The following is a 72,089-nucleotide window of genomic DNA, read 5'->3' on the forward strand; positions in this document are numbered from 1 at the left end:
TCTTGCCTTTATCTACAATATCAAGATAATAACTATGAGTCGAAAGACTCAGTAAGTGGATATTTATATAAATAATGCACCATGCACATAACGCGTAAGTATTGGCTTAGGTCATGATAAATCCACCTTTTTTAGGAATCAATCAACTTAGGTCCCGATAGATTCATCTTACTTAAGAATCAATCGGTTTAGGTCCTAATAGATTTATCTCATAAGAATTCACCAGCTTAGATCCCGGTGATTCACATCATAACATACTTAGTTTTCTCATAATCTATGGAATTACCAGCTAAGGTCCCGGTAACTCCTACTTACTTGAGAATTTGCCTGCTTAGGTCCCGGCAATTCCCATCATACAATACATGTCCTGCTCGGGATCCCATAATGATATCCGCACGACACATGTCTTATTGGCGCAAGATAGGAGGGTGCACAATCTCCTGCCTAATCCCCATGTGGTACCACCATGAAGGATAACAGGTACCTGCTAACATGGGGTATATGTCGGAGGCGGTACCATTCCATGTTTTCTCTTTACTTAGCTTAAAATGAAAGACTGCTTAGCTCGGGCTTAATCCCGGCCTTAACATATATTATTTTCGCTTATCAACTCGTGACTTATAGGATCTCGGGATGTGACCCAGAGATCCTAACATAAGGATATCCTCCCTTTTGAATACGAGTCTTAACTAGAGTGTCTCATAACCCAGTTCCCTCGGACTGGATCTTTTGGGGGAAGCTAACTAAACACGTAACAAAGGCTCGGGTTCCTAGCACCTCTAGCAATTTTTGTTAGCCGGACTAATTCCGTTTTCCAGTTCATTAGTGGCTTAAAGTCCTTAATCTTGATAGTGACTTATCTTTTGGCTTATCTTACTCTTGCTGACTAGAAAGCACATAAAGATGCACGTACAATATATGTATAACTAAGGATATATAAATAATGTTTCTTGATATTGTAGGTTCCTAAAATCCACTTACCTGGATATGATCCCTTCGAATCCTAAAATCTTCTCTTCTGGAAAAATGGTTTTTCTTAACTTCACGTATAACCCAGTTCACGTAAGCTCCTCCTGCTAATCCTTATAGTAATCTCGACATATCTATGGAAGAGAAAGATTGAACATCGAGTGTACTTAGTATCTCATCCATCGATACACTAACGTACATACTCTTACTAAAAAGAAAGCTCATATGGAACGTATTCAAAACGTCCTCCTAGTCACGCTACTCAGAGCGTCTCAAACACGAGCAACATAGAACATACAAGACAGAACAGAGACACATAAAAAAATCGAAGCCTAAAAATAAAGTCCTGACTTCGTTTTTCCTCTTATCTAAGCTACGAAACATCTCACACTATTCGACCATCTATTCTTTTGATTGGGCAAAGTCCATTGCTTAGAATAAGTTCCCGAGGGTCGAAACTACAAGAAGAGAACGTACAAGAAATTCTCACTAAAACTCTATAACGTATATAAGTTATACGAAAATAACTCGAACAACACTTCTCAAATATGGTTTAGAAAATATTTTTTGACTTGTCTCTTTTTATTGACAAGTTGTAGATATTTGAGAAGAGCTCTTTGAGAATGTAAATAGATAACGTAGGAACCTTTCATTTAAATAAACTAGGTCGTTTATTTTAAACGTTCAGCCATCTATAAATAACTATTGGATTCGATTTAGTAAAACGTTTACGAAATAATCTAACCCTCGGTCCGTATTCGAACCTTTTTTCATTTAAAATAAATTATACATATATAATGTAGCTCGTTCAAATAGAATATAGGAGATTTAACCATATTTTTCTTCAACTTCGAGAAATAACCGAAATAAATTTCGGATTTGAGTTTTGTATAAAAATAAATTATTATATATATACATAACATTTAAACCGAAACGATATATGATTTAGAACAACAAAATCAAAACCATGCATAAGAACTCGAGTTGGAACTCGGGAAAATTCCGACTCGTTAATTTCTAATGGACTCGAATCGGTCCTCACAACATCCCTCGAGGGCTGCACACGTCGCTGCCCCATTACGTACCAAACGCTCGTCCACGTCATGCCGTAACTCTACCGTTCAGCTCTAACCCGTAACTAGACTCTTGATAAACACAACTCACACGCAGACAAAACCAATTCGTTAAATCATAGTGCTAAATCTAAAAATTAATGTCAACTCTCAGAATCAACACCATGATTTCTCATATTCATATCCAATTCCAAACCAAAGAGAGGCACGAGAAAACAAAATCAGCATCGTGAGTCATCACCCTCAACACAATTTCAGAATCAATCCAGCAATTGGCCAACAAGAATCAGCCTTTAGTTTTAACCGATCCAAATCCAAACCCTAGCTATTTGATTCTTCTCAAATCCAAGTAATGGGGGAAACGAAATTCGGGAACAAGGTTGCCTTCTCCGGCGCCGTCTCTCTCTCTTTTCCCGGCGATCTCTTCTCGGCCGGTGCTCGGTGGTCGCGCGATGGTTTGCTTCCCTTGGCCAGAGCGCGCGCGCAAGCTGGCTCAGTGGTTAGATGTCGCGCGAGGTGGTGATGGCTGCCGGGGTGGCGAAACTGGTGGCGACGGAGGAGAGGAATAAGGGTGGTGATGGAGATTTGCTGAAGCTTTTCTCGTTGGTGGTGGTTTTTTTCTGTGTTTCTTGCAGGTGGAGTCGCGCGCGTGGAGAAGAGAAGAGGAAGAAGAATCGGAAAGAAGAAGATGAGAAGGAGAGAGACAGTAAAACTCGTTTTATACAAAGCAAGAATTCCATATTTGCTCTTTAAATCCCCCATTTCCTCACCGACTCAAACTAAACCCGAGCTCAAAATTTATGACAAATGGGCTGGAAAATCATTAAAATTAAGTCCTCTTCATATAATTATTTAATTAAATCCATAAGCGAATGGATTATAATTATATGATTCGAACCGAGAATTTTCTCGTTCGTTCTCGATTAATTAAAATATATTTCAGGTTTTCTCGGAAATAATTCCCGTCCTTGAGAGTTTATTTATTAAATTAATTCCCGGAACATTTCATCGGAAAATAATTTATTAATCGAGATAAACTCGATAACTTCTTTATTTATTCCGAGATTTCTCCTTTACCATAATATATTTTAAATTAATTCGATAAATCCATTGGACCATAATTCACTTGAGGATTTAGTTGTAACAACGGAAGCTCGTTTATTATTTCCAAATCTCCTAATACGAGTGAGGAAAAAGCTTGTCCTTACACACATAGAGTTTTTGTGTCTGCTAGTCGAGTATCGACCCACGAAGCCGTGCGAGGGGCTCGACACCGTGCACGTGGCGAGTCTTCAAGGCGGTCTCTGATTGCCGTTTCAGCCGGTCATCCAGGACCTTGTGGCTCATCTGGGGGTCTATTCGATCCAAATGTCTCCTTCTTTTTATCGAACGATGGCCGCTTGCCACATGATGCTTCAATGGGTGATAGGCAGGAGTGTCATTGTCGATGACATTAGGAAGCTTATGACGGTCCATGATGTTCCTGGCAAGCTCGGATTTTATAAGATCCAGCGCTGCAAGTAGCTTGCCATTGTCACGCAAGTGCCGACGAAAGCTCGTTACCCCTGGGTGTGGGACCGCCCCCTAGCTTTCGGGCCCGTGAGTGGATTTTTGAGTGAGGGAGATATGGACGACACCGAGCTTGGGTCCGTGATAAGGGGGCTTTTGAGCTCTAGGCGGCAAGCTTCCGTCTTTGAGTCACCGGACCTAATGGCGACCACTGGGTGGTTTGTTTACGATGTGCCCCCTCCACCGGGACTCCGATCCCGCCGAGAGGAGTGCTCAGAGTCGGAGTCCGAGGGAGGGGATTCTGGTATTGCTGTTGGGGACGCATGGGGTATATGACATCTTTTCTTTTATCGCCCTTTTTATACTCTTATATTATTTGCGTTTACACGTATGCGCTGACTCTCGGTATCTTTATGCATGTGATTTGATCCGCGAGCGCTCTCGCGCCGGGCTGTCATGATCCCGCAAACCGAGAATAGCGGGACCCCCAACCGGGGCCATGGGCGTAGCAACACGCCTGATCGACAACGTTGGGTGGGTTGTGCCCCAAGGTGATCTCTGTTTGTTGTTCCCACGACCCTTGGCGCGGGCATGTCGTCCGAGCGGCATCCTCGACGGACGTCGTGACTATCGGTGCCATCCTCTCCTCAAGACGGCCGGACATGAATGGTGAATCTGGAGCGTCCATCTCGAGACCTCGTGACCGCGCGCTCGTGAAAGTCACTCGAGCCTTCGCGCCTAGTCATGGATGCTCGAGGGTGTCCCCTTGAGTGAGGGCGTAATTCTTCAGGGCCACGCACAGTCGTCGATCGGGTGTAAGATTGGCTCATCTCGCACTCCTCGACTCCGTCATCTCCGACGTAGTCGTTGTCTCGAGAATCCTCGCCCTCGCCGTCGTGGCGTATGAGGTGAGCGATGAGCGCCCTATCCACCCCGGGCCTTGCTACCAACTCGGCTAGGCGTTGGTTCGTCTCTGCCACGAGGCTATCGCTGTCGACGTGGGGAATAGGAGAGTCGTGGTTTTGCTCGCCGCCTTGGGAATGTCGTCCCAGTTCCCTATGAAGGAGTCGGCGAAACGCATATCTTGAGCTAGTAGCTCGGGTGTCGTGGCCGCTTGGATGGCCCACTGCGGAGGCGGCAGGTGCGTTGCTCATCTCTCAATAGCAAGTTTGTTGAAAGGTTGAAGAAAGTGTCGTGGAGGGAAACGAGCTGCCAAGTAAGGAAGTCTCATCCTTCTAGAGCCAAAATGCTGTCGCTTATTTTTGTACAACGATTTAGAAGCCAGTAATGGTTAGACCCTCGATCGGACCGAGTGGTCTCGCTTCGGCTTGAGCGTGTCGGACTCAGTATCCCGAGTCTTCCCTTAGCTGTGATTGACCTCGAAGTTCGTCGTTGTACTTGAAATGGATGAGCAAACGATGAACTACAAAGGGAAAACATAATGGATGCCTCTGTTTACCTCTCTGACACTCAACATTAGAGGGATTAAGGTGGAGGGTAGAAGTTTTAGAGGGTTGGATCGTCGAAGTTGAGAGAAGCGTGTGCCTTAGAAGTTCGACAACATTTCTGGACTCAAGGCGCGAGATTTTTTTTATTACCTTTGGGTGAGGACTCAAGGCTCGGGAAGACTTTGCTTGGTGATGGCCGACCAGCTATGCTTGGAGGCCGGCCGGCCGTGGGGCGTCAAGAAGATGGCCGACCGGCCATGCTTAGGGGCCATCCGGCCATGGGACGTCAAGGAGATCGCCGACCGGCCATGGGGCGTCAAGGAGATGGCCGACTGGCCATTCTTGGGGGCCGGCCGGCCATGGGGCATCAGAGAGATGGCCGACCGGCTATGCTCAGAGGCCGGTCGGTCATGGGGTGTCAAGGAGGCCGACCGGCCATGGCCTCTCGGTCATGGCCGCCTTAGGTCTTCAAGTGAGTTCGTCCGTGCATGGTTCGTCGGATCGCGCCGTGACGGCCGAGGAGCGTCCAACTCAGCAAGCATAGTTGGTTATGACCGTTTTACCTCTGTCGCTCGGCGACAAACCGGTAACATCAACGGCGAAAGAAGCCGGCATACTCAGAAATGTAGAAGAGGACGAAGATGAGGACCTGTGGGGTGAGGAAGACGACGATGAAGATCATGTTTCAAATACTCCGCGAGTTGCTCGTCAGGTATATTTATTAATAAATTATTAGTTTATTTATTAATTAATTATTATTTTATTTAATAAAATTTATTCATTTCACTCCAAACGTGCCCTCACTTATCTCGAGCTTGCTCCCGCTCATCTTGAAGCTCACACACGTCCTAAAGCTCCCGCTCGTCTTGAAATTCCCAGTCGTCCTAAAGCTCCTGCTCATCCCGCTCCATGGGTTTTGACATAGGATATGTGTGAAATTCTGATTAGTCGCTAAGACAAGATGTCGCACACAATGTGTTGACAATGTGGCCGACAACTTGCTTGAACACAGATTATGGATAAACAACGAAACAGTGCAGTAAACAAAGTACACACGATATGGTTACCCAGTTCGGTGAAACACACCTACGTCTGGGGGCACGCTGCCAGTGGAAAGGTTTTCACTATCTTGTAGTCAATAGTACACACACGGTTTATATCTGATTACAATCAACAAATCAATAAAAACCTAGAGACTATTACCACCAGTGATCACCTAGCCAGGGACTCCCCCTGAATTTGAGCTCCGTCTCAATTCCACCCTTCGAGCAACCTCCTGGCTCGGATGACATTTAGTCTTCAGTGTTGTCAATGTTGCCCACAAGAAGAGTAAAAGTGTCTATTTATGTACATTTGATGTCATATAGTCTTACGAAGACTCTTGCTTGTAATTGCTTATTAATTAATAAAAAAGTTGAAACGTTCATTCATTCTTTCTTTGTTTGAAGCTTTATGATAAAACCTTAGTCTTTTAGTCCATAAACAAACTTAACAACTTACGAAGAGACAAATGTAGATTTGCATGAACAAACTCTTTGTAGTTTGCTTAAAACGATATATTCGCAATCTTAGAGTCAAAGGACTATTGACCTCAGTAGGATTGTTAGAAGAATCTATGATGTCTGGTTATGAGGCATTGAGAGTTGGAAACTCTATAGTTCTTCTAGATATCTTTCGAAGGTACTGAATTGACCAGTGCACTTCTAGAGACAAGATAAGAACAAACCATTTAACCTCTTATGTCTTGAAGTCACTATGTATGAATTGCATCATGCTTACCTTAATCCTGAAATAAGACATGTCATTTCACACCTTAGTATTCTCATTTGAGAAAGTCAGAGTTCGGACTCACTATGTGATTCCGAACAGGGCCTATTGGTGAAGTACTAAGTTGTGAGTATGTCATGAGTAACTTTGTGAAGTTCTCATAGATATGGAATTCATGTACAAGATTGCTGAAATGCAATGTATGTCACCTCATGCTTTGTTCCTTGGAGTGTGAATAAATGAACTGGCCAGTGTCCAAATTGAGTCCTGACTCTTTTGGATGAAACAATGTGACTTGTTAGCTCCTCGTCAATACATTGTTTCTAACTTATTCACAAGCGACAAAGGAGTTGAGGAAATAACAGTTAGAAGGGTAAAATGGTAATTTAGTAAATCCCGACTTGCTGATGACATTCATGAAGGGTAAACATAGATAATATTCAGTGGATCCGCTCATCATAATTAGGTCGAATTCTTGAGTAGAAAATAAATTCATTTGAACCGAGAGATTTTCAGTGTCAGCTCTTTAGTGGAGTCAGTTGGCATTAAGCTAAACTTGGAAAAGGTTTGTGAACTTTTGAGTCCAAGTGTTTAGCTCAAGCTTTGTTCATTTGGGTCCATGAGGTCACTGTCACGAATCACATCGATAGGAATAGTTAAACTGGAAGCTAAGTCAAAACAAGAACGAAAATAGTCAAAAGGGTATTTTTGTCTTTTGAGACAAAGGATGAAATGAATGTCAATAAATTTTTTGACAAGTTCATTTGATGACTTAATGTCACTCGGCCATGACTTGATCATTGGGCCTTGTGAATTAATTTCATTTCATAAGAATTTTATTGAAAATTCTTAATGGGCCTTTTTCATGTTCTCATGAATAAATGAAGAAGCTTCTAGAAGCTCCTTCTAGAGACATGTTGGGCGCCCAACATACCTAAGGAAAGAGAGTTTATTTTGTGCATAAATGTATTTAGATACTTGCCAAAAGAAAAAGAGGAAACAAATTTGCATATGCATGCATAAGGGAATCGGCCATGTTGAGAGAAAAGGCAAGCCATGAACAAAATTGGAAACAAATCAAGGCTTCTAGAAGCCCTTGTTGGCCGAGTGTCTCAATAGGGAAAAGAGGAAATTGGCTCATGAATATGTGATATTCTATAGAAGAGGAAACTACCTTATTGAAGGTGAGACCTCTCCTATAAATAGGAGCCTCATTTCCTCACATTTCATTCATCCAAGTTTAAGAGATTTGAGAGACTCTCTCTCTAGAACTTGTGGCCGAAATCCTCTCTCTCTCTCTCTAGTTTATTTTCGATTTTTTGCTTTGGCACCTAGGTCCTCACTTGACCTAGAGTTTAGCTCTGCGACTTCGAGACTCGTTCTTAAGTCGTAGTGTTTAAAAGTGCCCACTCACTGATTCCTTTTATTTCGAGTGATTTAGTGATAGAAACTATCGTGGTTGCTCGAGGTGCCGAGGAAAGAAAGAGAGACGTGCTGTGAGGGGAGACGAGTGTTGCAAACTTTCCAAAAGCTTCTTCAAGGTTCAAGCTTCAAGAAAGGTTAGTAAACTCTTAGCTCATATTAATTTTTAATTACATGTACTTGCTTCTTTGTCTAGGTTAGTAAAAACTGTTTTTACTTGAAAAGAATTTTTTTAAAATTCCGCCGCTTCTCGAAGCGTTTAATCTTTTTCTTAAACCCTAGATCAATTCCAACATTCAGAAGCACGTGAACCTTAAATCACGAGAACACAAAACCCAACTCTCACAGACACTCAATCTTTGTTGAATAGTGTTTGAGAGAAAAACACCGCTATCAACAAAACACACAGCCTCCCAATCCGCCGGTCTTGCACGTCTAAGAGCTCTGAGTGTTTTATCGAAAGCGTCAAAGCTGCTAAGGGGGAGCGCATGGCTTTTATAGCAGCTGTACAATCCTGGAAGGTATCTCGGGTTTCCTTACCCGGCCTCACGCGAAAATCACATAGTAAAGTCTCCAGCCAGGCGAATATCGTGCAATGAAGACAGCAGCAATAGATATCTTGCAATGAAGTCACCAGCGAGGCAGATATCTCGTAATGAAGACAGCAGCGAGGCAATAACTCAGCAATAAGTCACCAGCAAAGCAATCTGTCAAAACTGGAAACTTGCCTGAAAAAGAGTCTGCACACAGGAGGAAAGATGTCATACCAGAAGAGGAAACATAACGACCGACATCTTTCCACACACATCTTGCACTAACAAATAAAGCCAATAAATAACGTATCAACAATCTCCCCATTTGGCTATTTTTTAGGCAAGCACTTCCAGGACCAGTTCTCATACAAGCGTCATGACCAAAGAAGAGAGTCAAAATAAATGACCTCATGACGCCTCTCCCCCTGATTGCCTCAAAATAATACCAAAGACAAGGATCGACCAACACAGAGGGAGGAACAACAAACTGCAAAGGAGTGAGAACTAGAACAACAACAAGTCATTAATCAGCAAAAGTACGAGAAAGCTGTCTTACAAACCATCCAGAAAGAACACTCAGTCTGAAACACAAGAAATAGTAGCGAAAAAGACCAACAGAAAGATGTCTAAGAGGAAGTTAGATGTTACAGACCAGAGCAAATAAACATCAACTAGAGGGAGTAAACCCGCATTAAAAGTGGCATAACTCTCTGGAGTAAACCCGCATTAAAAGGACCAAGCTTTAATTATTTCTTTTTCTTCGAGCTGGAGTAAACCCGCATTAAAAGTGGCATAACTCTCTGCTCAGAAATCGAAATTTAATGATTCTTGAATTAAATTAAATCTCTGTCTGTCCTCTGTCCAATGCCACTGGTTTCGGCTCAAAAAGACATCGGAGCCGCCAGATATGGCGATTTTACTCCGAGGTGCGCGGCTGTCTGAAACTCCAGTTTTTTAGAAATCCGGATTTTCAAACCCCACTACCATGAGTTATAGAACTCTAATGAGAAAATTTTCTTGAGCAAAATTTTTTTTCATATGATTATAAACATGATGTGTAAGATTAAAATGTTTTGATTTTTGAAAGTTTAATTGAAATTGAATTTTTACAAAACTAGTTTGAATTTTGAAAAACCGTTTTCACTTTCAAACTTGAAAATATTTTGTCATCCAAATCAAATAAGTTTTCAAAATGTTTTCAAAACTATATCTATATCACATATGTTCAAAATCTATATGCTCTTGAAAATTTGAGTGGGAGGTCTCTTTGTAGACAAGCCGAAAAATAAAAAGATGTGTAGTCTCAAACTTTCAAGTGTTCGAGTGAGTTGAAGTTCACACTTCCCTCACGCACTTTCCCGAAATAGAAAATAGGAAAAGATCGAGTATGTACCTCGTGCCTTTATGCACTAATACTACTCTGAACATGTCGATCTAGGATTCTCTTCTAGTTGTCCGCTCTGTCGCTCTCTAACTAGGAAATCTGTTTCCGAACTTATAAGAGTCGATGAACCAACTCCAAAAACTAAGTGGGAGGGTTATACTTGTTGTTTGTAACCCACGATCCCCAACACTAATGAAAAGTGCAAGTGTCGCCGGACTAAGAGTCACCCTCGTAGCCCTCTCTTAAATGAGAGTACTCAAGGGCGCTTTGCTCTGATCATTGCTCAATGAGCTACGTCCGAGAGTGAGACGATGATGGCAAGGCCTCCCCTTGGGGGATTGTTTTTCAAAGTTGATCTTTTGGACTAAGTGGTTGGTTGCACACTTAGGCTCAATCCCTAGTAATCCTCCCTCGAGGCCCTGCGAAAGGATGTGAGTGATCAAACCAATTTACAAGGTGGCTAGTCAAAATAGATGTATTGACATCTTGGCTTAGCATTAATGATGAGTCATTTACTTATAAAAGGAGATTTTTTGCGGCCTTCTCTTGAGGGAGTAAATTATCGTTTGGTTTATAACACCTTTGGATTTTATAAAAGTCTTAATAAAACTTAAATCCTAAACCAAAGACTAATCATAAACTTGTTTCAACTTATATAGGCAATATGTCTCTCAACCATCTCTCTATCTTTCTTTCCTCGATCAAACTCGAAAACGAAAACTACGTAGATTCGAAACGTAACCTCGACATAATACCTACTGTTAACAAGGACAAATGGGTACTCACCACCCCGTGTCCTCCTCTGACGAATGATGATTCAACTTAAGAGAACAATGACGCCTTAGCGGCCAGGCTTCGATCCGATGAGATTGTGAGGTGCTATATCTTGGCATCTATGAAGATTATGCTGAAAGAGCAACATCGTGACATCGAGACTGCCGCTGACATGCTCTACAATCTCCTTGAGATGTTTGGAGGGCAAAGGCGTCAAACAAGGCTACAAGCAGTCTGACAGTTTATGAACTGTCATATGCAGGCTAGGAGTCCTGTTGGAGACTTCATGATACTGATCATTAGTTTTCTGAATAAAATGGAAATCCTAGGATCTGAGATTGATGGGAAGAATATCATAGATATGATCTTAGAAACTCTCCCCGCATCTCTTGATACCTCCAAGATGAACTACTTCATAAACAAGCTAGAGTACACTGTTACCAAGCTTATGAAGGGACTTCACACTGCTGTAGGTCTCACTAAGAGAAAGAGGAATCAAGGAGAGGCACATGCTACTGAGCAAAAAGCCTCCGCCTCTGGAACTAAGAACAGACCTTACAAAGCCGATAAAAAGAACTATCCTGCCTATCTCAAAGCAAAGGAACATAGTATTGTACTAGTTACCGAAGCATGCTTAGTAGCTGATAATGTATCAACGTGGATTCTTGACTCCGCTGCTACTAACCATATTTGTTGTTCCTTGAATGGTTTCAAGAAAACCAAAAGCTTAGAGGAAGGCGAGTTCTGTTTCAAATGGGGTGATGGGAGCCTGGTGTCCGCGAAGGCTGTGGGATCCGTGACGCTGTCTTTTGAAGACCGCACTTTAAACTTGAATAATGTTTATTTTGTTCCTACCTTTGGGAAGAACTTAATATCCGTTGCTCGTCTTCGTGAGCAAGATTATTGTTTAAAGTTCATTAAGAATGGAATTCGTATTTCGTTTCCTGATAATTCTTTTGTCACTGATGCATGTATGAAGAATGCTCTTTTCTACATCTATCCCACTAAACCTTCTCTTTTAGACACCGAAATAGATAATGATCTAATTAGGGAGCCAAAGAGGATCAAACTTTCTGAATCCTCCGATCTGACAAAATCAACATACCTCTGGCACTTGAGACTTGGTCATATCAGTCTAGATAGGATTAAGAGAATTGTGAGGGATGGTCACCTCCAAGACTCTGCAATAGGTTCACTACCTACTTGTGAATCCTGCATAGAAGGAAAAATGACTAAGCGACCTTTCTCGGATAAGGGTCGAAGAGCCACTGAGTTGCTGGAACTAGTACATTCTGATGTATGTGGTCCGCTCAGCCAACAGGCACGTGGGGGATACGAATACTTCGTTACCTTCACCGATGATTACTCACGATATGGGTTTGTCTATTTGCTTAAACACAAATCCGAGACCTTTAACGTATTTAAGGTCTTTAGGGCTTTAGTGGAAAAGCAAACTGGCAAAGTGATCAAAACCCTTCGATCCGATCGAGGTGGTGAGTATATGTCTGGAGAGTTCGATGACTTTCTTAAAGAAGAAGGTATCGCTTCTCAGCTTACCGCACCTGGCACACCTCAACAAAACGGAGTGTCAGAGAGAAGGAACCGAACTCTAATGGAGATGGTTAGATCAATGATGAGTTACTCATCACTCCCTCCTTCCTTTTGGGGATATGCCCTTGAAACAGCTGCTTATATTCTGAACCAAGTTCTATCCAAGACGGTTCTTGGTACTCCTTATGAAAGATGGACTGGCCGTAAAGTAAGTTTGGGCCACATCCGAATTTGGGGTTGCCCTGCACATGTGCTAAGGCAAAAGACTAGCAAGTTGGCTAGTAGGTCAGAATTGTGCCTGTTTGTGGGATATCCAAAGGAAACCAAAGGTTTCATTTTCTATAGTCCCGAGGACGATAAGACTTTCGTTAGCACGAATGCTCGTTTACTTGAGGAGGACTTCATGAAGGATGCGAAACCTAGAAGCAAAATTGTGCTTGAAGAAAAGTTGGGTGAGGAAGCTTCTACCTCATCTGTAAGAATTGTTCTTACCCCAACTGAAACACAACCTAACTCATCAGAATCTCGTCAAGTAGTACTTAGACGTAGTGGGAGGGCTACTCAAAAGCCTGACAGGTACATGTCTTATGGAGACTCTCTTGTAGCCGTCTCTGGCATGGATGATCCTGTTTCCTATAGCCAAGCGATGGCTTGTTCTGAATCAAACCTTTGGCTTGACGCCATGAAAGTTGAAATGCACTCGATGTATGTCAACAATGTCTGGAAACTTGTAGACCTTCCTGAAGGGATTAAACCCGTAGGGTGTAAGTGGATATACAAGAAGAAAAGGGGTCCTGATGGGAACGTCGAGACGTTCAAAGCACGACTTGTGGCAAAGGGTTATACCCAACAAGAAGGGATTGACTATGAAGAAACCTTCTCACCAGTCGCGATGCTTAAATCCATCCGCATATTCCTATCCATAGCTGCAGCTCTCGACTATGAGATCTGGCAAATGGATGTCAAGACAGCCTTTCTGAATGGCAATCTTGACGAGCGCATTTACATGGCTCAACCAGACGGTTTCGTGGATAAAGGTCAAGAGACCAAGGTTTGTGAGTTGCTTAAATCCATTTATGGACTAAAGCAAGCATCTAGGTCATGGAATATTAGATTCGATGAAACTGTGAAGAGCTTTGGCTTTGAACAGTCAATAGATGAGCCTTGTGTTTACAAGTTAATACACGAAGGCAAAGTTGTGTTTCTGGTACTATATGTCGATGATATACTACTCATTGGTAATGACGTGGGTAAGTTATCTGAGGTTAAGGTCTGGCTGGCAAAGCAATTCGATATGAAGGATCTAGGAGAAGCCGCATACATTCTGGGGATCCAAATCTTTCGAGATAAGAAAAACCGGACCCTGTCGCTCTCTCAAGCATCTTATATTGATAAGATAATGGATCGCTTCTCGATGCAAGACTCCAAGAAGGGCCAAACACCCTTTAGGCATGGAGTTTCACTCTCTAAGGACCAGTCTCCCAAGACTGCACAAGAGATTGAAGACATGAGGAAAATTCCTTACGCCTCTGCCGTAGGAAGCCTCATGTATGCTATGCTTTGCACTAGACCTGACATCTGTTTCGCCGTTGGCGTAGTTAGCCGTTTCCAATCCAACCCTGGACCCAAGCACTGGAATGCTGTTAAGCATGTTCTTAAGTATCTTCGAAGAACTAGGAACTTGATGCTTACATACTCAGGTACTGACCTGACTATGACGGGATATACCGACTCCGATTTTCAAGCGGATAAGGATTCCAGGAAATCCACTTCGGGATCTGTGTTCATCCTTAATGGTGGAGCTGTTGTGTGGAGGAGTATTAAGCAATCTTGCATTGCTGACTCCACAATGGAAGCAGAATATGTGGCTGCTTGTGAAGCATCCAAAGAGGCTGTATGGCTTAGAAAATTCCTTAAGTACTTGGAAGTTGTTCCAAACGTCGACGAGCCCATGACCCTTTATTGTGATAATAGTGGGGCTGTCGCCAACTCAAAGGAACCTCGAAGCCATAAGCGCTCTAAGCATATTGAGAGGAAATACCATTTGATTCGAGAGATCGCGCAGCGCGGAGACGTGGAGGTGAAGTAAATCTCTGGCAGATCCATTCACCAAGGCCCTAGCGAACATGGTCTTTGACCAACTTCGAAAGGGATTAGGCATGTAGGAATACTCACATCTTCTTTGAGTCAAGTGGGAGTTTGTTGTCAATGGTGCCCACAAGAAGAGTAGTAGTGTCTATTTATGTACATTTGATGTCATATAGTCTTACGAAGACTCTTGCTTGTAATTGCTTATTAATTAATAAAAAAGTTGAAACGTTCATTCATTCTTTCTTTGTTTGAAGCTTTATGATAAAACCTTAGTCTTTTAGTCCATAAACAAACTTAACAACTTACGAAGAGACAAATGTAGATTTGCATGAACAAACTCTTTGTAGTTTGCTTAAAACGATATATTCGCAATCTTAGAGTCAAAGGACTATTGACCTCAGTAGGATTGTTAGAAGAATCTATGATGTCTGGTTATGAGGCATTGAGAGTTGGAAACTCTATAGTTCTTCTAGATATCTTTCGAAGGTACTGAATTGACCAGTGCACTTCTAGAGACAAGATAAGAACAAACCATTTAACCTCTTATGTCTCGAAGTCACTATGTATGAATTGCATCATGCTTACCTTAATCCTGAAATAAGACATGTCATTTCACACCTTAGTATTCTCATTTGAGAAAGTCAGAGTTCGGACTCACTATGTGATTCCGAACAGGGCCTATTGGTGAAGTACTAAGTTGTGAGTATGTCATGAGTAACTTTGTGAAGTTCTCATAGATATGGAATTCATGTACAAGATTGCTGAAATGCAATGTATGTCACCTCATGCTTTGTTCCTTGGAGTGTGAATAAATGAACTGGCCAGTGTCCAAATTGAGTCCTGACTCTTTTGGATGAAACAATGTGACTTGTTAGCTCCTCGTCAATACATTGTTTCTAACTTATTCACAAGCGACAAAGGAGTTGAGGAAATAACAGTTAGAAGGGTAAAATGGTAATTTAGTAAATCCCGACTTGCTGATGACATTCATGAAGGGTAAACATAGATAATATTCAGTGGATCCGCTCATCATAATTAGGTCGAATTCTTGAGTAGAAAATAAATTCATTTGAACCGAGAGATTTTCAGTGTCAGCTCTTTAGTGGAGTCAGTTGGCATTAAGCTAAACTTGGAAAAGGTTTGTGAACTTTTGAGTCCAAGTGTTTAGCTCAAGCTTTGTTCATTTGGGTCCATGAGGTCACTGTCACGAATCACATCGATAGGAATAGTTAAACTGGAAGCTAAGTCAAAACAAGAACGAAAATAGTCAAAAGGGTATTTTTGTCTTTTGAGACAAAGGATGAAATGAATGTCAATAAATTTTTTGACAAGTTCATTTGATGACTTAATGTCACTCGGCCATGACTTGATCATTGGGCCTTGTGAATTAATTTCATTTCATAAGAATTTTATTGAAAATTCTTAATGGGCCTTTTTCATGTTCTCATGAATAAATGAAGAAGCTTCTAGAAGCTCCTTCTAGAGACATGTTGGGCGCCCAACATACCTAAAGAAAGAGAGTTTATTTTGTGCATAAATGTATTTAGATACTTGCCAAAAGAAAAAGAGGAAACAAATTTGCATATGCATGCATAAAGGAATCGGCCATGTTGAGAGAAAAGGCAAGCCATGAACAAAATTGGAAACAAATCAAGGCTTCTAGAAGCCCTTGTTGGCCGAGTGTCTCAATAGGGAAAAGAGGAAATTGGCTCATGAATATGTGATATTCTATAGAAGAGGAAACTACCTTATTGAAGGTGAGACCTCTCCTATAAATAGGAGCCTCATTTCCTCACATTTCATTCATCCAAGTTTAAGAGATTTGAGAGACTCTCTCTCTAGAACTTGTGGCCGAAATCCTCTCTCTCTCTCTCTAGTTTATTTTCGATTTTTTGCTTTGGCACCTAGGTCCTCACTTGACCTAGAGTTTAGCTCTGCGACTTCGAGACTCGTTCTTAAGTCGTAGTGTTTAAAAGTGCCCACTCACTGATTCCTTTTATTTCGAGTGATTTAGTGATAGAAACTATCGTGGTTGCTCGAGGTGCCGAGGAAAGAAAGAGAGACGTGCTGCGAGGGGAGACGAGCGTTGCAAACTTTCCAAAAGCTTCTTCAAGGTTCAAGCTTCAAGAAAGGTTAGTAAACTCTTAGCTCATATTGATTTTTAATTACATGTACTTGCTTCTTTGTCTAGGTTAGTAAAAACTGTTTTTACTTGAAAAGAAATTTTTTAAAATTCCGCCGCTTCTCGAAGCGTTTAATCTTTTTCTTAAACCATAGATCAATTCCAACATTCAGAAGCACGTGAACCTTAAATCACGAGAACACAAAACCCAACTCTCACAGACACTCAATCTTTGTTGAATAGTGTTTGAGAGAAAAACACCGCTATCAACAAAACACACAGCCTCCCAGTCCGCCGGTCTTGCACGTCTAAGAGCTCTGAGTGTTTTATCGAAAGCGTCAAAGCTGCTAAGGGGGAGCGCATGGCTTTTATAGCAGCTGTACAATCCTGGAAGGTATCTCGGGTTTCCTTACCCAGCCTCACGCGAAAATCACATAGTAAAGTCTCCAGCCAGGCGAATATCGTGCAATGAAGACAGCAGCGATAGATATCTTGCAATGAAGTCACCAGCGAGGCAGATATCTCGTAATGAAGACAGCAGCGAGGCAATAACTCAGCAATAAGTCACCAGCAAAGCAATCTGTCAAAACTGGAAACTTGCCTGAAAAAGAGTCTGCACACAGGAGGAAAGATGTCATACCAGAAGAGGAAACATAACGACCGACATCTTTCCACACACATCTTGCACTAACAAATAAAGCCAATAAATAACGTATCAACAATCTCCCCATTTGGCTATTTTTTAGGCAAGCACTTCCAGGACCAGTTCTCATACAAGCGTCATGACCAGAGAAGAGAGTCAAAATAAATGACCTCATGACGCCTCTCCCCCTGATTGCCTCAAAATAATACCAAAGACAAGGATCGACCAACACAGAGGGAGGAACAACAGACTGCAAAGGAGTGAGAACTAGAACAACAACAAGTCATTAATCAGCAAAAGTACGAGAAAGCTGTCTTACAAACCATCCAGAAAGAACACTCAGTCTGAAACACTAGAAATAGTAGCGAAAAAGACCAACAGAAAGATGTCTAAGAGGAAGTTAGATGTTACAGACCAGAGCAAATAAACATCAACTAGAGGGATTAGAAACATCGTTGGCATGACCTTAAGAACCCTGTGAATCGCTACTGACATCATCCTCTGTATCTTCATCATCAGGACAAACAAAAGGACTTGGTTGAGAGGTAGTTGCACCATCAGTGGTAGAGGAGAGAGTCATGACAGAGATAAGACGCTCACAAGCGGTCTTCCTTCGAGTAGAGATGTCAATGATTTCCTTGAGAGCAGTAACTTCTTCCAACAGGCCTTTGAGAATATCGCTCTTGGCATTATCCGAAAGGGGAGCAACTTTGATGGTACGACCAAGGGAGACAGAAGTTGCGACAGAAGGCATAACAAGATCTCTGGCATGTTTTCCTTCCAATAACTTAGGACTGAAGCAGAGTTCACTGGGAGGTTTAACTGCAATGTCATAAGCCCTTAGTAGATCTCTCTTCTGAGCCACTAACATACCTGACAAGAGAGAGGGGAAGCCAATAGTAAGCTTCACGACATATGACTTAGCATGCTTAGCCAGGTGGTTGAACACAAACTCCCCAAAGTCGAAAGACGCCCGAGTACCAATCTGATAAATGAGGCATGCCAGGTCTGACTTGATGCTAGAACCGTGAGAGGAAGGGGCCCAATTTGCAATACCAATTCTGTACAGAACCGAGTATTTCGCCGAGAGGTCTGAGGAAGGCAGAGAACCCTTAGTAGGCCAAGTCTTCTTCTCATCGTTAGTGATCTCTTTGGAAATCACATCCAAGGAGGGAAGCCGATCGGCAGTGACAATTTTTCCTCTTCCCAGAAACTCGTTGATTGCAGTGGAGGAGACATCAAAGCAATGGCCACTAACGTAGACTTTCCCAAACTCAGGGTGATGAGGCTGGTCAATTTCAGAGGAAAAATTCACTATGCATTCTTTCACCAGTTTTGGATAATAAGGCCCGACCCCAGAGACAGTTTTGCCGAGTTGAGCATCGTACATAAGTTCCATGATCACATCAATCTTTAGGGCTTCCTTAGACAGTTCCTTTTCCGGAAAAATAGTTCCGTGATAGACATACCTCCATTTTCTGACGCGATCTTCCTCATGAAAGGAGACATTATCAAGAGGAGCGGCAGGAACATCCTTGGGAAGCTTTTGGCCTCCAACTGATTTCCTGGAGATGTGGGACACGAACTCAGGACGGGCATCTTCCTCTTCTTCCTCTATATCCTTCAGAACATCCCGAATAGTCTTCTCAACAGATTTTCCCTTCAGCTTCTTCTTGTTGAAACCAATCTTCACCGGTTTCTTCATCTTCTTCCTAGGAAGGATGGGAGTGGCAGCAGCACTTTCTTCCACCACCTTTCTTTTCTTCTTTCTCTTTTCCGACAAAAGAGTAGCTAGGCAGACGTCGTCATCTTTCTGAACCTTCTCCTTCAGAGAAGCAAGAATGTCCTCTCCAACATCCTGGACTTGATTAGTCGTTCTTTCTTGCCCCAGAGAAGATGTTGGCACATCTTTCGCGACTTCTTTACTCAAACCCAGAATGCCTCCAATGGCATCAACAGGAGTAGGCTCTTGAACATGGGGTAGCGAATCCCTATCCCTAGGATTATCAATAGGGGTGACAGAGACTACCGGATTACCTTGAACAATCTTGTGAGGGCTCTCGATCGGAGATCCACCGGTGAGGGTTTCTCCTTCTGAGGCATCGTCATCTTTTCTTCCTTCCTCAGACGAACTACTGGAGCTTACATCTCCTGTAATGTCGGTGATCGAGAGAGCGGCCTTCTTGAGCATGGCGCTTCTGACGGCGGAGAGGGATGGATTCTCAGGGGGAACTGATGACCCAGCGATTGCACCTCCGGCCTGACCATCGGCGCGATCACTGGGACGCATTCCCCGTACCCTAACACCATGCATGTTGCTTTCAGGACCAGGTTTCTTTGTCGCGACATTTTTCATTTTCATTGTGGCTTTCTCTTTCTCTGGGGGAATGATTGTGTTGATCCCGCTTCTGGTGCCAACCATTTTGAAAATAATTTTGAGGAAACTATCACACAAGTAACCGTCGAGAGGGGTAAGCGAGCAAATATTGGAAACAAAGCTCACGAACAGAGAAGAAAAGAAAGCAATTTCAAAAACCGAACAAGAGGTAACTTCCCTTTCTTTCTCGAGAATGGAACCGTCTGCATGAATGAGAGCATGGCAAGGAGTGATACGACGTCGTGACATATGGTGGGCCTTGATTGATCTTAGGCCCAGAGAAACAACAATTGGCACTTTAGCCCGGTAACAAGGTCGAATGGGCCAACCAGATAAATGGGCCCATGAAATAAAATTCACAACGTAACTGTGATCAAATAACATCGGGATTCCAGTAGTAAAACCAAAAAATCCTCTTAAAAACATTAATTGCTATTGATCTATCACACACAATCCTAAAGAGGATCTGAGATTTTCAAACCGGTTAGCATCCAAAGCCTTAGTGAAAATGTCTGCAAGCTGTTTTTCAGTGTGAATATACTCGAGTTTGATCTTTTTATCTTCCACAAGATCCCGAATGAAATGATGTCTGATCTCAATATGCTTGGTCTTACTGTGTTGAACAGGATTCTTCGAGATGTTGATGGCGCTGATATTGTCGCAGAATAATGTCATGACATCTTGTCCAACATTGTATTCAGCAAGCATCTGTTTCATCCAGAGGAGTTGTGTGCAACTACTCCCCGGATCGATGTATTCAGCCTCAGCTGTGGACAAGGAGATGCAATTCTGCTTCTTGCTAAACCAGGAGATGAGATTGTTTCCAAGGTAGAAACATCCACCAGAGGTACTTTTTCTATCAACCGTGCTACCTGCCCAGTCAGCATCACAGTATCCCACAAGCGTAGATGAAGTATCATAAGTATATAAGAGGCCAAAATTGGCAGTTCCTGAGATGTACCTTATGATTCGCTTCGCTTGAGCTAGGTGACTAGCTTTGGGATTGGCTTGATATCGCGCACACACACCTACAGAGTAGGCTATGTCTGGTCGGTTGGCAGTGAGATAAAGAAGACTACCAATGATACTCCTGTAGAGGCTTTGATCAACAGATTCTCCATGCTCATCCTTAGTGAGTTTGATGTGAGTAGCGGCAGGGGTCCGCTTGTGAGAGGATTTTTCCAGGCCAAACTTCTTCACTATGTTTTTTGCATACTTACTTTGGGAGATAAAGATGCCATCTTCCATTTGCTTGATCTGGAAGCCCAGAAAGTAGTTTAGCTCACCGACCATGCTCATCTCAAACTCTGACAGCATTTGTCGGACAAAAAGGTCCACCATCTTGTTTGACATTCCTCCAAAGACGATGTCGTCAACATAGATCTGGGCTATCATGAGACTGCCATTCTCCTTTTTCACGAACACGGTCTTGTCAACTCCACCTCGGGTATAACCATTCTGCACAAGGAACTGGGTCAGTCTCTCATACCATGCACGAGGAGCCTACTTAAGGCCGTAGAGAGCTTTTTTGAGTTTGTAGACATGCTGTGGTGAGCTGGGATCTATAAACCCTTTTGGTTGAGCTACATATACTTCTTCATTCAAGTACCCATTGAGAAAAGCACTCTTAACATCCATCTGGTAAAGCTTGAAGTGCAGGTGACATGAGATACCAAGCAAGAGTCTGATGGCTTCAAGTGTTGCCACAGGTGCAAAGGTTTCATCAAAGTCTATGCCTTCTACCTGTGTATAACCCTGCGCCACAAGTCTAGCTTTGTTTCGAGTTATATTACCATGTTCATCAGATTTATTCTTAAAAACCCACTTAATTCCAATGACATTCACATTGTCAGGTTTGGGAACTAGCTCCCAGACTTCATTTATTTCAAACTGAACAAGTTCCTCTTGCATAGCATTAACCCAGTATTCATCATCAATAGCTTCATCTACATTCTTAGGTTCAATCTTAGAAACAAAGCAGAGATTACCAATCATCTCCGATAGTTTACAGGAGGTTTTGGATGAGTCTTTATTCCTTCACTGATTTCACCAATCACCTCATGAGCAGGGTGATTTTTCTGGATTCTTCTGGAAGGAATTCTTCGTTCAGTCTCAGGAGGAGATCCTTCATCTGGAACAATGTCGCTTACTTTGTCATCAGCATCAGTCCTGACATTTGGGTTTCCAGAGGAGATGTCGTCCAAAGAGTTTTCTGCATCTGTCCTGACATCTGTGTTACTAGGAAAAACTTCATCCTCATCATTAGTAATGTTAGTAACATCATGATCATCGTTTACCACCACATTTATGGATTCCATCGTAGTCTTAGTGCGTTTGTTAAAAACACGATAGGCCCGACTATTTCTAGAATATCCAAGAAATATACCTTCATCACTTTTAGGGTCAAATTTACATCGAGGATCTCTGTCAGCAAGTATATAACAAACAGAACCAAAGACATGAAAGTATTTCACATTAGGCTTTCTCCCCCTCCATATTTCATAATGAGTGATGGAAGTACCTGGATGAATAGTAACTCTATTGTGAATATGGCAGGCAGTATTAAGAGCTTCAGCCCAGAAATGTGGTGGAATGTCTTTAGCCAACATCATTACTCTAGCCATCTCTTGGAGGGTACGACTTTTCCTTTCAACAATTCCATTTTGTTGTGGTGTGATTGGAGCAGAGAATTCATGGGCAATCCCTTCTTCGGTACAAAACTTAGCAAAGCTCATGTTCTCAAATTCCCTCCCATTATCACTCTGAATTCTGATCACTTTGCCTATGCTTTCTCCTTTTTCTCTCTGAACCTTCTTGCATAAGGCTTCAAAAACAGCAAAAGTGTCAGATTTCTCACGAATAAAATCAACCCAAGTATACCTGGAGTAGTCATCCACACACACGAACACGTATTTCTTCCCTCCAAGACTTTCGACCTACATCGGTCCCATTAGATCCATGTGAAGAAGTTCCAGAACACGAGATGTGGTAAGATGTTGCACCATCTTGTGAGACTTCTTTACCTGTTTCCCAATCTGGCATTCACCACAGATTTTTCCTTCAACAATCTTTAGATTTGGGACACCGATGATGTCTTTCTCAGAAACAATTTTCTGCATGCTTCTGAGATTAAGATGACCGAGCTTTTGGTGCCACAGCTTGGTCTCGTCAACCTTGGTCAAGCGACAATTGTTGTTTGGTACGAGTGACCACATGTAGCAGTTGTCACGTGATCTGGTTCCTCGCATAAGTTCATCATGTTCCTCATTAATCACCACACACTTATCACGAGTAAAATTGACACGTAAGTTCATATCACAAAGCTGACTAATACTGATAAGATTAGCAGTAAGTCCTTCTACCAACAAAGCCTCAGTCAAGCAAGATATACCAGGATAGTTTAACTGACCTTTACCCACAATTTTGGCTTTTACTCCATCTCCAAAGGTAACATGGCAGTTAGAGTAAGGTTTCACGTTGGTCAGGAAGGTGTGTGTTGGAATCGATCTAGGGTTTGAGAAAATAATTAACGCTTCGGTAAGCGGCGGAATTTTAAAAATTTTCTTTTACAAGTAAAACAGTTTTTACTAACCTAGACAAGTGCAAGTACATGTAATTAAAAACCAATATGAGCTAGAAGTTTACTAACCTTTCTTGAAGCTTGATCTTTGAGAAGCTCTTAGAAAGTTGCAACGCTCGTCTCCCCTCGCAGCACGTCCCTCTTTCTTTCCTCGGCACCTCGAGCAACCACGAAAGTTTCTATCACTAAATCACTCGAGAGAAAAGGAATTAGTGAGTGGGCACTTTTAAACACTACGACTTAAGAACGAGTCTTGAAGTCGCAGAGCTAAACTCTAGGTCAAATGAGGACCTAGGTGCTAAAACAAAATCGAAAATAAACTAGAGAGAGAGAGAGAGGAGTTCGGCCAAAGTTCTAGAGAGAGAGTCTCTCAAATCTCTTAAACTTGGATGAATGAATTGTGAGGAAATGAGTCTCCTATTTATAGGAGAGGTCTCACCTTCAATAAGGTAGTTTCCTCTTCTATAGAATATCACATATTCATGAGAAAATATTGCCTTATTTCCTCATGAGTCACTCGGCCAAGGCAGCCTTCTAGAAGGCTTGGATTTGTTTCCTTTTTTGTTCCTTGCCTTGCCTTTGACTCACTTGGCCGAATTCCCTTAAGCATCCTCATGCAAATTTGTTTCCTCTTTTTCTTTTGGCAAGTATCTTGATACATTTATGCACAAAATATTCTCTCTTTCTTGGGTATGTTGGGCGCCCAAGGCCTCCTAGAAAAGACTTCTAGAAGCTTTTCCATTTGTTCATGACAACATGAAAAAGGCCCAATAAGAATTTTCAATAAAATTCTTATGAAATGAAATTAATTCACAAGGCCCAATGATCAAGTCATGGCCGAGTGAAACATGTCACAAAATGACCTTGTCAAAAAATTTATTGACATTCATTTCATCCTTTGTCTCAAAAGACAAAAATACCCTTTTAACTATTTTCGTTCTTGTTTTGGCTTAGCTTCCAGTTTAACTATTCCTATCGATGTGATTCGTGACAGTGACCTCATGGACCCAAATGAACAAAGCTTGAGCTAAACACTTGGACTCAAAAGTTCACAAACCTTTTCCAAGTTTAGCTTAATGCCAACTGACTCCACTAAAGAGCTGACACTGAAAATCTCTCGGTTCAAATGAATTTATTTTCTACTCAAGAATTCGACCTAATTATGATGAGCGGATCCACTGAATATTATCTATGCTACCCTTCATGAATGTCATCAGCTAGTCGGGATTTACTGAATTACCATTTTACCCTTCTAGCTGTTATTTCCTCAACTCCTTTGTTGCTTGTGAATAAGTTAGAAACAATGTATTGACGAGGAGCTAACAAGTCACATTGTTTCATCCAAAAGAGTCAGGACTCAATTTGGACACTGGCCAGTTCATTTATTCACACTCCAAGGAACAAAGCATGAGGTGACATACATTGCATTTCAGCAATCTTGTACATGAATTCCATATCTATGAGAACTTCACAAAGTTACTCATGACATACTCACAACTTAGTATTTCACCAATAGGCCCTGTTCGGAATGACATAGTGAGTCCGAACTCTGACTTTCTCAAATGAGAATACTAAGGTGTGAAATGGCATGTCTCATTTCAGGATTAAGGTAAGCATGATGCAATTCATACATAGTGACTTCGAGACATAAGAGGTTAAATGGTTTGTTCTTATCTTGTCTCTAGAAGTGCACTGGTCAATTCAGTACCTTCGAAAGATACCTAGAAGAACTATAGAGTTCCTAACTCTCAATGCCTCATAACCAGACATCATAGATTCTTCTAACAATCATACTGAGGTCAATAGTCCTTTGACCCTTAGATTGCGAATATATCGTTTTAAGCAAACTACGAAGAGTTTGTTCATGCAAATCTACATTTGTCTCTTCGTAAGTTGTTTAGTTTGTTTATGGACTAAAAGACTAAGGTTTTATCATAAAGCTTCAGACAAGGAAGATTGAATGAACGTTTCAACTTTTATTAATAAATAAGCAGTTACAAGCAAGAGTCTTCGTAAGACTATATGACATCAAATGTACATAAATAGACACTACTACTCTTCTTGTGGGCACCATTGACAACAGTGTGATCACCTGTCATGTGGCGAGAACAACCACTGTCGAAGTACCAGTCACTCTCGGTGGATGCACTCAGAGATGTATATGCAATATTGGCATGATAGGACGTATTTTTTACTCTCCATTCCAGCCGAGTAGAAGGTTGTTGGCGAGGAAGGGCATTCCTGTGAATGGACTTTGCTGACAGATGTTTCTCCCGTATAATCGATAGCAAAAAGGTCGAATATGGCCCTTTCTACCACAATAATGGCATACCCAACGAGGTCTGTTGACTAGAGACCTGGTTGGTCCAGAGGGATGTTGCCGAAGAAGATCATGGGATTTGTCATTACCAGATGGTTGAGGCATGTTTCGTGACATCTGGCTAGTCTGCTTTTGAGGGACAAAAGTAGTTTGGGATGATGAAGCACCGTGGGTATATCCAAGCCCCTTCATGTTCTTCGCAGGTTTGCCAATGATGAGGATTTTGTCAAGACTGTCAGTCCCAGAGTTCAGCATCCTGATAGATTTAGTCATTTGATCAAGTTCTCCATTCAGTCGACTGACTTCCTTCTTTAGATCCACAATCGTCTCTAGGAGCCTTGCCTTATCTTTAGTCAGAGTGAGAATAAGAGCACTATGTTTGTCTAGAATCTGGGACTCCTCAACCCATTTGGTGTGCAAGGTATTGTAAGCTTCATTCATGGCATCGTCAGATAGTTCCTCATCAAGAACAAATTTCTGAGAGCATTCACCAAATTCATTAGTAGACTCATGAGTATGAATAGAGGCAGTAAAGGCCACAAAGTTACTTATCTGATCGGAGTCGCTATCTTCATCTTCTTCATCCGAAAGAGTAGCGTTGTATCCCTTTTTCTTTTTCTTGAGGAAGTTGGGACACTCCTTTTGAATATGTCTGAAACCTTCACATTCGTGGCACTGAATGCCTTTGCTTTTGCCAGATCGTTCACCACTTTTACTATTCCTGTGAGGATTAGCATTCTTCTGGACTCTTTGTTGAAACTTGTCTTTAACATCTTGCGAAACATTTTTCCCATTCATCTGATTGAATCTCTTCATGACCCTGCTATAATTTTTTTGCAAGCATAGCTATAGTATCATCAATGTCACTATCAGAATCTGAGTATACCTGATCCTTTTGCTCATGAACATAGCTTTTTAGGGCCACCCCTTTGTCTTTCTTCTCTATCTTGGGCAGGGAGAGCTCAAATGTCATGAGAGATCCCATCATCAAACTTCAAAGTTTTGAGGTCATGGATTTCTTCAATAGCCGTGATCTTCATTTTGAACCTGGAATTCAATGCCCTCAGAGTTTTCCGGACAAGGTCTTCGTCGGTCATAGGTTTCCCAAGAGAGTATGATTCATTGGCAAGGTCTCGGATGCGAACGTTGAATTCAGCAATTGATTCATCCTCAAGCATAGTGAGGGCTTCAAAGTTGGTTGTGAGATATTGTAGCTTCTGCTCAGGAACCTTTGTGGTGCCCTCATAAGCAACAACAAGGATTTCCCAGGCCTCTTTGGCACTAGGGCATGTATTTATCAACCTGAAAAAATTTTTATTGACTCCGTTAAAAATCGCATTAAGAGCACGGGAGTTACCAAGGGCCGCCTCATCTTCAGCGGGGGTCCAGTCCTTTTCGGGTTTTGGACCAATAGAGGCTCCTTTGTCATCAACCTTAGCAGGAGCTTCCCACCCGTGTATTACTGCTTTCCAGGTTCTGCTATCAAGGGACTTCATGAAGGCGGTCATGCGTGCCTTCCAATAACCATAGTTGGTTCCGTCGAGTACTGGAGGGCGATTGACAGAACCTCCCTCTTGGGAACTATCCATAATAGGTAATCAGAAAAAAAATCCAGGAAACCACCAAAGAGATTAAGGTGCATGCTCTGATACCAATTGAAATTCTGATTAGTCGCTAAGACAAGATGTCGCACACAATGTGTTGACAATGTGTTCGACAACTTGCTTGAACACAAATTATGGATAAACAACGAAACAGTGCAGTAAACAAAGTACACACGATATGGTTACCCGGTTCGGTGAAACACACCTACGTCTGGGGGCACGCTGCCAGTGGAAAGGTTTTCACTATCTTGTAGTCAATAGTACACACACGGTTTATATCTGATTACAATCAACAAATCAATAAAAACCTAGAGACTATTACCACCAGTGATCACCTAGTCAGGGACTCCCCCTGAATTTGAGCTCCATCTCAATTCCACCCTTCGAGCAACCTCCTGGCTCGGATGACCTTTAGTCTTCAGAAGTACGTGAACCTTCAATCACGAGAACACAAAACCCAACTCTCACAGACACTCAATCTTTGTTGAATAGTGTTTGAGAGAAAAACACCGCTATCAACAAAACACACAGCCTCCCAGTCCGCCGGTCTTGCACGTCTAAGAGCTCTGAGTGTTTTATCGAAAGCGTCAAAGCTGCTAAGGGGGAGCGCATGGCTTTTATAGCAGCTGTACAATCCTGGAAGGTATCTCGGGTTTCCTTACCCGGCCTCACGCGAATTTCACATAGTAAAGTCTCCAGCCAGGCGAATATCGTGCAATGAAGACAACAGCGAGAGATATCTTGCAATGAAGTCACCAGCGAGGCAGATATCTCATAATGAAGACAGCAGCGAGGCAATAACTCAGTAATAAGTCACCAGCAAAGCAATCTGTCAAAACTGGAAACTTGTCTGAAAAAGAATCAGCACACAGGAGGAAAGATGTCATACCAGAAGAGGAAACATAACGACCGACATCTTTCCACACACATCTTGCACTAAAAAATAAAGCCAATAAATAACGTATCAACAATGTGGAACCAAATGGTACATTCTCAGGCGATTGTCTTGAAAGCTTTTAGTACGAACGGTCGTAGACTAGAGAGAATGAGGCGGTACCAGATATAAATTATTTTACTATAAAATTAATTTCTAAATTATTAGTTTCTTAATAAAACATTTGGTGCCTTCAACTTACAGCTTGTCATGTTTGAGAAGATCAACCTCATGTTCAAGGCGTGATGGGTTTACCTCCGGGGCCGTTACCAACTACCTATGCTGGCGTACGTCGTCCACGTCGATCGCGTAATCCTCCTCCTCCTCCTTCACAGCCCTCATCTTCGACAAAGCCGCTATCTTCTTCTCAAAGTAGTAGACATTCACGGTGCAAAGATGTATCGAAGAAGTTACCCCCGCTTACAACCCTAGGTTCAGAGAAACACAAAAGGGACTCACAATGAACATCTCAAAAGCATCACCAGAAAGTTACATTCTCATACACGTTCACAGCATGTTGATGTTATTATGCATATGCTTCGGAGATGCCAAAGACAATTTGTCGAGTATCGTCAAGACGTCTGTATCATGGATACTCGACGGGTCCAAAACGATACGATTGATATAGAAGAAAGATGAGCACGAGAAAATAGTCACCTAATAAGGCACAGAGCTTGATGTCATGGAATAGGATGAGAGAACCGTGTCGATCTCGATGACTGACTACAAATATACGAAAGTCTTGCCATGGACGCATGTGTGAGAGATATTGTTTGTAGCTAACTTTAAGAGTATGCATTGGTGCGCCTTCTGGGTCAATTTAGAATAGTGGACCATTACCGTCTTGGATTTCCAGAAAGACCTCGTCCAGATGTAAGAATATTCAGACGATTTCATACGATGTTAGAGGTTAGTAAAATTTGATTTTTATGTAATCTTGTTAACCCGCTGTTGTTATTTACTTATATTAATTCAATAATGTAGAATTGGATTCGAGCTTTACCTGCAATTATGAAAGCGTCGTGATTGTTCAACGAGCATCATAGGGCAGAATGAGAGCTAGTTGGTGGCCAACTTAGACTTCCACCATTCATATTGTTAGTCGACCAAAACATGGCACAGTGTATAGTTGGGTAAGCAAATTGTATACTTTATTTTTTTAACGTCTTTTGTTTGTAACATTTTTTGTTTTTGTTTTTCAGTTGTGATTGCAGAATGTTCGCAGTCAAGTATGTGGAGCACATCCTTGTCGGCTTGGGTTATGATACACTTCACAACTGCAACATAAGAACGTTAAGAAAGAAATGGTCTACAGACTTATTTTATCATGGGGAGATGTCATGATGTGTAATCTTCTTTATTTTGTTGTTTTGAAAATGTTTTGGATATGACATGTCAAAAAATTAGAATTTGTTGTTTTGGAAATGTGTTATGTTGTTTTGAAAATGTTTTTGATATGATATGTCAACAAAAATACAAAGTTCTAAACATCATTATAAAAGTAAAATACAAAGTTCTAAACATCATAATAAAAACAAAATCAAAGTTATAAACATCAAATAAGAACTAAATCAAAGTTGTAAACATAAAAAAATATATAAAAAAAAGGTTCTCATTCCCTCCAAGTCCAAGTCTTCCTATTATGGCATTCACCACCACATTAGCCACACTTTTGGTGAATAACATTTTTTCGCCTTGAGAGGAGTATCAATTGTTCCTTCACCTTCCTTGTTTACTTTTCTTTTGCCGACCGGCTTGTTTCTTTTCAACTGGTACAACAACCATTATATTTTTATCTCATCCGGAACGTTCCACTGGTCTTCATTCCCAACAGGATATATGGATTCCTTGTACATCTCAATCCATGTCTCCTTCAAATAGAAAGGGCTGCACAAGAAATAAATGTTGACACTCCGATGTTGTGCATAGGCGATGGCATGCTCGCACGGGATTCCAAGTAGTTGTGGTAGTCCGCATGTTCATGTCTTTCCCAACAAATTTACATCAAAATCACCGCTTTTGTCTTTGATATGACATTCATACAAACCGAGTCCGTACCCGTGACGTACTTTGCCTTTTCGTTTAGATGGTCGAGATCGTCTTGAAACTTTTTGGTCAATTTCGTATAGGATTTTCTAGCCATTTCTTTTCAATCGAAAAACCAAGTTTGAAGTGTGAATCGAAGGAACTCAAGAAATGTGGTAATGGGAAACGTTCTACCATTCCTCGTCTTATTGTTGAAGCTTTCTCCATTATTGCTTGTCATTATATCGTACCTAGTACATACAAAACAATAACATATTGACAAAGTTATAAAATTCTTAAAAAATGCTCTGGCCCACCGATCAACATCGACTTCGTTGTGATACTTTGCCATCTTGACATTTTTCCGTCTCAACTGCCTAAAATAAGCTTTGAATGCTGTCTTATTGAAGGCATAAGTGGTGGCCATGAGTTCAATGCCACAATGATGAGTCTTGAATTTATGTTGGTCATTTAATTTTAAAATATGGTAGCATGCTCCGTGAGGGATACCAAGGAACACCACTTCGACACCATGTATGATGCTAACATGTCGATCGATAGCTTCTCTTAACTTTCTCAAAAACTAAATTCACGAAGCATGACACTCGCTGTCTACAATCCCAAATGCAAGTGGATATATCTGCGAATCCGCATCCATAGCAATAGCAAAGAGCAACTGTCCACAATATTTTATCTTAAAAAATGAACTTTCCAATGATATGACCAGACGACATGACTTGAATCATCTACGACACGCCCTAATAAAAAATAACGCGTACTTGAAGTTGTCACCATTTTTCACAAACTCAGTCAAAGTCCCAGGATTCTTTTGCTCCAACATGTATAGTCAAGATGGTAACTTCTGATTAGAATCTTCTGGCACCCCTTACGTACAAAATAGCTTTCTCCCTAGTTCTCCAAGCCTTCAAGTACGATACGCCAACACCCCATTTTGTCTTGACTTCCTCTCTAACGTTATGCCCCGAATACTCAACCATAGAGCTAAGATTATAATTATCTTTAAAGACATGCCCAATAACCCACGATGCAACTCCTTTATGGCCTTCTATTCGAACCACACGCGAGCAAGAGTGCCTACTCTTGTAAGATGTAATCTGCCACATATCAGACAACTGCAGAATACCCCTCAGCTTCCAAGTCCGCATATCATCTTTGCATACGATATACCATCTCCTTTTCAAAGAAGATTTCACTTTAAATTCAAAATTATTTTTAAGAGCGTATATGTGGATCTCTTGCTTCAATTTTTTATTGGACTCAAACTCCTTCCAAAGATATATATATATATATATATATATATATATATATATATATATATATATATCTTATGTGCTACCTATTACAATCAATGGTTAAAATTTTGATAACGTAACATACTTCATTTGCGAATTTAATTACATCTCATTTATATTACATGTGGAAGAAGTTGGATATAGACTTAGACCTTGACTAGGTTCTTCCTTGACAACATCATCGGCTGTGAACTCGGGGGCTTTCCATGAATAAGACACGAAATCCATTGGTGATACTACTATAGGAGGCTCACGTGATGGTTGACAATGTCCCGAGGATATTGTAAAATGTTCCACAAAATCATCATATTCTTCAAGGTTCGTGAATTCTTCACCTTTGTCACTATTGTGTCCATCATCTCCTCTCTATAGTGTTCTCACCCTCGTCGCTATTTAGTTCATCGTCTCTGTCACTGTTGTGATCATCATCATTGTCACGCCTGTATACTTCATCACCCTTATACATCTTATCTTCGATACCATTGTGTTGATGGATGATAGGAACATCTTGTCGGTTGTTGAATATAGGAATATCTTATCGTTTTTTGATGATAGCAACATTATGTCGATGGTTGATAATAAGATTATTCCGTTTCTTGTTGGGTTCAACGCGAGGCAATTCTTCCATCATCACATTCTTTCCTTTAGCAACTTCTCGAAATGCACTTGACACTATGATTTCTTTGGATACCAAACTTACACAAAGTTGAAATCTTTTACGCTTTTTGTGTCGTATAATACATAACGTTAACATCGTCCTTCAATACAGCATGTACATCGGAATCGTACCCATTGCATATGGAACTTCAATTTTTAAGTCGAACTTGAATATGTCTATATCGATTGTCTTGTAGACCTTATCCACCAACTCAATGTAGGTCATGTCTTTCGAAACTTTGATAGAAAATATTTTCACATTTTTGAACACCAATAAGTGTTATTTTATCTCCCACGTGTCGTTTAAAATACACAAATTGCAGAAAATACCAAAAAAGTACATTAAAAAAGAAAATAATTAGATTAAATCGGAACCTATTGGAAAATGTCGGATTTGATAGGATATTTTCAGATTTCATCGGAACTTGACGGATTTCATCAAAACCTGTTGGATTTCATCGAACCTGTCGGATTTCATCTGAATTCTACCACCTATTGGAATCTATCGAATTCTATCATAAATTAACCTAATTTAGCCTTGAATTTCATCGGAAATGTTTGTTGAATTTCATCCTAAACTATCATATTTCATTGGAAATATCATAAAATTATAGAAATTTTTATCATAAATCTACCTACTTATTTGATTTTCCTCAAAATATATCACTATAAAAGATAATAGCGTCGAGCTATTTTTCCGTAGGACCTCCCCTACAGTATCATCACTGCAGCAGAGTTTAACCACCAAGTTCGGGATAGATTGGTGTAGTTCCTCTACGCCTAGGACACCAGAATATCGAACTATGAACGAAGAAAGGCATGAGAGAAAATCATATTGGCTAGTGATTGTGAGGCCCCTCTGCCCTTCTATCCGATAGAGAGGGAAGAGCATTTGGTAAAGAAGCAAACTTATCCATTTTGTTTATATTGAATTCAATTAATTGGAGACACAAAATGAGGAGAGAATGATAGAGAATGAGATATTTGAGAAGAGAATGAGAGAGATTGAGTAAATATGGGCTGAAAAGGTATTTTTGTCTGAAAATGAATTAAAAGTCTAATTTTGAATTATTGAACTAATAGGTCTAATCTTGATAGAGAGGGAAGAGCATTTGGTAAAGAAGCAAACTTATCCATTTTGTTTATATTGAATTCAATTAATTGGAGACACAAAATGAGGAGAGAATGATAGAGAATGAGATATTTGAGAAGAGAATGTGAGAGATTGAGTAAATATGGGCTGAAAAGGTATTTTTGTCTGAAAATGAATTAAAAGTCTTATTTTGAATTATTGAACTAATAGATCTGATCTTGATATTTTAAGACTTCTGATGCCTATAAAATAAATGAAATTTCTCTAATGAAATCTAGCTAATGGTATAAATCCATCGGCTGCTCTTTCTCTCTGTTTCATGGTCTATCATGAAAAGAAAATAATATATTTTGTTACCTTGAAATATATGATTGAAGTGTATAAAATAAAAATTTGCCTCAATTTAGATTCTATCATCAGAACGAAGACAAAAAATACCCTTGGTTTTCTTTTCATCTATAGTTTGGTAGCAGAAAATTTCGATTGTAGATATGGTTGATGTAGCCGACAAATTGGCGTATTTTCAAGCCATTACAGGTCTCGAAGATCCAGATTTGTGCAACGATATTCTCGCCGCCCATGGCTGGGACCTCGAGCTCGCGATCTCCTCCTTCACCTCCTCCTCTGCCGCTCCCCCACCGCCGACGAGAACCGAAACTGGAACCGCCTCGGTCAATCGGGAAGGCTCTTCTTCATCGCAGACGATCGAGCCGCCTGAAAACGCCGTCGGACCTCCAGGCTTGGCATGGAAACTCGTGACTTTACCGATCACGGTTGTTTCTGGTGGCCTAGGGCTGATCTCCGGCGCGATCGGGCTCGGTTTATGGGCTGCTGGAGGCGTTCTCTCGTACTCTCTCGGAATCGTGGGTTTGAACTCCGGAGCCGCACGAGACGGCGACGCTTCCTCTTCTTCTGCCCGTCTGGTGACGGTTTCACCAGCGGCGGCGGAGGCTATGGCGTTCGCGTCCGCGTTCGATAGAGACTATGGCAACTCATTGTCGAGGCCGAATTTCGTGAGCGAAGGGTTTATGGATGCGTTACAGAGGTCGAGGAACGAGTTCAAGCTTCTGTTCGTGTATCTCCACTCACCGGATCATCAGGACACGCCTGCGTTCTGCGCGAGGACTTTGTGCTCAGAGGTCGTGGCGGCCTTCGTCAACGAGAACTTCGTGTCGTGGGGAGGGAGCATAAGGGCCAGCGAGGGCTTCAAGATGAGCAACAGCTTGAAGGCCTCCAGGTTTCCCTTCTGTGCTGTGGTTATGGCTGCCACCAACCAGAGAATCGCGCTTCTTCAACAGGTGAGTTGCTTCCGTTCTTCTATCAGTATTCTGATATTGTTTTGCTTGATGTAATTTTTTTCTTTTTTACACTGGAAATTTTTCGTTGTCCAAAATATTTTCATGAAAATTGTGGGAGATGTTATGAGTTTTTCACCGCTGAAAGTCTGATGTCAGTGGTTTGGTGTATGTTTAGCTAAATCCTTGATTCCCGTCCTAGCAATTCCTGCTATAAATTTTTGGTTGTCTTGAATGTTGTTAAGAAGAAAATCGGAAAGCGTCCTCGATGAGCATGTGAAGAATGGAGTGTTCTGGTGTTTTATAAACCAGGGAAAGTCTTGATGATTTATTGCAGTCTCATAGACATAAACGTTTTGAATAACATGGAATGGAGAGTGAATAGAGTTTAGATGCTTTTGTTAACAAATTTTATTGTGCCAAACTCTTGCTGTTAATATATATATATTTTTTTTTGCTGCTGATAGCAGTTTAAAAGTGACACTGTCCGTTAAGGATTTATGTGGATTGGCCTTGCTCTCATGACTTCTTTGTTCATTACTTGTTTCAGTGCCGAAGCTAATGCATTTAGTTAAATATTAGGTGATTAACTGCTATAGCTGATTTTGCTCTGCAGAAACCCTATATTTAGCTTTGCTAACCTACAGTGTATGTGTACTGCGTATCTGATGTGTCATCTTTTTGTTTTTGAATGTTGAGTAATTGAGACATTATATCAATATCCTTAACTGGATCCTATGCTGAAACTAGTAGTGTTAAAATGCAACCACATGCTTTGTCTGTCTATTGTATCGCGTCATGCTGGATTTGTATTCTGCGTTTGTTAAGCAATCAACTATGCACTAAAATGAGATTTCTTTTTCGTTTGTCAGCATCTTAAAACAATTCCGTGCAGTTTAAAATTCTAATGACTTGACTTGTAGTAGTTCTTATTCATGGGATGAGCCCTGACAAGCTGTTTAATCTTGTTTCTTTTTTACTGATTGAGGTTCTTTTCTCATGCTTTATCAGATTGAAGGACCAAAGTCTTCTGAAGAAATGCTTACATTACTACAGAGAGTGCTTGAAGAAAGTGCCCCGACTCTTGTTTCAGCTAGGCTTGATGCAGAAGAAAGAAGAACTAATGTGCGTTTAAGGGAGGAGCAAGATGCTGCATACAGAGCCGCTCTTGAAGCCGATCAAGTTTGTTATTCTTTTGACCTTCTTTTCGGTTTGGCTTATCTCTCTGACGTTGAAGTTTATAGGATGACCATTGATAAATGATTTGAAGGACTAGTTTCACCAATCTGTTCACCTTATTAACATTCCATTTGAAACCCTGGAGTATAACTCGTTGCTGTTTTACTGAGATAAGAGGATTCTGTTTCGCTATAATTTTTTAACCTGCTCTATCAGAAAGCCATTCCTAGATTCATACTCTTTTAACTTTTGTAATTCCTTTTTCGTGTCTGTTTTACTTGGAACTTTGCCTTTCTACGATGTTCTGAGCCGCATATATCCATGCCACTTCTTTGGCTCAGGCAAGGGAACGCCAACGGAAAGAGGAGCAAGAACGTCTTGCAAGAGAAGCTGCTGAAGCTGAGAGGAAGCAGAAGGAGGAAGAAGAGGCTCGGGAGAGAGCAGAGCGTGAAGCTGCTGAGAGAGAGGCTGCACTTGCTAGAATTCGGGAAGAGAAGGCCTTGTCACTAGGCGCTGAACCTGATAAAGGACCTAATGTTACACAAGTATATTCCCTTTTGTGGTTTCAATTAAGTTCATTTATTTTACATTACTACGTTCATTCTTCAAAAACAAACCCGTCTCTGTCTTTTGCTATTCCAGGTATTGGTGCGGTTTCCAACAGGCGAACGCAGGGAGAGGAGGTTTTATTGTACCACAACGATACAGGCTGTTTACGATTTTGTCGATTCTTTAGGTTTGATTGTGGAAAATTATAGCCTCGTTTCGAATTTCCCTCGGGTAGTTTACATAGCCGAGAAGGTCTCCTTATCATTGAAAGAAGCGGGATTGCATCCTCAAGCCAGCCTTTTTGTGGAGCTCAGCTCTTGATCATATGCGAACTATATTTTGTTATCAAACATTATAACTAGAATCTCCCAGGTAGGAATGACTTGTTTTCCCTCTTCTAAATTATACTTGGTCTGGGATATCTAGACATGTTTTCAGATAGCTCCATTTTTAAATTGATGTGCTATGTTGGTTTTTGTTTGCGAACATTATTATGGACAAGTTAGCCCAATAGGGAAATATGTCTACTGGAGCAATGATAGAGTTCAGATTTTTCCAATTGGGTAGTTTTCTTTCTTTTATTCATTATTTTTCGAATTGAGCTCACAATATATCATGGATCATCACGATCCAATTATTATCTACTATAGATTCAGTTGCTTGCAACCCAAGTATCGACAACAGCTAGTCTCCAAACCTGGTTGTCATTTAGCTGTTGAGTCCAATTTTACTTTAGGTCAGGTCCATTGTACGAAAATAAAAATAAAAATTAATAATAAGTGGAGGTCAATAAAATTCAAGATGATACACGTTAGTGGAAGGACATACTCAGCAGCCAACAACTCGGGTCACAAACCATTCATACTAAATAGTGGGTACTTTGATCCATTGTGAAAATCTTCAAGGATAAATCATAAATGGCTACACAAGTACATGCGACGCGAGCTGGTGACTTTGACTGTGCAGCAAAATCTCAGTGGAAAACATGTGTGGACGACAAGTGCATCTGGGATCCCCATAAAATTGTGGAGTTGTGGGAAGGACCTAAGCTAACTCATCGACGCAGTTTGCACTCTCGCTCTTATGATTGGAGGTTATATCTTCGACGACGAATGAAATTGGTCGGTATAGTGTCAAATTGGTGCTAGAGCAAATTTCCATCGCCCCATTGTTCCGGATTTGAAGGTGTGGAAGGTGATTTGAGCGAAGATGTTTTTCTGGTGTGTGGGGACATAGTGCTTCATCTTAGGGCCGCTATTGGTGATGAGAAACATGCTTAAAGAGCTCACAAAGAAATCTAACAGGGAAATGACTCTTCAATCTAGTCCCTGGTTCCATCCAATGTAGGGAATAGCTAAATTGAATGTGGATACAGCTTTCATATGGTCGTGGAGCGGCGCTGAGAACTGTGGTTCAAAAAAGAGGAGATGATGTATTGTGGATGTGGCTGAGCCCTATATCGCCATAATCGGCGCCAGAGACAGTTGTTGGGAGTGTTTCTCGCTTCATCCTTGAGGAGATAGTCATCGAATGAGATAATTGATTGATCAGGAAAGCATGGCCGATCCACTCATGGCCCTTTTTGGTATTTGACTCGTTTGTTTGATGGGAAGCAAGAACGAAAACTCAAGTGTATGCTAATTCAGTAAGATAACATATATAGATCTTTACTAGAGTGTACATTAGATTGTTAGATGCATGATACAAGTGGTTTAAGAGGAAAAGAAAGGAATAAACGTGGCAGCGTTATAGAGAAGGCTCTGAGCGAGTGAAGCTAGTATCGGCAAGGTGGGATAAGTAAGCGCGCCGAGAATGAAGCAGTTCAAGCTCAAGAGCGCAGCGGCATTGGAAGCTGGCTTGGTTCTGAGCGTGGAGAAGAATGCGAGAACGGTCTTCAACGACATGACAACCACAGCGAGCAGAGCCACGACCAGAGGCATACACCGCTGCTGCTCAGCTTCCCACATTAGGGTCCCCACCCACAGAGACAGCACCGCGCTGAACATGCTCTGCGTGAACGCCGTCTCACGCGTCGGCGCGTGCATCTCCTCGTTCCCTCTCACTCCCACGCTCCTTTTCTTCGTCTCTCGTGTCTGCTCCTGAAGAAGTTGAATTCTCGCGATGGCCTTGCGGTGATCGTGTTCCATCATCTTCAGGCGGCGGCGGAGGTATGTCCTCTCCCACGCCACGGCCTCCAACGCGCTCTCTAAGTACCGCGCTTCCATTTCCAACTGCGAAACACATGGTGAGTGTGAGTGTCAATGGTTGGAAACAGGAGGGCAATAATGTAAATTAGTGCTCACCTGTCTCTCGCGCACAATGGCCGTGAACAGCCGCAGAGGAAGGCTGAGAACAGCGACTATCCATATCACCGTTTTCCATGCTAACCTCAAGTGCAGGTCCACGGCGGACTTTGCCAGTTCAACCCATGTCACAAGGAAAACTAAACTCATCTTCCAGAAGAGCAGCGGGAAAAAGGCGATCAAATCCATCACATTCACTTTCACTTTCACATTCCCAATCGCTAAGGAAAAACTATCTGGTTGTGTTTGTGTGATATTCGCGCAGTGGAGCTGGAGACTGCTGCCCTCACAAAAGGTGATCAAACCCATGACACGTATATGCTAATGATGCGATGTGGCACGGATGACGCGCCACGTGTTTCTGCTGCCCTCACATATGTTGCGTATTGAATTTATTATTATGAAGAGAAGGAAGCAAAAATATGTATTAGTGTGGGACCAGGACTCATCATGGGCGTTCGATACGAAAATTACCGAAAATGCCACTACCGTTTGTTAGTTTTGACCAAGGTTTAAAATCTCGGGGGGAACCGGACGATTTCCGCCCGAGAACCAGGTTTAGTGAACTTCCCGGCACGGTTCAGTACAAAATCACCCCTAAAAACCGGTGGGAACCGGACGAGTTCAGGTCTGCGTCCCGGTTCACAAAATTCGGCCCGGTCTAGTTAAAATTTTATTGAAAAGCGGGTTATAAAATGGAATCCTGGACGTGAAAATATCATTCACGCCGAGTTTGAGATCTGTGTCTCCCGTGCTTGTTTCCATGTTTACTAACATGATTTGATATTGATTTAGAAATCTTAATATTTTTAATCCGAATTATGTTTTTTTAATCCGAAAATAGGGTTTTTTATGTGATTGGTTGATGTTGTTGAAATTTGTTATAGATTTGTCATGGTTATACTTCATTTATTTGTTTTGAATCTTTTGATCATGATTTTGAGTTCATGTTATTTTTTTGACATTTTGTTATGGTTGATGTATGTCTTGACTCTTACTATGGTTTAATATGAATTTAGAATATGTGTTATGGATTAATGGAATTAAATGTAGAATATGTGATATGGAATTATGGATTATTGGAAATAAATTTTGAATATGTGTTATGGATTATTGGAATTAAATTTAGAATAAGTGATATGGAAATATGGATTATTGGAAATAAATTTTGAATATGTGTTATGGATTAATGGAATTAAATGTAGAATATGTGATATGGAATTATGGATTATTGGAAATAAATTTGGAATATGTGTTATGGATTATTGGAATTAAATTTAGAATAAGTGATATGGAAATATGGATTATTGGAATTAAATTTTGAATATGTGTTATGCATTAATGGAATTAAATTTTGAATATGTGATATGAAATATATTGATTGTTGAACTTGAAAACTTGAAATTAAATTTTTTATGGATTATTTTAAATCAATTGAATATTTATGTTTTTGACTTGTTTGTAGAGTAGGGTTGAAGAATGGCGCCACCCGACCCAGCAAGGAGGTATTGCACGCCCGTTCTAGGAAAAGCAAGTGCGAACACGTGCAACTTTTACGGTCATGTAATGGGAGGAGGGGGGATCACGAGAGTAAAAAAATCATCTTGCACATCTGGACTATCAGAAGAACGTTAAAATGTGCGATAAAGTTTCTCCTGAGGTGATGGAGTAGATGCAAGCTTTAATCCTCGGTAATGTTGAGAAGAAGAAACTGAAACATACATTGGATGAAACCATTCGAAGGACCATCAACAAACCATTTCACATGGACGTTGATGAAGAGGATCCTACTCCTGATTACGAAGCAGAACTCCGATCAGCGATGAAGAGGTCGTGTCAGGATGCAGCTCGGTCAGAGTGGGAAGCTCGGTTCCAATCGGGTCCCGGAGGGGCTCGACTGCAAAATCTCCATCGTCAAGAGTGCAGACTACATCTACTCAATACTGAAGGATGTGTTGAAAGAGGTCGGGAGACATAATGTCGTCCAAGTAGTCATCGACAACGGCGCCAACTACAAGAGTGCTGGGCAGAAATTGTTTCGGCGTCAAAATGTGTACTGGACACCTTGTGTCGCATATTGCTTGGATCTGATGTTTGAAGACATCGGAAAGAGAGACTCAGTAAAGGGGACAATCAAAGCTGCGAGGGACGCGATAAAGTTTATCTACAACCATGGCGTGATGTTGGCCAAGCTACGAGAAGTGGCCCCAGGTGAAATCATTCGTCCAAGGGCAACACAATTTGCTACGAACTACCTCGCCCTAAGAAGTCTCCAGGAGAAAAGAGCCGCGTTGAGGTGATTGTTCACTAGTCAGTGGTGGGACGACGACAGATCGAGCCCAACGCCTGCCGGGAAATCCATCACCGAGACCGTTTTGAACCCGCGGTTTCGGCAATCTGTCGATGAGTTGTGTGCAATTTTTTAGCCTATGTACACCACTCTTTGATTGGTTGATACAGAAGTGCATTCGACGATGGGTGTAATTTACTACGTGTCCACGAGATGAAGAAGAAGTTGTCGATGCTCAACGGCAAAAAATGGGTTCTCGATATCGTGGAGCGTAGATGGACTAGTTAGATGTGTCATCCATTACATGTTGCAGGTGAACTACATCTCACAATAATTCATTAACATTTTCTTTTTTGTAACACGTGCTTCTCTTGCAGTTTTCTTTCTCAATCCGAAGTTGCAATATAACCCGGATGTGTAATGGATAACACGCATATGGCGGCTGTCACAAAGGTGTTTGATAAGCTGGATCCGGAGTTAGATGGTGCTTCACTGGGTAGAGAGGTATAATCTTGAACCTATATTATTCAATGACTTGTAGAACCTATACTCACATCGACGTTATCCATTATAGTTGATCGCATTCCGAGAAGCTAGAGGGGACTTCGCACAAAGAAGTGCTATCTCGGCATGAGGGACGTTGTGTGCAAGTAAATGTTACGTATACTGTTATATGAAGATTATGCCATGGATTCTAATGGGATGAAATTATATGACTTATTGTGACATGATTACAGCTGAATGGTGGGAATGTTATGGGAACTGGACGCCGACGTTGCAAGCGTTGGCCATTCGAGTTTTGTCTCAGACAACATCATCATCTGCTTGTGAGAGAAATTGGAGCCCTTTCGCCTTGATCCACACCAAACAAAGGAACCGCCTAGCATATAAGAGGCTAGAGAAGCTTGTCTTCTGCTCGTACAACATGAAGCTGCAGATCAGAGAACTCACCCGGATCCACGACAACTCGACAACCCCAATGGATCCTTTGGATATCATTGAAAGAGCTTTTGAGTGTTTGGGTCATGATAATGAAGGAGACGACGGAATGATTTGGTGGATTGACTTGGTTTCACTGGATGACGTCAACCAGAACCCGAATCCGACGGTAGCTCAAATGGTCCGAGAGCTTAGACTTGATCCGGAGCGCGTGTTAGAGGAAGAAGTTCTTCCTCAACGCGAATCTAGCCACAGTTCTGATTCCGATGACGGTGAGGGTGGTGATGGTGGAGGGGGTGGTGGAGGTGGAGGGGTGATGGAGGGGGAATGGGTGGTGACGATCGAGGTACCTACGGTGGTGGTGGTGACTATGGCTCTGGTGGTGCTGGTGGTAGTGGGGACGGACGTTGAGGCTCCTACAGTGGCGGTGGTGGTGGGGGTGGATACGTACCAAGTGAGGAAGACTATAACCGTTTCCACCCGACTTTTTTTACACATATTATGGGGGTGGCCACGGTGGAGGAATGAATGATGCTATGTCCTTTACGTCTAGCAATGACGTTGATGATTTATTGACCAACTTCGGATCGGTGACAATTACTCCTCAAGACACGGGGTACCGGTATTATGAAGGGTCTTCCTCTTACCGCAACAACTACTATTGTCCACCACCACAAATCATCATGACCCCAGTCCGACCGCAACAAGGTTATCCCGCATACTCTTTCTCTACAGATATGACGCAATGGGAATATGACAACCATTTGGAGAGTACCAAACTCCATACGCTCATTTTTTGAGTTGGTACGATTATTGTATGGCCATTAGTCGAGGGATATTACCGGAGTAGTAATTTTTTAGCCTATGGTATGTAATAAAGATATTGTAAACTATTTTCTTTTTTAGCATATGGTATGTAATAACAATATTGTAAACTATTTTCTTTTTTAGCATATGGTATGTAATATGTATGACATTATATAAGTTTGTTGTTCACTGCATACCCCCTCGGTAACTCCGATATTTGCCGGTAAACCACATCGGTAACAGTAAGTTAACGGTATGGTTTACCCTCGGTTTCTTTGGATACGTCGGTAAGTCAAGGGCTTCTCCCGGAAACCCATCAAAATCTGAGTCCCAGTATGACATCGGTAACAGTATTCGATTCCTTGGTTTTGACTAACGAAAGTACCGATTTCCTTGAGGCACGGAAATAATAGAGTTTGTTGGCAGAAATAACATGGTGGAAGGCGAATATAAATTGAGAAAATTGTACCATTAAGTGTGCAATGGTAAAAAAATTATAACTATACACACAAATGGCTGAAGTTAATTTTGGGCCTTTTGATGTTGTAAACGGCCAGATGAATTGATGGTCAAAAGTATTTCCTCCTCGTAACAAATTTCTCAACTTTTAACAAAAAAATATTAAACCTTTCTTCCTATTTCTATTATAAATAGACATTTTCTCATTCATTTTTTTTACATCTCTCATTCTCTCAACCTCAAAATCTCTCGAACTCTCAAACAACATTATTCTCTAAAGTTATTTTCTATAAAGTTATTTATAGTAAATAGTTTATAATTTAATTTATAGTACATAGTTTTCACTTAAAATTTATATTATATACTTAAATTTATAAAATTTACACTATATGGTTTTGATTTATAAAATATATTATATAGTTATTCCCTATAAAAAATTTCCAAAATTTTAGTCTACAATCTCTTTATCTACAGTTCTTTCTACAAACTCTCTACAATACAGTTTAATATATTTTTTATATACTAAAGTTTATAAATTTTAGTTAAGTTTTGATATATATGTATATATATTATATAGTTAAGTGTATATTATATTCGTTTATTATAGGTTTAAGTTTATATTATATAATTTTGATTTATAAAAATATATTACATAGTTTTGATTAGTATTATATACTCAATTTTTATAAGCATGTCTGTGAGTCATCATCTCATCGAGGTTCTCGTCGAGGTTCAAATGAATCACGTCAAAGTTCTAGTCGCACTCTCACACTGTCGCAATCACAACAACAAGAGAAGCAACACGAAGAAGTTCAACAACCCTCTCCATCACGATAATTTCCACAAAATTAATTAAACATTTCTCAAATTTCTAATTACCAAAACACCGAAGATATCAAACAGTTCTCGATCAAACTTTTTCATATCTACCTCCAAGTATCCCTCTTGAATTATTCCGATTCGCTCCGGTATCTCCTTTTCAACCACAATATCAACCGTAATATTTTTCACACAACCTCCTCCACCTCATCGTCCACATCAATAAGAATAACTTACACAATAACCTCCACCACAAGTCACCTCCCCCACCACCTCAATGCGAGTCATTTCATCCACCATCTCCACCTCCTCCTAATCAAGATCCACCAAATCCGGAAGACCATGAAAACCCACAAGCTCAACAACCAAAGAAAAAAAATAAAATCAAGTTCTGAAATGTGGAAAGACTTCCTGCAGATCCATGATGACGAAGTAAAAAAAGGGTCAATGTTACAAACATGGGAAGCTCATCAAAGCCGACAATACTCAACAAGGAACTTCCTCGTTGCGCCACCATTACAACACGTGCGTCAAGGCCGAATCTTCTTCATCTCAAGTACGTACCCACGATCCTGATGAATTTAGAAAAGAACTTGTTAAATACATAATTTCTACTGATCAATCATTTTCACATGTAGAAAGCCTAGGCTTTGGTAGATTTGTGCATTACTTAGTACCTAGCATTCAACTGATTTCAAGAAAAACTCTTCGTACAAAAATTATGAAAAAATTTCATGAAGAAAACGATACACTTAGAGCCTGCTTCATGTCTGCTAGGTTTAATGTAGCGCTGACGTCTGATATTTTGTCGGGAAATGCCAAAATACACTACATGAGTGTTGTAGTTCATAACATAGATGTGGCTTGGAACTTAAGCAAGTGGATCATAACCTTTAAGAGAATAGAGGGTAGTTAAACCGCAGATGCCGTATTAGGAACCCTTCTAGATGTTATAGAAGAGTGGAACCTACTTGATAGAATCATTTCCATAACTCTTGATAATTCATCAAACAATGATGTGCTACCCATATCATAAACCTTATAGTGAAAGCCGATTTAAGCATTTCGACGAGTGTATTAGTAAGATTAGAGTAGCCAAAACTTGGATAAATAGTTCAATGCCAAGAGTAGACGAACTTAAGAGCCGTTTTTTATTTAACGGTCTTGATGAGAGGAACTTCCACACCGATAATACGATTATGTGGAACTCAACATTTTTTATGTTGAATTTCTTCTTGATCGATAGATATGTATGTTGGGAATTAAACATCCCTATAACCTTGCGGAAAATAAATATCTACGCTAACGAGCTAATAATTTATACGATTATAAAAACAAGATCAAGATTTGCAGATTTGAATAGAATAAGCTAGAGAGCGATTCAAGCAACTGATTAAAAGACGAGTTTTCTGATTACTTACATGTTTGGCAATCTGCTACTGAATTCTTCAATCGAGTTCTTCAGGATTCTGTTATGAGCTCCAATAACTTGATCTTCAAGCTTTTAATCTTCGGGAACAATGACATGACTCTCATTGTTTGGATCTCCAGAGTTGATATTGTAATCTCCGGATGGAATAAGAAGAAAGTGTGGGCTCACTCGTTATCTCACAATGACCCTGATTTAGAGATTCAGGTCGTGTCGTGTTTATGGGAATGGAATCACGAAATTATGAGGGAGAGGGAGAGCAAAAGAATTCGGCCACACTGATGCTGTGATGAGTGAAATTTTTGAGTTTGCTTGTGTGTCCATTGTGTTCTCCTTGACCCTTATTTATAGTGATATGATAGAGATATTTTAGAGTTTCCTTATTCTCCTATATTCTTTCCTATTTTGTAGTTAAACATGAATAATTGGATCTTGACTACAAATCCTACATTTTCTCTCATCCATCATATCAGAATCTAGGATATTATATTTCCTTATTGTTCTCCTATATTTAAGGAATCTAGATATTTGAGAATAATGAGGACAATATCTTATTTCCTTATTTAATGAAGAAAATATCTCTACTATTATTATTCTCCTAGATATTAGGAATATACTCATGAGAGAGAATTAAATGAAATATCTTATTTCCTTATTTAATGGAGAGAAAATATCTCAACCATTATTATTCTTGTCTTATTTATTTAGTTACTTGATTTTTTTTTCCACAAATCTAGCAACTAGTTAAAGAGAAAAAATTGGGTATTTAACCCCTAAAGTAGGCGCCCAACTAGTGGTACTGGGCCTAGGAATTTTCGAATTTTACAATTGTTGGAATTGATCTAGGGTTTAAGAAAAAGCTTAACGCTTCGGTAAGCGGCGGAATTTTAAAAATTTTCTTTTTCAAGTAAAACAGTTTTTACTAACCTAGCCAAAGAGCAAGCACATGTAAATAAAAACTAATATGAGCATAAAAGATTACTAACCTTTTTAGAAGCTTGAACGTTGAGAAGCTTTTGGAAAAGGTTGCAACGTTCATCTCCCTCGAAGCAAGTCTCTCTTTCTTTTCTCGTTAACTCGAGCAACCACGAAAGTTTCTATCACTAAATCACTCAAGATAAAAAGGAATTCGTGTGTGGGCACTTTTAAACACTACGACTTAAGAACGAGTCTTGAAGTCTAGAGAGCTAAACACTAGGTCAAATGAGGACCTAGGTGCCAAAACAATAAAAACGAAATTGAATAGAGAGAGAGAGGAGAGGGGCATCCAAGTCTAGAGAGAGAAGCTCTCAATCTCTAAAACTTTGGATGAATGAAATGTGTGGAATGAGGCTCCTATTTATAGGAGAGGTCTCACCTTCAATAAGGTAGTTTCCTCTTCTATAGAATATCACATATTGATGAGCCAATTTCCCCTTTTCTTTCATGAGGCACACGGCCAAGACTTGCCAAGCAAGTCCTTGGATTTATTTCCTCTTTTATTTGCTTCTCCCTTGACTCCTGTTGGCCGAAATTCCCTATGCATGTGTGGGAAATTTGTTTCCTCTTTTTCTTTTGGCAAGTATCATGATACATTTATGCACAAAATATTCTCTCTTTCCCTTGGGTAGTAGGCGCCCATATTGTCTAGAAAAGGCTTCTAGAAGCTTTTCCATTTATTCATGACAACATGAAAAAGACACATTAAGAATTTTCAATAAAATTCTTATGAAATGAAATTAATCCACAAGGCCCAATAAATCGAATTTTGGCCGAGTGATGCATGTCATCAAATGACCACTACCAGAAATATGGGATACAACTACAGTTTTTTTTTCTTTTTAACTCTGGTTTAGCCTTTTAATGGAGTCTCTTAACATATACTACGATCACCTTTTTTTTTTTTGCCTATATTAGACTCTAGTCGAATATAAAGCTGTAGTTAATGACCTTTTTTTTCTCTACAGTCAATATAAAAAAGTAGTGGAAATACTACAAAAATTAAATTTAATAAAATTTTTCCATTTTAGAATGGATGAAAATTTCCCACTAAAATTTGGCACATTTTCAGTACATACCGATATAAAGAAGTAGTGATAATAATAAAAAAAAATAATTTTTTTTTAAATTTCACTGTTTTATATTGGAGGGAAATTTCCCACTCATAAATTGGGTTTAGCGGTAGATGAAAATTGACAAATATTTACTAAGTATAGATTTTAGTCTTCACACATGCACACATACCATATTTCGCATCAAGCAATTAAAAAAAATTAGACACAGGATTCAGAATTTTCGTCCCTCACCACCGCCGTCGCTCATTGCTCGCCACCGCCGTCGCTCCTTGCGGCTCAAATCCGATGAAGTAGAAGCATGGTTTGCCTTCTTTCTCTCTCTCAAATAAGTTATTTCAGACTTTCTCCTCTTTCACTAACTTCTCAAACCTAGGTCGGAAGTCCAAAACCGCGACAATGATCGAAGAACCAAACCCAGGTCTGGTCTCATCTTCCTCAACGCCAAAACCTCGCAGAGCTAGTCGTGTGTGACAACTCTCTCTGCCACAACTTCCTCGCTCGTTGGCCTTGTCTGCAATAAACCTAGCTGTTTGTCGTACGTGTTCGTCGTTGTTAAGCGTGGAAATGTTAGGGTATTTTTTTTTACTATATTTACCACTTGATTTTTGTTCTTCCTCTTGTTAAAATATGGGCATTAGTAATTCTAGGGTTTTTATTTTCTTTCGGATTTTAACTCCTCTGACCCATGGTGTGGTGAACCTTATATCTGCATAGTATGTGTTTGTTAAAATGCTCCTGAAATTTGTAGTGCTGTGAACCTCATATCAGTCAGCCAATTGAGAAGAACAGAGACAATTCATGACCCCAACCGAGTCACCACCTAAACACCATCAACAATTAGCGTACTTGAGTGAGTAGGATGGTTGACTTCTGAAATTGATATAGGTCTTTTGATAAGGATAATATTTTTTGTGTTTGAAAAAGAACGGGTTTTGTTGATGTTGATTATGAATTTGATGTTGTTATGTGAGTTTTAATACAAGCTAAGATGAACAACCTATGATGTGCAGATCTGTTAATTTTCTTAGTAAACAGCTCATTAAAAAAACTCAATGAATTTGTTTCTTGTAAGAAATTATTCTGGGAAATGATTGTTGTCCTTGGAGGAAAAATATTGTGTAGGGGTTACCAAAAGAACAATTTTATTTCTGAAGTGAAGATAATTATTAGAGCATCGATGCCTAGCTCGATGGCCTTGATGAAGATTGAATTGTCAATGCAGGCTCTCGAGGAAGACATGAAGAAATGACTGAGCTGAGATCGACGAGCAACGTTCTAGGGAAGATTTACATAAACTCGTCCGACGAGCGAGTGTTGCCGATATAGTTTAGCAACTTGTCAGGTATTTCTGCAGACATGTGTCTTAGATTCGCTATGGTCTTTTATATACAAACTGTAATTTTCTCGTGCTCACATAGAAACTCGATTATTTCGATAGTTCTCTTAAATTCTTCCTTATTTCTCTATGGAATATATTTCACTTCAAAACAGTCAGGTATTTCTGCAGACATGTGTCTTAGATTCCCCTATTGTACTGATGATTATTGTGGCTGATCTGTCTCATTTGGAAGGTACCATAACATTTTCATTAATAGAAGCAGCAAGGTTTGCATTAAACGAATTCAACAAAACTAAGGTGAGTGAGTGAATGTGTATCCAAATTAAGAACGACAGTACATAGATAGATGATCATACGTATAGTCGAGTTACAAATGGATTAAATTCAGGGCCTCAATCTGGAGTTGAAGAACATTACTGAGGCATGTGAGAGCTCGTTGCAATTGTACAATTTTCCGTTGGAGACTACTGATGGCTGCTTCTTCAAGGCACTGGTGGTTCAAAAAGACCTTAAGCTCTTCAATTTGCGACTCTTTAAGCCCGCCCATGAAACAGTAGTTGAAGGCTGGTTTTAGACTCTTAATTACCACTGGATTTCAATTGACAATGTTAGTGTTGCTCTGAGTTTGACTAGATCTTAGAGCCGTAGCTTATTAAAATCACAACTCTGGCTCTAGGATGATTTGTCCTCTTGTTTGGTTTTGTTGATATGAAATTGCTTGTTCATGTATGCAAAGTGTCGATTAACACACAACTAGCTCAATTGCCTTAGCAAATTTGATTTAACATAAACAACATCTGCACAAATATATATTTTATGCATTTATTTCAAATACCTGATCATTTTTACTAGACTAGCCTCTGACAGGTTAGTGGTGTGAGTCTGGTACGACATCGAGTTTCAACAGGGACACCGAGCTAGGACGCGAAGTGGAGTTTCGATGCTTCGTGACTGAAAAAGAGAAAAAAGAGAGAGTAAGGAGCGAGAGGCTGGTGGTGATGGCGGAGTGATGAGGGAAGTGAGCGGTGGTGGTCGAAGTCGCTGAGTGAGAAATAACTTACTAAGGTTAGGCGCGAGAGGTGCGGGACTGATGCGCGGGAGGCACATGGCTGTGGCGGGGCTTCGACTGAGTTGCGACGGGGTTCTCGACAACAACGAAGACATCATGGTTTCGAGCACTGGAGACATGGCGACGGCGACGACGGGGCTGTTGGGGAGGCTTCTGAGACGTTTTCAAAACCTTGCTGCTACCAGAAAAATATTGTGTATGTATTGTAGGTATGTTTTAAGTGGCTAGTGGCTTTAGATACTAGTTTTCAAAACATTTTCTATTTGTTTTTAAGTTCCAAAAACTTGTAATGTAATATTTATGTAAATGATATTTTTAATTGATTTAATGAAATATGAGATTTTTTGTATATTTATTTATTATAAATGTATTTTATTTTATATTTATTTAAATATATTTTTTTTTGTATAAACTACATAAATAAGATGTAGTCTATATTGTTAAAATATAATTTCATGAATTTCAACTACACCTAAAAGATGTAGTCTTCAACAAAAAAGACTGAAGTCATAGACAAAGAGATAAGACTCCAGTGCAATAGATGCCACAAAAATGCTGTAGTCTGTCTATAAGACTACTTGTTAAAACTGTAGTGTTTTTTTCTTATGTAATTGAGTTCTATATAACTACAGCATAACGCTGTAGTATTTATAGATGAGACTAGTAAGACGACATCTAAAAATGTAGTTATATATTTTAACTACAGTCTTATAAAACAGATACACTACGGCCGAAAACTGGAGTCATAATCAAAGAGATAAGACTCCAGTGCAATAGATGACAGTCGGTAAACTGTAGTCGACTTAAAATGACTACGGCGTTCGGCAGTAGTTAGAGGCCAAATTTCTGGTAGTGGACCATGTCAAAAATTTATTGACATTCATTTCATCCTATGTCTCAAAAGACAAAAATACCTTTTTGACAATTTTCGTTCTTGTTTTGACTTAGCTTCCAGTTTGACTATTCCTACTCGATGTGATTCGTGACAGTGACCTCATGGATCCAAATGAACAAAGCTTGAGCTAAACGCTTGGACTCAAAAGTTCACAAAACCTTTTCCAAGTTTAGCTTAATGTCAACTAACTCCACTAAAGAGTTGACACTGAAAATCTCTAGGTTCAAATGAATTTATTTTCTACTCAAGAATTCAACCTAATTATAATGAGTGGATCCACAGAATATTATCAGTGTTTACCCTTCATGAATATCATTAGTTAGTCGGGATTTACAAAATTACCATTTTACCCTTCTAGCTGTTATTTCCTCAACTCTTTTGTCGCTTGTGAATAAGTTAGAAACAATGTATTGACGAGGAGCTAACAAGTCACATTGTTTCATCCAAAAGAGGCAGGACTCAATTTGGACACTGGCCAGTTCATTTATTCACACTCCAAGGAACAAAGCATGAGGTGATATACATTGCATTTCAGCAATCTTGTACATGAATTCCATATCTATGAGAACTTCACAAAGTTACTCATGACATTCTCACAACTTAGTACTTCACCAATAGGCCTTGTTCGGAATCACATAGTGAGTTCGAACTCTGACTTTCTCAAATGAGAATACGTAAGGTGTGAAATGGCATGTCTCATTTCAGGATTAAGGTAAGCACGATGCAATTCATACGTAGTGACTTCGAGACATAAGAGGTTAAATGGTTCGTTCTTATCTTGTCTCTAGAAGTGCACTGGTCAATTCAGTACCTTCGGAAGATACCTAGAAGAACTATTGAGTCTCCAACTCTCAATGCCCCATAACCAGACATTATAGATTCTCCTAATAATCGTACTGAGGTCAATAGTCCTTTGACCCTTAGATTGCGAATATATCGTTTTAAGCAAACTACGAAGAGTTTGTTCATGCAAATCTACATTTGTCTCTTCGTAAGTTGTTTAGTTTGTTTATGGACTAAAGACTAATGTTTTATCATAAAGCTTCAAACAGACAAGGAAGATTGAATGAACGTTTCAACTTTTTATTAATGAATAAGCAATTACAAGCAAGAGTCTTCATGAGACTTTATTACATCAAATGTACAATATAAAGACTACAACTCTTCTTGTGGGCACCATTGACAACAACAATCTCCATAAGGCCCAACTTAAAATTCAATTAATTAAATACTTGTTCTAATGATAAGTAATTAATTCCACAATAAATATTTAATTCGGAATATAGGCAAATTTACGAATGAATGCTGCTAGACAATTTACAGTTGTGAGATTGTAACAATAAATAATCTTCATTATTACTAGACAGTTCTTATCCATCTTTCTCAGAGCCGAATCGGGGACTATGAACCTAGTAACAGAAGCTCATACGAATTTCATTAAAAAGACGAAACATTATTCTCTCTTTTACAATCGATTCGTCAATCTTGGAGATATTCCACAAAATAATCCAAGACCGCACTCTTCTTATTACTAGAATTATATTTTACTCAACATAAGAGCATCCACCGATGTCAGTACATGATCTCAATCCTCCAATTCAACTCGTATCTACAAAGGTCAATTATTCCGGTATGCCCTTCTTGATATGTATGAGCCCTAAGCACCGTTGCCTCCGTAGGAAAAGATTCTTTCGTACGTACTTACAATGAAAGTGTGCACAATCAATCGGTTCTAGAATAAAACCTTAGGTGAGTTAACATTGACCTTCTTTCAGGGAGGCTTGATTCCATATTTATGAATCACTTTCCGCTCATATCATATCCTGAATTCCTAAGACATAAGTATCTTGGCATGATAATAGCCATTAACGAATGAGTCAAAGAACCCAGTAATATAACCTAGAAATCTGTGATCACTTCAGGATTTAAATTAAGTCTCACTATGACCATCATAGCAACCATGGTTAGTGTATCGTAGCGGTACTTAAATGACACATCAACAACCAAAGTCTGCCAGATCGTACACTTACCATAAGTGTAGAATGCTCTCACCAAGTGATCAACCTTCACTTGTGTTGCACATATATGATTTTAGATACAGCTATCTAGGCATGTATCAACCATAAACTATATTGTTGTCGCACGAAAATGAACAACGATTGTCTACCTCGGGCGGTTCGATCCAAGGCCAGACCAAGTGATCGCACCCGGGCCAAAAGTGTGAACTCGAAAGTCTCGAGCTAGGTTTTCTCCGATCAACCCACCTCTCAGAGGAGGGAAAGGGTGAGGAGGAGGAGTGACCGTGCCTTTGTGTTGTAGGCTTCCTACGTACCCGCGTGCGGGATCAGGTCAGAACGTAGTTCAGGGCGTGTGAGATGCAGAATGAGGCACGGAGTCTAGGGGAGAGGCGTACTCGACGAAGGAGACGGAGTGCGGACGAGTCCTCGGCGACGTCTCAGAACTTCGGAGACCGCGGACGCGTCTAGCGTATTAGACGCGTAGGGGATTCTCAGAGGAGAACCCTAGGAGCGTGCCTGGGCACTAGGAGGTGTTCGATCAGAGGGAGCGACGTCCGGGAGTCTCCAAAAGTGCTTCAGAACCTCTGAGAACGAGAGAAACTTGTAGAAGCGCTTCAGACCAAAGATGGCATCAAGAGAAGCAGAGGAGAGCGAGAATTTGAGCGTATCGATAGGAAATTCTTGGATGGCTTCCCCCTCAGCGAGATGAGGTATTTATAGGTGTTTGAGGGCCTTAAGAGGGTCCTTTATCGTCCATGTGGGACTAGGGGCGCGCGCGCCGTCAAGCGGAGGCACGCAACCTATGCGCGGAGCACAGCGCGCGGCGCACGACTCGCGGCGCACAGGATGCGCTGCCCTGCGCGCGGTGCGACCCTAGCCAGGCGCGGCGCGCGGCGCACTGGGCGCGGCGCGTGCCTGGCTGATTTTTTGTGGGCTTTCACGGCCTTTGTTCTTTAGGGCCTGTTGGACCGCTTCGGGCTTCGCATATCGCGCTTGCTGCACGAAATACAAAAGTATCTATTCGACGAGCGAGATTTGATTCGAGGAGCGTGACTCGAGGCTCGACCCGAGGAGCGATGCTCAACTTGAGGAGACCGACCCGAGGCTCAACTTGAAAAGAATATCCCGTGGTTCCGTTCGAGGAACGAAACTCGACTCGAGGAAAATGACTCGACTCAAGGAGCGAAGCTCGACTTGAGGAGAACGATTTGACTCGAGGAGCGAAGCTCGACTCGAAGGACCGAGAGTCTCGGTGCGATGACTTGCCCGTGACTCACGAGGGAAGGCTTGCCACTCTTCAGGACCTCCGGCCTGACCATCGGCCCCTTGAGCGGAGCGTCTTCTCGGCGTTCTGGGTTTTCCGAAAATGACCGACAACATTAGCCCCCCAAGTTCGTTGCTCGGGAGGTTCCTGGCGATGAACTTTAAGTCGTTTTGATTGGGTGTTTGAGGAAACTTCATTTCAAAGTCTCACCGCCACCCACGCTTTTTCTTCTCTTTTCTTTTTTTTAGGAGGTGAGCGCGCGACGCGCGGTCTGTGTAGCGCGCTCTGCGCGGCGCGCAGAGATACCGCGCGGCGCACGCCCCGTGCACGGGGCTGACGCGTTTGCACGGGGAAATCCGACTTTTTGGACGTTTTGCCTTCTTTTTCCTCTTGTGGGAGTAGGATTTGGACTCCTACCCCCCACAGAGGGTCTATAAATAGAGGCTCCCTCATCTCATTCTTCCACTTTATTTTTTTTCTCTCTTTCTCTACACTTTTTCTCTTTTCCACACTCTTGCATTATGGATATTCATTCCCCCTGCTCAATTGAGGATCCCGAGATTGATTTCTCTCTCTTGTTACAGGACTCTGAGCATGTAGAGGATGACCTCTTCACGGGATTAGGGGAAGTTCCTTTGCACGTGGAGGAGAATCCAAGTGGAGTGGAGCAGTGGCTCGAAGAAGGTGAGCTGTGCGCGACTGCGCCCGTTCCTTAGCCTCGGGAGGAGTGCGTGCCGACTGGGCGTGGTATCGATGGGGGCGCCGATCATCCTACATCCGAGGAAGCTGCGCCTCGCCTCGTGATCAACGCGGTTGGAGAGGGGGCGCGCAACAAGCCTCGTCTTGACGCACCGAAGTTCGACTTGGACGTTCATGGCACGCCGGGATAACTTGTTGGCGTGGCTGTGATGACTCCGCTAGAATCGGTCCTCGACGAGATGGACTACGTGGACGATTTTAGGCCCGAGTCAGAAGATCCCGGAGGCGACTCAGAGACATGTCCGGGGGCCGAGGGCCTAGCACCGGAGTGTCTCGATGAGCCACTGGCGACTACCGTGGCCGTTTTGGAGGGTGGAGGCCCTTCCTTGGAGCCAGGGGGTGCTCAGCCCGAGACCCCTGACTTAGAGACGATAGTGTCGGCGAGGTCACTTGCCAGGACGGAGTGGTATCCCGAGGAAGGCTTTACTGCTTCCGAGGGCTTCGATTGTTTCGGGGTCGATGCTTCGAGCTTGCTCACCTACCGAACATTCATCGGTCTCAGGGAGGCATTCGCCATTCCGTCGTCTGTGGCGCTCCCCCGTCCCTTGCCGGACGATCGTCCTTTTTGTCCACGCCATCGATTCGCCACCGTTTCGGTCACGAGTCTCAACTGCGGGTTGCGGTTGCCATTCCAACCCATCGTTCAGCAGCTCCTCGCGCGATTGGGGGTGCATGCTTGTCAGATGAGCCCGACGTTTTACCGCATGGTGGCGATGTGTCACATGGTGTGGCATTGCCAAATTGAGCAGACGATGACCATGAGCGACTTTCGCAACCTTGTCGCGGTCTTCCCTGCGCCCGGGCAACCCAGTTTCTTCATGACCCGTGATCGCCGAAACACTAAGCTGATCACGGATTCGGAGAAATACAACCGGAGAGCGTGGGTGTGGGTTTCAGCCGAGGGCCTTCGGCGATGCACCACTCCGGTTTGGTCCCTTGATCGAGTTCTTTGCCGACATGGGAGCCGATGATCTCGACTTTGTGAAGGAGATCCGGGGAATGTCGGAGGCTCGGAAAGCTGGTGAGCGATTCCGTTCGCCTGAGCTGATGGCGTCTACTTGTTGGTTCCCGCCTTTTCCTCTTGGTTGTGACGACAGCCAACGGGCAGAGAGTGCCCCCAGTGTTGTGTCATCTCCTTCGAGCAGCGGCCTTTCAGGTATTCCGACGCTACTCTCTCTATTTTTGTTTTAGTCTAGGGTTCTGACTTTGTTGTTTTCGTAGCTTCTTCGGCTAGGGCGAGGGCGAGGGCGCGCCTGGCAAAGGCTTCTCGAGACCCGAAGTCGTTCGCAGCAATCTGTTCTCGGATCGTGGCACAGAACGTTCGGGAGAAGTCTGATGCCGGTCATTTGGCGAAGGGTGGTCCCCGCGCTTCCTTGAAGCGACCCTATTCCTCAGCTCTTCCGGATACGTCTTCGGACTCGAAGCGTGCAAACTCGATGATCGAGGTGGAGGTTAGAGGGGAGTGTTCCCAGGGGCTCGCGCAATCTTCGATGAAGATGTGGAAGAGCGTCGTGGCCAGCAGCGACGTGGAGTTCTTCCGCCATGGCGTCTCTGACGCACAGAGAGTAATTTCCCTCTGCTTTATCCTTTCGCTTTGTTTTTCTAGGATCTTGTCTTTTGCTGACTTGTCCTTTTGCCTTCTCAGGTGCTTGCCCGAGCGACCTGGGGTGAGAAGATCCTTCACGACCTTATCCGACGCATGGCCTTGCCCAAGAGGAGCTCGCTCAAGCGAAGTGTCAGTTGGCCCGTGCCGAGCGAGGTTCTCACTCAGCGAGTCTCCGCGAGTAGCTCCAAGAGGCTCGCGTCGAGTTGGGAGTTACCCGAGGCAAGTGCGACCGTGCTCAGTCAGCCGTGGTGAAAATGGCTGAGGAACTAACGACGGAACGTCAAGCTCTCGAAGTGGCGACTCGATCGACGAAAGTTTTCTGGAGCGACGTGCGGGACCTTCGACGCCAGCTGGAGTCGCGTACAGAAGAAGTAGGCATTCTTCAAGGCCAGCTTTCATCGAGCGAATCTACCCGTGTTCGAGCGGAGCGCGAACGTGACTCCTCGGCGGAGGAAGTGGCTCGGGTCACCGCGGAGAAGGGTGCGGCGGAACAGCTCACGTCCGACCTTCAAGATGACTTCGACTTCGGGGTCGAAGGCATGCGGCGGCGGTGGAGTGTCGGGATGCTACAGCTACCGAGAATGTTTCTCGGGGGGTCACCTTCCACTTCTTCGACTCGCTGTTCCCACCGCTCGACGGGGTCGAACCCTTTGGTGACGATCCCGCCGAGTAAAAATATTTTTTATTCTTTTATTATTTATTTATTTTTTCGCGCAAGTGTTTAGCGCATGCTTTCTTTTAGGGCTTTCCTTTCAGCGCACTTGTTTTAGCACTCGCTTTCTAGGGTTTTTGGGGCAGTTGCCCTCTTTTTTATGAAACATTATTTCCCTTTATGAACGTGTTTGCTCATTTTTTGTTACGGCATGCTTGGATAGACACGCGTTTTATATCAATGGTCTTGTGAGGTCCTTTGTCTCAGCAGGGTTTCGCCTCAGACGCACCGACCGTTTGAACGGTTTGCGTTCTGCTAACGTTTCAACTGCGAGTTAGTCATGCCATGTAGGCATCTTAATTGTTCGCGTCTCGAGGGACGGCTTAGTTGCGCCATGTAGGTATCTTATGTGCACCATGTAGGCGTCTTAGGTGCGTCTCGAGGGACGATTTGCATGCGCCATGTAGGCGTCTTAATTGCGCCATGTAGGCTTCTTAGGTGCGTCTCGACGGACAACTTGCGTGCACCATGTAGGCATCTTAGTTGCGCCATGTAGGCGTCTTAGTTGTGCCATGTAGGCGTCTTAGGTGCGCCATGTAGGCGTCTTAGGTGCGCCATGTAGGCATCTTAGGTGCGTCTCGAGGGATGACTTGGTTGCGCCATGTAGGCGTCTTAGTTGCGCCATGTAGGCGTCTTAGGTGCGTCTCGAGGGACGACTTGGTTGCGCAATGTAGGCGTCTTAATTGCGCCATGTAGGCGTCTTAGGTGCGCCATGTAGGCGTCTTAGGTGCATCTCGAGGGATGACTTGGTTGCGCCATGTAGGCGTCTTACGTGCGCCATGTAGGCGTCTTAGTTGCGCCATGTAGACGTCCTAGGCGCGTCTTGAGGGACGACTTGGTTGCGCCATGTAGGCGTCTTAATTGCGCCATGTAGGCGTCTTAGGTGCGCCATATAGGCGTCTTAGGTACGTCTCGAGGGACGACTTGGTTGCGCCATGTAGGCGCCTGACGTGCGCCATGTAGACGTCTTAGTTGCGCCATGTAGGCGTCTTAGGTGCGTCTCGAGGGACGACTTGGTTGCGCCATGTAGGCGTCTTAGTTGCGCCATGTAGGCGTCTTAGGTGCGCCATGTAGGCGTCTTAGGTGCGCCATGTTGCCGTTTGTGTTCGGGTTGAGACTTAAATTTTTTTGGTGGAGCGTGTTTTCTTGAGGGTTTCCTTATTGTTACTAGCCCCCCGAGTTTTTGGGTTATAAATTTTGTTTTTGATAACCGGAAAAATTGTATATAAACGGATTTTGGAAAGGAAATTTTGAACTTTATTATGCTTGCGAGAAAAGTTGAAATCTTAAAACATTGGCTCGTAGGCCTTATTGAAAATGGGAAATTAAAACGATTAAAATAGGGAGGTTGCTAGCTACTGGTAGTACTGCCTCAAGTGTTCCGCATTCCACGGGTGGCGGATCAGAGTTCCGTCCGTGTGCTCGATGTAGTAGGTTCCGTCATGAATGACCTTGCGAACTCTATAATGGCCTTCCCAGTTCGGGCCCAGGACGCCGGCGCCTTACACTTGTGTATTTTGAAACACTCATCTGAGTACGAGGCTTCCGATGGCAAAAGTTCGCCTTTTGATCTTGGAGTTGTAGTATCTTTCAACCTTGCGTTTCTATACAGCGAGGCGGTTGAGCGCTTCTGACCTCTTTTCGTCGATTAATTCCAACTCCAGGCGCATGGCCTCGTCGTTGTTTGCTTCGTCAAATGTACTCGGAATGTGGGGATCTCGGTCTCGATCGGAACCACGGCTTCGATCCCATATGCGAGGAAGAATGGTGTTTCGCCGGTGGCGTTTGGCGCGGTCGTCGGGTAAGCCCATAGGAGGAACAACAGCTCTTCGGCCCAAGCACCTTTTTTTGTCTTCGAGCTTCTTTTTAAGATTGCTCTTGATAGGCTTGTTGACTGCTTCGACCTGGCCATTGGCCTGAGGATGACGCGGCGAGAAGAATGTCTTGCTGATCTATAGCTGATCGTAGATATCTACTCGCCCGTTATCGAATTGTGCGCCATTGTCGGTTACAATCTAGGCGGGGATACCGTGCCTGCATATGATGCTTTTCCAGATGAAGTTCGTTGTATTCGCTTCAGTTATTCTGGCGAGCGGCTCGGCCTCTACCCACTTAGTAAAATAGTCTATAGCAACTATGTCGTACTCGTATTGTCTTGGTGCTCTAGGGAGCTTGCCAATGATGTCCACGCCCCACTTAGCAAAGGGTCGCATGACAATGATACTGCTTAGTGGGGTTGGCGGTTGCCTCGGTATTTCTGAGAAGCGTTGGCACTTGTCGCAGCGCCTCGCCCACTCACAAGCATCTCTTTTCATGGTAGGCCAGAAGTAGCCTTGTTTAAGCGCTTTGAGGGCGAGGGAAATTCCAGTGGCGTGGTTCCCACAGATGCCCTCGTGTATTTCGCGGAGGACCTTGGTCGACTCGACGCTATTGAGGCATCGGAGCAGCGGCACTGAGTAACCACGCTTATAGAGTATGTCATCTTGAAGCGTGTACTTGGATGCTAAGACTCTCAGTTTATCAGCTTCTTTGCGGTCTTCGGGAATTTCCCCTCTTCGCAGAAACTGGACAATCGAGTCCATCCATGTAGGCTGAGACGCAACCTCTACGGCCCCGATTTCGTCTCGGGAGATGGATGGCCGTGGGAGAAATTCGATAGGTACGGTCCCCAATCTGTCTTCTTCGATGCCAGATCCAAGGCGAGCAAGTGTGTCAGCCTCTGAATTTTGTTCTCTCGGGATTTGGTGAATCTCGAACCAAGAGAAGGCATCGAGTTTAGAGTTTGGAGTTTGTCATAGCCAGATATGCAACCATATTAGGTTCCTTGGCAGTATAATCTCCTTTAACCTGGTTCACGATCAACTGCGAGTCGCAGTGTATTTGCAGGTTTTTTGAGCCGAGCTTTTACGCTAGCTCTATCCCCACAATGAGAGCTTCATATTCGGCCTCATTATTGGAGGCTTGGAAGCCGTAGTGAAGGGCGTATCGCAACTTTTCCCCGTCGGGGTTAGTCAGAATTATTATGGCGCCAGCCCCCCGGGCATTAGATGCTCCGTCTACGTACAACTCCCATATGGGACCCGTTGGGTCAACCTTTCTTTTCCGAGTCATTGCGTTATAGGTTAAGTCACCTTCCGCTCTTCCCATATCAGGAGTATAGGAGAATTCTGCCACAAAGTCGGCTAAGGCCTGACCCTTTATAGCCGCTATTGGGTGGAACTCAATCCCGTACTCGCTCAATTCTTGGGACCAGATCGCCATACGAGTCGATGTTCCCTTTTGAAGAGCCTTACCGATCAGATGCTCAGTTCGCACCGCGATTGGGTGAGCTTGGAAATACGGACGTAGTTTTTTAGCTGCCGTTACGAGAGCTCCTATTTATAGGAGAGGTCTCACCTTCTATAAGGTAGTTTCCTCTTCTATAGAATATCACATATTCATGAGCAAATATTGCCCATTTCCCTCTTATTCCACACGGCCAAGGCAGCCTTCTAGAAGGCTTGGATTTGTTTCCTTTTTTGTTCCTTGCCTTGCCTATTACTCTCTTGGCCGAATTCCCTCTTACCCAACATAGGAAATTTGTTTCCTCTTTTTCTTTTGGCATGTATCTTGATACATTAATGACCAAAATTGGTCTCTCTTCTCTTGGGTTTGGGCGTGTAAGACTTTCTAGAAGCCTTCTAGATTTTTCTTCATTTGTTCATGACAACATAAGAAAAGCCCATTAAGAATTTTCAATAAAATTCTTATGAAATGAAATTAATTCACAAGGCCCAATTATTTTAATATGGCCGAGTGACATTAAGTCATCAAATGAACTTGTCAAAAAATTTATTGACATTCATTTCATCCTATGTCTCAAAAGACAAAAATACCTTTTTGACAATTTTCGTTCTTGTTTTGACTTAGCTTCCAGTTTGACTATTCCTACTCGATGTGATTCGTGACAGTGACCTCATGGATCCAAATGAACAAAGCTTGAGCTAAACGCTTGGACTCAAAAGTTCACAAAACCTTTTCCAAGTTTAGCGTAATGTCAACTGACTCCACTAAAGAGTTGACACTGAAAATCTCTCGGTTCAAATGAATTTATTTTGTACTCAAGAATTCAACCTAATTGTAATGAGTGGATCCACAGAATATTATCAGTGTTTACCCTTCATGAATATCATCAGCTAGTCGAGATTTACAAAATTACCATTTTACCCTTCTAGCTGTTATTTCTTCAACTCCTTTGTCGCTTGTGAATAAGTTAGAAACAATGTATTGACGAGGAGCTAACAAGTCACATCGTTTCATCCAAAAGAGTCGAGACTCAATTTGGACACTGGCCAGTTCATTTATTCACACTCCAAGGAACAAAGCATGAGGTGATATACATTGCATTTAAGCAATTTTGTACATGAATTCCATATCTATGAGAACTTCACAAAGTTACTCATGACATTCTCACAACTTAGTACTTCACCAATAGGCCTTGTTCGGAATCACATAGTGAGTCCGAACTCTGACTTTCTCAAATGAGAGTACGTAAGCTGTGAAATGGCATGTCTCATTTCAGGATTAAGGTAAGCACGATGCAATTCATACGTAGTGACTTCGAGACATAAGAGGTTAAATGGTTTGTTCTTATTTTGTCTCTAGAAGTGCACTGGTCAATTCAGTACCTTCGGAAGATACCTAGAAGAACTATAGAGTCTCGAACTCTCAATGCCTCGTAACCAGACATCATAGATTCTTCTAACAATCATACTGAGGTCAATAGTCCTTTGACCCTTAGATTGCGAATATATCGTTTTAAGCAAACTACGAAGAGTTTGTTCATGCAAATCTACATTTGTCTCTTCGTAAGTTGTTTAGTTTGTTTATGGACTAAAGACTAATGTTTTATCATAAAGCTTCAGACAAGGAAGATTGAATGAACGTTTCAACTTTTATTAATAAATAGCAGTTACAAGCAAGAGTCTTCGCAAGACTATATGACATCAAATGTACATAACTACAACTCTTCTTGTGGGCACCATTGACAACAAACTCTCACTTGACTCAAAGAAGATGTGTGTAGTCCTTCATGCCTAATCCATCTCGATGTTGGTCGAAGACCTTGTTCGCTAGGACCTTTGTGAATTGATCTGCTAGGTTGTCCACCGTTGAGATCTTCTTCACTTCCACGTCTCCGCGCTGCACGATCTCTCGAATCAAATGGTATTTCCTCTCAATATGCTTAGAGCGCTTATGGCTTCGAGGTTCCTTTGAGTTAGCGACAGCCCCACTATTATCACAATAAAGGGTCATGGGCTCGTCGACATTTGGAACAACTTCCAAATACTTAAGGAATTTTGTAAGCCATACAGCCTCTTTGGATGCTTCATAAGCAGCCATATATTCTGCTTCCATTGTGGAGTCAGCAATGCAAGATTGCTTAATACTCCTCCACACAACAGCTCCACCATTAAGGATGAACACAGATCCCGAAGTGGATTTCCTGGAATCCTTATTCGCTTGAAAATCGGAGTCGGTATATCCCATCATAGTCAGGTCAGTACTTGAGTATGTAAGCATCAAGTTCCTAGTTCTTCGAAGATACTTCAGAACATGCTTAACAGCAATCCAGTGCTCGGTCCAGGGTTGGATTGGAAACGACTAACTACGCCAACGGCGAAACATATATCAGGTCTAGTGCAAAGCATAACATACATGAGGCTTCCTACGGCAGAGGCGTAAGGAATTTTCTTCATGTCTTCAATCTCTTGTGCAGTCTTGGGAGACTGGTCCTTAGAGAGTGAAACTCCATGCCTAAAGGGTGTTTGACCCTTCTTGGAGTCTTGCATCGAGAAGCGATCCATCACCTTATCAATATAAGATGCTTGAGAGAGTGACAGGGTCCGGTTTTTCCTATCTCGAAAGATTTGGATTCCCAAAATGTACGCGGCTTCTCCTAGATCCTTCATATCGAATTGCTTTGCCAGCCAGACCTTAACCTCAGATAACTTACCCACGTCATTACCAATGAGTAGTATATCTGTAAGGACAAGTTTCTGCGTCACTCGTTTTTGGAGATTTGGAAATGATAAACGAGTTTTCGTTGTTACAACTAAATGATTCTCAAGTGAATTATGGTCCAATGGATTTATCGAATTAATTTAAAGTATGTTAAGGTTATGGAAATCTCGCAATAAATAAAGGAATTATCGAGTTTAACTCGATTAATAAATTAATTCCGAGGAAACATTCCGTAAATTAATTTAAGAAATAAATTCTCAAGAACGAGAATTAATTCCGAGAAACCTTAAATATATTTTAATTAATCGAGAACGAACGAGAAAATTCTCGGTTCAAATCATATAATTATAATCAGTTCGGTTATGGATTAAATTAAATAATTATATGAAGAGGACTTGGTTGTAATGATTTTTAATGGACCCATTTGAAAGGAAACAAGGAAAAGAGGTTGGATTGTAATTAATAGGATAAGGTTGAGCATTGCCACGTCATTAGTGTGTGGAATCCTCTTCAAAGTTATGTTTATCACTTAGCCGAATAAGGGAATCGGCAACCAAGAAAAAAAAAGGGTAATTTAGCAAAATAGCCAATTTAAACGTTGAGAATTGCTAAATAGCCAAGGTTTGGTAAATAGTAAGTAAATAGCCATTTTTATATATTTACAAACGTAAATATCAAGTAAATAGCCACTGCCATATTAAGCCACGTCATCATTTATGGCTATTTACTTAATATTTACCAAACCTTGGCTATTTAGCAATATCAAACGTTTAAGTTGGCTATTTTTCTAATTTTTTGAAAAAAAAACATACCAGCCCAAGGAAGAGAAAAGACACGGGAAAAAAAAAAGAAGGAGAAGAGAACCCGAGCGAGAGAGAGAGCCGAGAGAAGGGAGAGCAAGAGAGAGAGAGAGCGGTCGAGCGAGCGAGAGAGAGAAAGAGATCGAGGGAGAGCGAGCGACTGAGGAAGGAGAACGCTCGGCTGAGAGCCATCGAGCCCGCGAGTCACCAAGGACCGTCGCCGAGGAAAATCACGCCGGGAAAGAGAGAGAGAACCCCGGAGACTCCAAATCCATGAAAGAATTTGGGTAAGAAATCAAACCCGTTGATTGGTGATTTCTAGGGTTTAAGATTGGGGGTTTTTCATGGTTTGAGGTTTGGAACGAGTTTGATGATGATTATTTGTTTTGGGGTGATTTTGGATGAGTTGGATTTGAAATTGTTCCAGCCGTGTGTTTGTTTTGATTTTTGGACGAGATTGAGATTCCTTGGTTTTTGTTCTGGCCGTGTGACTGAGATTAGTTGTTTTGGGTTTCTTTGGACGAGTTATTGTTATTGTTTGTGATATTGTTGCTGACTGTGTACGTGTAAGTTGTTTTGAAGTTTTGTTATAGAGTTGTTAAGTCGTTTTCTTTTGTTGCGAGTTGTGTCGAGTGTTAGACTCGGTCTAGGTGGGTGGAACAGGTCTCGGGGCAGCGGTTCGGGACAACGAGGGCGCTGTCCAAGTGTCGTAGCTGCTACGCGAGTGACGAAGGAGTGGGGCTGGTCAGCGAGGTTCATCGGCTCGGTTGGGACGAGCTGTTGGGCCGGGGACGGCAGCGACGTTGTGGCGGCTCTCGGGGGGCTGTTCACGGCTGTCGGGTTTCGTTCGGAGACTCGCGAAGTCTCGGTTTAGTGTTAGAAAGTCGAGAAATTTCCCGAGTCTCGACTCTAGTCGCGAACTGTTTTTTTAGTTTATGTGTCGTGATGTATAAGTACTATTATGTTTTTACGGTTCTCTAATTATTATATTGTTCAAGTAGTCTCGTTTGAGTTATCCTACGTTATTATTATTATGTTTTATAGTCAAAGCTCGTTTAATATAAGTAGTTAAGAAAAATAAATCAATATGTATCGTTACTAAACTCGTTGATTATTCAATTAATTATTTAATATACTTATCTTAATTATGTATTAAAAATCGAGTTCGACTATAAGCTCGACTCTTTTAATTTGGAAAACGAATATCAACGAGAAATGTTTTATTTACGTTCTCAAATGTTTATAACTTGTCAATAAAAAGAGACAAGTCAAAAGTATTTTCTAAAACACATTTGAAAAGTGTCAGTTTGAGTTATTTTCATACAACTTACATATGTTATAGATTTCTAGTGAGAGTTTCTTATACGTTCTTTCTCTTTAAGTTTCGACAATCGGGAACCTATCCTAAGCAATGGGCTTTGTCCCGTCAAAAGAATAGGTGGTCGAATAGCGGGACGTTTCTTAGCCTAGATCAGGGAAGTTGTTAAGGCCTTATTTTTAGGCGTCGATTCTTTTTTGTATCTCTGTTTTGCCTCCGTGTATTCTCTGTTTCTCGTGTTTTGTGACGCTCTGAGTAGCGTGACTAGGAGAACGTTTTGAATATGTTCCTTATGAGCTTTCTTTTCAGTAGAAGTATGTACATTAGTAGATCAATGGACGAGATACTGAGTATGCTCGATGTTTGATCTTTCTCTTCCATAGATAAGTCCAGAGTGCTATCAGGATTAGCAGGAGAAGCTTACGAGGATTGGGTTATACGTAAGAGGGACCCTTTTATCTGGAAGAGAAGAATTCAGGATTCGAAAGAATCATATCCGGGTAAGTGGATTATAGGCACCTACAATATCAAGAAATATTATATATATCCTTATATATACATATATTGTACGTGCATTTTCTATATGCTTTCTAGTAAGCAAGAGTAAGATAAGCCAGAAGATAACTCACTATCAAGATTAAGGGCTTTAAGCCGCTAATGAATTGAGAAACGGAATTAGTCCGGCTAACAAAAATGGCTAGAGGTAACTAAGAACCCGAGCCTTTGCTATGTGTTTAGTTAGCCACCCTCCAGAGATCCAGTCATAGTGAACTGGATTATGAGGGACTGAAGTTAAAGCTCGTAATCAAAAGCGAGAATATTATGATAGGATCTTTGGGAGTCACATCTCAAGATCTTATAAGTCACGAGTTAAAAAGCGAAAAGAATATATGTTAAGATCGGGATTAAACCCGAATTAAGCAGTCTCTCATGTTAAGTTAATTAAAGAGAAAACATAGAATGGTACCGCCTCCGACATATACCCCTTGTTAGCAGGTACCTATTATGCTTCGTGCTGGTACCACATGGGGATTAGGCAGGAGACTGTGCACCCTCCTGTCTGGCGCCAATAAGACATGTGTCGTGCGGATATCATTAAGGGATCCCGAGCAGGAAATGTATTGTATGATGGGAATTGCCGGGACCTAAGCTGGCATATTCTCAAGTAAGAGGAGTTACCGGGACCTAAGCTGGTAATTCCATAGATTTTGATAAAAGTATGTTATGATGTGAATCACCGGGACCTAAGCTGGTGAATTCTTAAGTAAGAGGAATCTCTCGGGACCTAAGCTGAGTGATTCCTAAGCAAGATGAATCTATCGGGACCTAAGCCGATTGATTCTCAAGTAAGGTGGATTTATCGGGACCTAAGCCGATACTTCCGCAAGTTATGAAAAGATATGATCTCATGTTATGTATTGTTTATGTGTTATGTGCATTGTGCATTAGATATGTAGATATCCGCTTACTGAGTCTTTCGACTCACAGTTATTATCTTGATATTGTAGATAAAGGAAAGGCTAAAGAAGACTGAGCAGAGCATCAACGAAACCGGTAAGTAAGTAGGCGTGTGTATGTACGGCTGCCGACCTGTGGCTACGTCAAGGGCGAATGAGTCTGTTTTATTTTTAAAAAGACGAGTCTTTTGATTGTAAAGTTTTAAATAGTATGTTGTAGGAAAAACGAAAAATTCGCCCATATTTTTGAGACGTTTATGTAAATATTTTAAAAGTTTTTCTAGAAAATGTTTTCCGGAAGCGCTTCCACCAAGGTTTTTATGAACTTTATTTTATGTTAAGTAAGATACGAAGATCTCTGCCGCGGCTCGCGGGCGAGCTAAGGCTGGCGGGTCGTGACAATATCATCGACATATAGCACCAGAAACACAACTTTGCCTTCGTGTATTAACTTGTAAACACATGGCTCATCTATTGACTGTTCAAAGCCGAAGCTCTTTACAGTTTCATCGAATCTAATATTCCATGACCTAGATGCTTGCTTTAGTCCATAAATGGACTTAAGTAACTCACAAACCTTGGTCTCTTGACCTTCTTCCACGAAACCGTCTGGTTGAGCCATGTAAATGCGCTCGTCAAGATTGCCATTCAGGAAGGCTGTCTTGACATCCATTTGCCAGATCTCATAGTCGAGAGCTGCAGCTATGGATAGGAGTATGCGGATGGATTTAAGCATCGCGACTGGCGAGAAGGTTTCTTCATAGTCAATCCCTTCTTGTTGGGTATAACCCTTCGCCACAAGTCGTGCTTTGAACGTCTCGACGTTCCCATCAGGACCCATTTTCTTCTTGTATATCCACTTACACTCTACGGGTTTAATCCCTTCAGGAAGGTCTACAAGTTTCCAGACTTTGTTGACATACATCGAGTGCATCTCAACTTTCATGGCGTCAAGCCAAAGGTTTGATTCAGAATAAGCCATCGCTTGGCTATAGGAAACAGGATCATCCATGTCAGAGACGGCTACGAGAGAGTCTCCATAAGACATGTACCTGTCAGCCTTTTGAGTAGCCCTCCCAGTACGTCGAAGTACTACTTGACGAGATTCTGATGAGTTAGGTTGTGTTTCAGTTGGGGTAAGAATAGTTCTTACAGATGAGGTAGAAGCTTCCTCACCCAACTTTTCTTCAAGCACAATTTTGCTTCTAGGTTTAGCATCTTTCATAAAGTCCTCCTCAAGGAAACGAGCATTCGTGCTAACGAAAGTCTTATCATCCTCGGGACTATAGAAGATGAAACCCTTGGTTTCCTTTGGATATCCCACAAACAAGCACGATTCTGACCTACTAGCCAACTTGCTAGTCTTTTGCCTCAGCACGTGTGCAGGGCAACCCCAAATTCGGATGTGACCCAGATTTACTTTACGGCCAGTCCATCGTTCATAAGGAGTACCAGGGACCATTTTGGACTGAACTTGGTTCAGAATATAAGCGGCTGTTTCGAGGGCATATCCCCAAAAGGAAAGAGGCAGTGATGAGTAACTCATCATTGATCTAACCATCTCCATAAGAGTTCGGTTTCTTGTCTCTGACACTCCGTTTTGTTGAGGTGTGCCAGGTGCGGTAAGCTGAGAAGCGATACCTTCTTCTTTAAGAAAGTCATCGAACTCTCCAGACATATACTCACCACCTCGATCAGATCGAAGGGTTTTGATCACTTTGCCAGTTTGCTTTTCCACTAAAGCCCTAAAGACCTTAAATACGTTAAAGGTCTCGGATTTGTGTTTGAGCAAATAGACAAAACCATATCGCGAGTAATCATCGGTGAAGGTAACGAAGTATTCGTATCCTCCACGTGCCTGTTGGCTGAGCGGACCATATACATCAGAATGTACTAGTTCCAGCAACTCAGTGGCTCTTCGACCCTTATCGGAGAAAGGTCGCTTGGTCATTTTTCCTTCTATGCAGGATTCACAAGTAGGCAGTGAACCTATTGCAGAGGCTTGGAGTGGACCGTCCCTCACAAGTCTCTTAATCCTATCCAGACTGATATGACCAAGTCTTAAGTGTCATAGGTGTGTTGATTTTGTTAGATCGGAGGATTCAGAAAGTTAAATCCTCTTTGGCTCCCTAATAAGATCATTATCTATTTCGGTGTCTAAAAGTGAAGGTTGAGTGGGATAAATGTAAAAAAGAGCATTCTTCATACATTCATCAGTGACAAAAGAATTATCAGGAAACGAAATACGAATTCCATTCTTAATGAACTTTAAACAATAATTTTGCTCAAGAAGACGAGCAACGGATATTAAGTTCTTCCCAAAGGTAGGAACAAAATAAACATTTTTCAAGTTTAAAGTGCGGTCTTCAAAATACAGCGTCACGGATCCCACAGCCTTCGCAAACACCAGGCTCCCATCACCCCATTTGAAACAGAACTCGCCTTCGTCTAAGCTTTTGGTTTTCTTGAAACCATTCAAGGAACAACAAATATGGTTAGTAGTAGCGGAGTCAAGAATCAGCGTTGATACATTATCAGCTACTAAGCATGCTTCGGTAACTAGTACAATACTTTGTTCCTTTGCTTTGAGATAGGCAGGATAGTTCCTTTTATCGGCCTTGTGAGGTCTCTTCTTAGTTCCAGAGGCGGATGCTTTTTGCTCAGTAGCATGTGCCTCTCCTTGATTCCTCTTTCTCTTAGTGAGACCTACAGCAGTGTGAAGTTCCTTCATGAGCTTGGTAACAGTGTACTCTAGCTTGTTTATAGAGTAGTTCAGCTTGAAGGTATCACGATGTTGTTGTTGCAACACATTTTTCAATGATGCTAAGATATAGCACCTCACAATCTCATCGGAGCAGAGCCAGGCCACCAAGGCGTCTTTGTCCTCTTGAGTTGAATCATCATTCATCAGAGGAGGACACGGGGTGGTGAGTACCCATTTGTGCTTGTTAAAGGTAGGTATTATGTCGAGGTTATTAACGTAGTTTTTGGTTTCGAGTTTGTTCGAGGAAAGGATGATCGAGAGAAGGTTGAGAGACATATTGCCTATATAAGTTGAAACAAGTTTATGGTTAGTCTTTGCACTACAATAAATATGACATTTACCAACGATTTATTTCGTCGCTAAAAACCCCGAAATCGTCGCTAAATCTCTTTAGCGACGATTTTAGCGACGATAATAATCGTCGCTAAATATGCGTGCCTAAATCTATTTAGTGACGATTTTTTCGTCGCTAAATATTTACCGACGATATTAGCGACGATAATGTCGTCCCTAAATGTCGCGACGAGAAGTTTTTTTCCATTTTGAAACAGGAAATTAGCGACGACTTTGTCGTCGCTAATTCACGCGCGAAAATTTCCCGCGTGAATTAGCGACGACAAAATCGTCGCTAATTACTTCTGTGTAATAATATTTAGCGACGACTTTGTCGTCGTTAATTATTATTATTATTTTTTATTTTTATTTTTTTCGTCGTTAATTATTTATTTTTTATGGTTTTTTGTTTATGAAATTCTAAAATGAAAAATCAAATAAAAACTAAATTATATTATCCAAATCAAGAAATATATAAAATCCGATTACGTACGTTTTCGGTTATCGAGAAATATGTAAATAATAATCTACTATACACAAAATTTCTAATAAAACACTACTCGCGACGTTTGCTTTGTCGTCCCGCCGCTCGTTTTCCTCCTCCTCGACGTGAAACGCTCTTTTGCTGGCGCTGAAGTTCTGCAGGCTACGGCGTCGGAGTAGACTGACTTGGTCCGCCGGGCGTCGTCTGCTGGCTGGCGTCGGGAGTCCTCTGCTGGCCGCCCGTCGGAGTGTGGACGTCGGGCGTCAGAGTGTGGACGCCGGCCGTCGGAGTCTGCTGGCTGTGGGATGACGGAGCCTGCTGCGAACTCTACGGAAATTGGGACATGAATGAGCTAAGGTTGAGGCCGGGCACCTGACTCTGTATTGTCTCGGCGAACGCGGCGAGGGTCGATGTCAACACCTCTTGCGAGACATATCCTGGTTGCGACGTCCCAGCCTCCGAACCGTAGACTTCGGCGACTTCAGCCGCCATCCGTGCTCCCTGTGGCACCAAACGTCCGACGCCGGTCAAGTGATCAGTCCGCGAACCCATAATTTCGCGGATCGCCTACTGCTCTAGAACGGAAATATCAACGTCCGCTCCTTGGTGCTCAGCCTCCGCTCGCAACGTGTTGAACCTAGCGACCAGTCGATCATGATATAATTAACTAGTTAGTATATATTAATCGAAAAATAAGAAAAATAAATGTAAACTTACATAACGTGCGGAGGCTTCAGGAGTCAGCCATTCGGACTTGTCGGACTGATGTTGGCGCTTGTAGTTCGCAAACAAGCTCTCGATAGCGCCTGTCTCGACGCTCTTCTGCATGTAAACAAAACTTCAAGTGTTAGATAATTTTAACGATTTGATGTATCATATAAACATAAAACTTACGTTCTTCATGCGGTGGGTCGAGAACCCAATCGTCCCCTGTCGAGTCTTCGTCTTCTTCTTCGCGCGATTCGCCTTGTTCTTCGCTTGAATGGCCTGTAATATAAGTAACCGTACATGTAAAGAAAAAATCGTTTAATAAAAGGGTAAACACATATTTAACGTAAATGATTTGATTACCTTAAATTCATCGCTCGTATATCGTTGTATTAGCGTCTCCCATTCAGTGTCGAGCTTAACGGTCCTCGGTTTCAGCGACCGCGCCACCTGTACGCTGCTCTTGCAGTCGATGTCGAACCATGACCGCAAGGTATGCCTCCAATCGCGAAGACGAGTCTTCGCGTCTCGAATGATTGCCGCATCGACAATTGCCTTCTTCTTCCCGGTTGCATCACCATCGACTCGAATGTCGTACTTGTCTCGAATCGCTGCTCGGATCTCGGCCTCCTTCGCCGGCCCCACGTTCGCATTCGTCCACCTTGGGACCGTAGGCGAGATCTTGTCTCGGACGACCAACCCGAGCGTGTTCGCGAACGTCGCGAGATCCGGATCCATCTCGCGCTCTGGCTGCAAGAACGACTGAAACTCCTCGTTATAAACGACGACTTCCTTCAGCCCGGGGCGCCGTGCACGCTCAAATCGAATCCCGACCGTCGGCCCACGCACGGCCGGTTCGATATACTCGTCTTCTTCTTCGACGCCATCACGTACGGGCGCCGACTGGCAATAATTCGGGAGACAGGCTAAGAAGTCATCCCCGCCTCCGCTGCCTCCAGCTCTTGTAGCCGCAGCCATCTGAAATTCAAAACAAAATACGATCCTACCGAAATTTCGGCAGAACCTCCCCTATAAACTTAACAACCCGGCATCAGCCTTTAACTTTAAAACCTGCATAGAAACATCCTAAAACTAAATCCAACCTCAGTGGTTCGATCATTTTTAAATCTATAAACAACTAATTAATTTCACATTTTTAGTCATTTCTAACAAAAATTAAATCCAATTTCAATTACAATCCATAACTTATTAATTAATTTCACATAAACTACCTAATTTTCGTTAAAC

General features: G+C 41.9%; 2 protein-coding genes across 2 annotated transcripts; one reads left to right on the forward strand and one right to left on the reverse strand.

The window, feature by feature from the left end:
• Positions 1 to 33,502: 33,502 nt before the first annotated feature.
• On the forward strand, positions 33,503 to 36,771 carry LOC149404274 (UBX domain-containing protein). Its single transcript, XM_089606860.1, has 4 exons — positions 33,503 to 34,487; positions 35,496 to 35,666; positions 36,005 to 36,208; positions 36,306 to 36,771. The coding sequence occupies exons 1-4, from the start codon at positions 33,681 to 33,683 to the stop codon at positions 36,531 to 36,533; spliced, it is 1,410 nt and encodes a 469-aa protein (XP_089462986.1). The 5' UTR covers positions 33,503 to 33,680; the 3' UTR covers positions 36,534 to 36,771.
• Positions 36,772 to 37,899: 1,128 nt separating this feature from the next.
• Positions 37,900 to 38,764, reverse strand: LOC149404275 (coiled-coil protein). The gene is made up of 2 exons (XM_089606863.1): positions 38,516 to 38,764; positions 37,900 to 38,443 (listed from the first exon to the last, which is right to left on the reverse strand). Exons 1-2 carry the CDS (start codon positions 38,702 to 38,704, stop codon positions 37,925 to 37,927), a joined length of 708 nt encoding a protein of 235 aa, XP_089462989.1. The 5' UTR covers positions 38,705 to 38,764; the 3' UTR covers positions 37,900 to 37,924.
• Positions 38,765 to 72,089: the final 33,325 nt, after the last annotated feature.

Source organism: Urtica dioica, chromosome 2 (assembly GCF_054948205.1).
Source record: "Urtica dioica subsp. dioica isolate 48M chromosome 2, U.dioica_male_clone48M_v1_H2, whole genome shotgun sequence".
NCBI lineage: Eukaryota > Viridiplantae > Streptophyta > Magnoliopsida > Rosales > Urticaceae > Urtica > Urtica dioica.

What these genes read in the sequence shown, in the direction of transcription:
- LOC149404274 (XM_089606860.1), top strand. Translation starts at nt 33,681, where the DNA reads ATGGTTGATGTAGCCGACAAATTGGCGTATTTTCAAGCCATTACAGGT. An exon ending in GAATCGCGCTTCTTCAACAG is followed by an intron (nt 34,488 to 35,495) that starts GTGAGTTGCTTC and finishes ATGCTTTATCAG; the next exon opens with ATTGAAGGACCAAAGTCTTC. An exon ending in CCGCTCTTGAAGCCGATCAA is followed by an intron (nt 35,667 to 36,004) that starts GTTTGTTATTCT and finishes TCTTTGGCTCAG; the next exon opens with GCAAGGGAACGCCAACGGAA.
- LOC149404275 (XM_089606863.1), bottom strand. Translation starts at nt 38,704, where the DNA reads ATGGATTTGATCGCCTTTTTCCCGCTGCTCTTCTGGAAGATGAGTTTA. An exon ending in CCATTGTGCGCGAGAGACAG is followed by an intron (nt 38,444 to 38,515) that starts GTGAGCACTAAT and finishes TGTGTTTCGCAG; the next exon opens with TTGGAAATGGAAGCGCGGTA.